The following is a 72,089-nucleotide window of genomic DNA, read 5'->3' on the forward strand; positions in this document are numbered from 1 at the left end:
GATTCTCAAGTACAATAAAAAGTGCAGAACATTTCTATAATGAGTACTATTTATTAAGCACTTACCATGCTCTTGGCTCTGACCTAAGTATTTTATACTGATTATCTAATTTAATCCTTATAAAAATATTGTGATGTAGGGAGTATATTTACCCTCTGAGGATGAAGAAAGACAATTTCCTATAAGTTTACATGAGTAATAAAGAGGAGATTTGAAACTTGGATGAAGCCTTAAATTTAAAGTCAAACTTTGACAACTATACCCAAATCATTTATACTGATAATTAGCACCTATGATCTCACATGTATCATGATAATAATATAATTTTGGTATTTAGCCAGGTGAAATAATGTATAAGTTGCCTTCATTTCTGCTGAGCTGTGGAATCTTAAATAACTTAATAAGGCACTGAAATGATGCAGCAGCTTCAAAGATGAAGATTTGGTATTTCTAAGTGCAATTTTCCCCAGAATTTATCTCTCGCTTATTCTCTTCTGGCCCACACAGTTTGTCTTCTGAGATAGTATCAAATCACCAACAAGCAGCAATTATGCTCTCACTTGGTTGCTCATAGGTAAATGAGCTCTGGATGTATGTTTACCTGGTGGGGTGAGGACAATGAATCAAGAAAACTGACCCAGTCTCACCCTCACACTATCAGAGCATAACCAACCAAGCATAACAGGGAGGCTCTACTTGTGACCTCCTTTAGAAAAACCAATCACAGTTCAAAATCTCTCAGAATAGATCATATATAAAAGACAACATAAGCACAGATACAAATAGCTACAAATAAGTTCTGTTTGAACCTAGTACAAAATGTAGAAGGTCGTTGCTGAGAATTATCGGAGAACATGGAAATAATTTTAACCTCTTGAAAGAGTGCTAACCATATAAATGTGATATAAGTGGTTAGTTTTAAAGAAAATATTGTCTCTCTTTCCTGATGTTAGTACCAAAAAAGAATTAACCTGTAGTATATGATGGTACGAAGTCCATCAGCCATGGGTTACTTATCTGCATGAATGTTCAACTTCATGAATTAAATATATTCTTAGATGAGATTTGTACAACTATTCAATGAGTTTAATGAGCACACAAACCCTGAAGACATTAGATAACAACTAGCAACATTAATTGGAACTTAAGTGAACTGTCTTTTGCCAAGAGCACAGTATTCTTAAATGGTCACGAGCCTGGCTGCCTCTCAAGCAACTTCTCTTCCATTTTTCAAGCCAGTAGTACACATACATCCCTATGTTCTTTATATTGCACTTTCATTTTCTGAAAGATCCTCGCAGGGACAATTAATAATGAAGGTTAATAAATAATACTAGTATTGTGAAAGTGAATATTACAAATATAAAGACTGCATTGCCTTGCAAATCTTGACAGGCAGGGGAAATGCCAGAGATTGATTAAAAACAAACAAAAAAAGTAATAGAGAAGTTCTTTCAAACTTTCAAATTTCAAATAAATTTTCAAATTTAAGTCTCAGGTCATCTACATATTCATATATGCACATAGGTATTCTGTCTAATGCAATGAAGACCATTAATTATATGTTGATAGTCACCTTTCTGTGGATTTAAAACAATTTTATTCAAATGAGCATCCCCTGTACCATCTCAGGCATCAATTCCGCCATTTGTCAAATTGTGTTCACAAAATCCATGTAAACTTTTTCACTAGCCCAATCAAATTTCCTCCTGAAGATCCATCTAATGTAGTGCATATTGAACAGGAAATGTGTTAATGCATTCATAGCAAGTTGGAATTATTTTTGGAACACTCATGACCCATTTTCTCCTGACTAATGTATTGATTTTCTGGGACTGCCATAACAAATTATCACAAATTGGGTGGCTTAAAAGTACAGAAATGTATTCTCTCACAGTTCTGGAGGCTAGCAATCAGAAACCAATGTGTCGGCAGGGTTGGTTCCTTCTGAAGTTTCTGAGAGACATTCCTTTTATACTTCTCTCCTAGTTTTCTGGAGACTGCCAACATGCTTGGTGTTCTATGGCTTATGGCTGCATATCTAATCTTTGTTTCCCCTTTTATATAGTTTCTCCCTCTATTTCTCCTCTTCACTCTGTATTCACTTTTCATAGGGACATTTGTCATTAGATTTAGGGCCAACCTAGTTAATTCAGGATGACCTCATCTTGAAATCCTTAACTAATTATACCTGCAAAGAACCTTTGTCCAAGTACAGTCACATTCGCATTCACAGATACAAGGGGTTAGAACTCAGACATAAGTTTTGAGAGACCACAATTAAATGCACTGTAATTAACAGAGTAACATCATTATAACTGATATACCAGCTCTAGGTAATTTCCTTTTAATAGTCTGTTCAAAGATTAGGAGGAAAACAAAAAAACCTCTTGCATTGAATGTTATGTGATACACAATGGTTTTATGACTACTTATGACAGTTATGTTGGGATAAAAGCACTTTTCCAGCAGTGGCAAATTTCTTTTGACATGTTCTATAAGAAATAGCTGTATGTTTTATTTTGTTTATATATATATATATATATAATATATATATATATATATAGAGAGAGAGAGAGAGAGATGTGTCTAAATCTGCTAGTGTAATTTTTGTTGTTGTGCAAAAACATCTGTCAAAGTATCTGTAATCACCCAGAATATGTTTTTTGAAAGAAAAGAAGAATATGAACAAGGAATAACAACATAACCATGCCCAAGGATAACAATACATTATTGCTAAGCTGGAAATATGAATAGAAATGAAAATAATCAATGGTTTCCAGTAATCAGAGAATTCATTAGAGAAAGACAAACAGTAAGCCAAAAACATCTTTGTATTGGATACTTTTTGCAGTGGATATTTATTTTGTACCACTTTAAATCCTAGTGGCCTCACCTCTTATTCTATCCATTGCTCTGGCAACTAGCTTACATACGCTTAGACAATTTTGGAGCCAGTGCATGCCCACTTCCTGCCTAGGGGTCCCTTTGATGTTCTGACTGATGGGTACCTCTGGGAATGATGTCAGCAATCACTTATGAACAAGCTGGAATTGCTAGACAGTTAATGCTCCATGGGGCCGTGCTTGACCAATGGGGAACAGGAATCATGTAATAAAACTTTCTCCCCTTTTTTCATTGAGGAGATATTTCTGAGACACATTTTAAAAGCCCTCTAGAAATCTTCCAAGTCAAGCAACACATTGACTATAGCTGTGGCCAACTTGAAAACATAGCTTTGTATTGGCTCTTTCACTTCCCTAATCTCAGTCTTTTTCCCTGGCATCAAATTCTCAAATTTCTTAACAATAACTTTGACTCAGGTTTTGCATTCAGGGAAACCCAGACTAAGACACTTACATTTATCTTTTTATGTAGCTTATGAAATGAGTTACATTACTTTAAAATCACTACCTGGTTATATATTAAAACAAACCTAGATTTTCAAAATAATCAGCTTTTTTAGAAACCCATGTGCATAGATTTAAATAATAAAGTTTTATTCTAGCTCAATTTTGCCACAGAATATTTCATAAAAAGTGGCTATACTGTGCTATGTGAACAGAAGTTGTTCTAAGAAATTCAAGTTAAAATAATTAAAATATCCTTTTAATTAAATGCTTACTCTCTTCTTTATCCAATTTTATATTGTTTGATTAGTTACATTAGTTTTTGTGTTATACATTTACTCTTGGATGACAGGAAAAGGAAATAAAATATGATAACAACTGTTATATTTTATAGTGTGAGAAAGTCTATTTATATCATAGTGATTCAATAAATATTTTGTAGTAGGTATTGTGCTAGGTATTGAGAGTGCAATGGTAAGAACGATACAGTTCCTGCTCTTAAGAAACAGTGTTGTACTGCAATCAATCAAGTAAACAAGACTCTATGAGTGCATGTGACTGTCAGCTAAACAGGATTTAGTGGTACGATGACTATTTGATACAAACCATAGCCTTTAAACTGAGAGGTGAAAGTTCTGATGAACTTAGTATTTTAAAAAATCAGTAACAGGTTAAAGTAAATAATTTTCTTCTTAAAAACTTGCAGCCGGGCGTGGTGGCTCATGCCTGTAGTCCCAGCCCTTTGGGAGGCCGAGGTGGGTGGATCACCTGAGGTCAGGAGTTCAAGACCACCCTGGCCAACATGGTGAAACCCATCTCTACTAAAAATACAAAAATTAGGTGGGTGTGGTGGCGGACATCTGTAATCCCAGCTACTCAAGAGGCTGAGGCAGGAGAATGGCATGAACCCGGGAGGTAGAGGTTGTAGTGAATCGAGATCATGTCACTGCACTCCAGCCTGGGCAACACAGCAAGACGCCGTTCAAAAAAAAAAAAAAAAAACAACTTTCAACATACTCAAAGATAAGGTACTTAACCTGAGCTTTTAATTGTATTGAATTAAAAGGCTTAGGCATGGATTTTAAGAAAGATCACGGTCAGATTTCTTGTGTAAATCAGAGCCCAGTAGGAGAGATAAGACTTTGCATATTTAATTCTTTTTGGGTTGATTTTTTTTTCTAATTCTTTAATTCTTTCTTCTTGCTTAATTACTTTTTTTGGCAACTTCTAACATTTAATTTCAAAAAGGATTATGCTTAGTAAAGTCTATCAGCACAGAATATGATCTGAAGTTTAAAAACACCCATTAACTTCCCTACATTTCATTGCTTATGAAGACTTTTCCCCATTTTTTTCATTTTCTGTTTTATAATAACCTTATTACTTTTACCATGTAGTCATTTTGCTGCATAAAATTTAACTAATTCCCATCATAATTGAGTATATTTTTTCCCTTATGAGCTTGATATATATTTAATCTTTTATTTAAAATAATTATTAGAACGGTTTTGTTTTTCTAAGATTTTCACATTTTCTAATTTGAAAATTGATATCTCCTTGATATTTCTTCTGTAGTACTATAATTTTAAAGAAACTTGTATCTTTTAACAGGTCTATGCATATCCACAGGATGAGAATAGAAGCTTGAATACTTCTGGTCTTTCTCTTATGGACAAGGGAAAAGGAAAAGCTAATTTAATTGTTAACATCCTATGATTAAGCCTCAGTGGCAGAAAACTACTTCCTCTTTGACCTACCAATGCTCACATTTTCCTCTGGTCTTTGTCTAGCATTCTGTCTGTGTCTCTTTCTCCTTTTCCTTTCTCCCTTTTTCCTTTCCTCACTCCCTCCTAGCTTCTTTGACCAGAAGCAAGAAATCAAGTCAGCCTTTGCTACAAGCTGTCTCCCTGTTAATGTCAGAAGAAGTAAAATTTACAAGTTTGACTCCAGGCCTAAGCCATGTTCTACAAGTCAATTTTTCTCCAGACAAATCTGCATTGGGATATATTAAGCAAGTTTTTATCCTATGTAGCTTCAGTTTTTTGAATATATTCTTTATTTGACAGAAATCTAAAGAGGATAAGACATAGGCCCTCAATATCTAATACAGTATGATTAAAAAAGTAGTTTCATTAATTTGAGAAAAGTAACCTGCAGTGAATAAAAAACTTTTTTTTGAATGTTTCTTCCATGCCTATACCTGTGCTATGCATAGTGGAATTAGCAAAACTTATGACATAATCCAAAACCTGAGGTTTATAATCCCATTTGTAAAGTCAAGGCATACACCACTGGAATGACAAAAGAATATGAAGGTTGATGCTGAACTGGAATTAGGGGAAGTTTCTCACTACAGTGAAGTTTCTGCTGGGCCTTGGAAAAAAAAATCTTGATGTGTAAAAGGATAATTAGGTTGGAAAACTGGCACGACTTTCGTTTAAAATGCAAATGAACTTTCTCTTTCAAAAGAAAGTTTGACTTTGAAATATTAAGTATGTAAGATATCACAAAAAGAAATATATGAAATATTATTGGCCTTTTCCATTGGCTAACACTTAATTGACTCTTTGGGGAAAATATTTTAAGTTAATGTTAAGAAGTCAACTCCACTATTTTTGCATGCATCAGACATTTCCAATCAAATGACATTAATTAATCATGAACTTGTTAAAATTATTCTAGAAATGTAATATAGTACAGAATATTCTTTAAGAATGTTAATTGTGCAATATCTTAAAGAAAATTAAGGATAGAAAAGTCTCACCATTTAATGTTTTCTCTAGTGAAAAGCAAATATGAAATTATTACCTAATTTTCTGGGTCACTGTATAATCTATCTGTCTCTAAAGATCAGTTATTTATATTGAGGAAATAAATATTTTTTATCTCAAAAATAATAATCAACATGGATTAAGTGGTAGAAAAAGTTCTATTAATATTTCCCCTGTGTTATAAGACATTGTGTGATAACTAAAAGTAGGTTGTATGAACCCCACCTGAATTAATACAAGATTAGGCCAAATAATTGCTTTCCTGTTTGTCAATTTTCTTTATTAGAAGAGTATTTGGGGTCACAAAGGAATTTAAAAAACGAAGAGTACAAGTTACTCTTCTTTTCAAGGATAAATTGGCTTTGCTGAATGTTTTCATACAAGAGCAAATGTTCTTCATTATTTCTCTTAATATATAAATTTTTTCTAGCATTTTGGAGGTCTTTGACTTTGGCGACACATTAAAATCACATGGAGAGATTGTAAATTGAATATCCAAGGTGCACCCTAGACCAATTAAATCAGGATCTCTGCACGTAGGACCAAGGCATCACTACTTTTTGAAGTTCCCCAGTGAGTCTAATATGCATCCAAATTTGAAGACTACTCCTTTGCGAATACAAGGCCTCCCTCGCTGACCAGTATTTTAGGACAGGAGTTCTCAACAGTGTCTCTTAGCGTGTTTTTAATATTATAGATGCTTTTCGATCTTACCCTAAAATAGCACATAAACATTTTATACATATGTGGGATAACCATTAAAAATAAGTATAAACCAATCACTCTTCTAGAGATACATATAAAAAAGGTCATCTCCTCTCAATGGAAACAAAGATTTTCTGTATTATTGAGAAGCAATTTACATAGTTTAATTTCTTGTATGCGCTGAGGACACTGTTTTCTCTAAGCCACCTACATCAGAGATTGGTTTTCCTCCCCTAAATCTGTGAACCTTCAAAGGTGGAAATACACTAATGTGGTTACAAAAGTGGGCTTCACTGTGAGATACACCTTGATTAGTATGACCTTCATATTCCCTTCAGCATGCCTAAACTTTAGACAAATTTCTTTCTGTTGGCTCTGACCTTCTTTTTTCTTAGAGCATTTACTTTAGAAAACACAATTGTCCATTCTTTCTTTGCCCTTTTGTAATATATGTAAATCTTCTCCCAGACTCTTGACTGTCTTAGAACCACAGAAACGTCTTTTTCGAGGGCCTGGTACTCATTTTCCTGAAATAAAAAACAATTGAACAAGACAGCACCCCTGTTTCCCAGTCTCTGTGGGAGGATAGGAGCCTAATTTCTTTGGGCACCAATTAGCAAATGGAGATCACAGAGAAAAATATTTGCAACTCAGGAACAACTAAATATGCTCAACACATCCCATTTTTCTACCTCTGCCTCCCTTCCCTAAATATCTCCAGTACTTTTCCACTATTTCATCCCAGCATTTAAAATGCTCCTACTTTTTTTGCCAGGGAAGTTTAGTCTCTCGCCCTTATTGCAATAGTCTTAAACAAAGTCTTTCTTGCCTGTTGAACTTTGTTCAGTGCAATTTTTACTTTGATAACCCGCATTTCATACCTACCCTGTCACTTACTAGTAGTGAGACCAATGAGCAAAGTGTTTCAACTCTCTAAACCTTCTCCAGTAAAAAAAAAAAAAAAATACTCGTCACCTCATAGGACTGTTCTGAGAATAAATTGTATAAATTAATGTTCTTAACAGTTTGGTTAAGGTCATGGAATCCTCACAATCCAAGGCAAGTAAAGGCAAGAAGATTCAAAATCTGGGTGTTATTTTCAGAAGAAGAAAAATGAAGCATTGGCAGACAAAAATAGCGTATAATTAGCTGTTATTAATGTTTTTACTACTATATTATTATTATTACTGCCAATGGGGAGCAGTTATTTCCCCAAGCTGAATAATACCGCTCCTATCACAAGGTTTCGCTACTTTAAGTTAATCATTTAACCATATGTACAAGAGACATCATAAAGCCAACTATAAATGGCTTTCTAGCTATCTAAGGCTCTAATACATTGCAGCAAGTAGTTCAAAAATTCAAAGTGACTGAAGATCCAGTTGCATTTTTTGGTTCGATAATACATACTTGGAAATGTCCAAAGGAAACTATGTTGCACAATCATAATCTCTTTGTTCAAACATTGCTTTTGTTGTTCACTATCCATGTGTGCTTGGAAAGGTTACTTAAATACTCTTAGTTTCTTTTATTATTTTTTATTATTTTTGTTTTATTATTATTTTTTTTTTTTGAGATGGAATCTCGCTCTGTTGCCCAGGCTGGAGTGCAGTGGCGCAATCTCGGCTCACTTCAAACTCCGCCTCCCAGGTTCACACCATTCTCCTGCCTCAGCCTCCCAACTAGCTGGGACTATAGGCGCCAGCCACTACGCTCAGCTAATTTTTTGTATTTTTTATAGAGATGGGGTTTCACCGTGTTAGCCAGAATGGTCTCGATCTCCTGACCTCGTGATCCACCCGCCTTGGCCTCCCAAAGTGCTGGGATTCCAGGCATGAGACACCATGCCCGGTCAGTACTCTTAGTTTCATAGGCTCCATCTGTAAAAAAATAGTCGTAATAAATTATATGTATTAATTATATGTATACTACCTTAGTAGCTTTGGTTCTGTCTTTTTAGGAAACATTCACATTTTCCAAAAAGGTCAGATGCAAAGCCACATTCAAAAGCAAATTGTTTTAATATTTTTAGTTTAAACAATTCATAAAATCAGTCATAGGTAAATGTCTTTTGTTTAACTATTTTTTATTCTTATCTATCTTATTTTATGAAAGTCACATTATCTTTTTCTATAAATTTGAGGAGCATTAGTTGTCTATACCTTAGAAAACTTGGCAGGCTGTAGTTTCTTATTATTATTCTGCTGTGTTTTATCTCCTTGATCAACATTTCCTATTGCTTTCATCAGAATCACCGAAGTATTTGATGGTGATTTTTTCAGTTTGATAGTTTGTGTGTCTAGTCAGAAGATGAAATAAGATAATCATCAAGTTGATGGCAGACTAAAAAAAGTTATTTGTTCAAACTAAATATAGAGTAATTCAAATATTAAAAGTTTTTGTTAGAGATTTTTGTCAGTATATGATAGAACCTTCACTTTATGAATTAACCACTTATATTTTTAATTCAATAATTATTTCCTGAGTGCATATGATGTGCTTGAAACTAGGCAAAGCATAGTTCTTATAAACCCCACAGTGCTTGTTAACTAATGGGAGGCAGAGAGTAGAGGGAAATAAAGCACAGGTAATTATTTAATTGCAATTGAAATAAATAATATAGGGATCTACCTTAGAATTCAGTGAGAGTATTTTTAAAAATCCCTAAACAATTAAGCATAGCACAAAGACTTCTTTGAGGAAATTATACTTAAATTTCAGAGCTAGGTAATTACAGTCACACATGCACACACACAGATGCACACAAACACACGCACTGGTATATTTCTTTGATTTTTAAGTTTAAATGCGTATTGAGTTGCCATGTTCTTTCAAGTGAGAGAGGCTCTAAGAGGTATTTTAAAAATATTCCTGTACTCAAGGAATGTATTATCTAATCAAAAAATAAAGAAAGCCTATTTGAGACATACATCATTGACATACATAATTTCAAAACAGTGTGTTACTAGGTGTCAAAATATTTAATAGTATGGGCAAGAAGTGTAGTTCATTCCAGAAAAGGGACAATAACAATCTTATGGTGTGAATGGAAGAGAAAGTAGTTGTGGAGAATCAACTGGATGTTCATTACTGGTCAAAATGAAAAGGGATAGAGTTCCCTTATCTCCCACAAAAGGCATGCAACAGGGGTGTGGCTCACTCTTTTGGGGCCCTACTGCTGGAACTCCTAGGGGGAGCATGTAGACGGGCAGGTGCAGAGGCTGTGGGGAGTGCTTTTTGGGCTCCAGCCCCATGTCAGCATCTAGGACTCCTGAAGTCCAAATGGGCGTGTGTTACAGTGTGGTCTTTCAACTACATCATCTACAGACGGCTTGTGTTAACTCAATAGACCCTCTGCCTTATCGCAAGGACTGGGGACCAGTGTGACAGTCGATTTCTCGCCCAGCGTACTGGAAGAAGCAGATCACACGTGGGCTGGAAGGTTGAGTGCAAGGTTTGATCGAGTGGTGGAGGTGGTTCTCAGCGAGATGGATGGAAAACCAAAAGGGGGGATGGAGTGGAAAGGTGGTATTCCCCTGGAGTCAGGCCGCCCAGTGGCCTGACTCTTCTCTGACCGCCCCTGGCTGAACTCCCCTTGGTGTCCAGATGTTCTTCTCTGTTTCTCTCCTGTGGCAGCCCACTACTCTCCGCCGCTCTGTTCCTCCACTCCTCTTGATGTTCAGCTGTTGTGTCTGTGTCCACTAAGGTCTAGGGTTTTTATAGGCACAGGATGGGGAGAATGGCGGGCCAGAGTGGTATTGGAAAATGCCACATTTGGACAGGAAAACAGGAATGTCTGTTCTCACTTAGGTCCGTGGGCACAGGCCTGAGGGTGGAGCCCTCACCAGGGACCCTGCCCTTCTCTGCCCAGCACTTCCCTGCCCCGTTCCTGTATCAAAAAGAGAGAAAGATTTTTAGGAGGAATTATAGCTAAAGTAAAAATTTGTTTTGGAATCAGCTATAGATAAGAAATACTTCACAGGGGTTACTGATCTGAACAATTTCATTGTGAAACTTTAGAGGCATAAAATTAAGAATCAATTTATGCTTGAATAGTTGAGGCAAAACTCCACAAATTCTTAACCTGTTCTCAAATCATCATAATACATTTTGTCCTACATTATAATCAAAACAGAAGGCATCAGTAGAGAGAGATCTTGTGCGGTAAATAGATGAGATGTTAACTTTCTCAGCAATCTGTTGTTATTCTCTTTTTATAAAACCTTTAAAATGATATGTAAAAGGGGGAAAACATGCACTAGAAATGGCAAGTGCTTGTTGAAACAGCACAATGAATACTTGTTGAGTTGCCAACTTTTGCCCTTTACCAAAAGTAGCCTTTAGAAATACAAAGCTTTGAATAAATAGTGTACTCTTAGATTTCTGTAAAGTAGTTCCAAGCCTCAAATGAGAGTGAAGGTGTGTGTAAGAAGACAGAAATGCAAGGAATGACTACTGATGGAAAAGATCATTTATGTAACTAAGAAAAGCAGAGCTTCAGATGCCTTGGAATGTGAAGCTATAGTTTATCATACTACTCAGTTGAGGGAATTCTCCTTACTTGGGTGTTTTAGAATCAATTTTGTCTCTCAGTTAATATGAGAGGAATTAAATTATTGTTACAATAATCAACCTCTTTGCTTTTTCTTCTCCCACACCACATGCCCAATAAACTACCATTTCCAAAATGACATGCATTGTTGATTGCCTTTTTGTGATATAAAGCATATGACTTCACTTCAATTACAGTGAAATATTAGAAGAAAATTATAGCAGAACTATCACAGGCTCCTGTTATCACATTTACTTATCTACTTTATTTGTGTCCATAAGTGTTACCTGTCTTCCAATTATAATCATGAACTGGCAGTGCCTGGATTTTAAAGCATGTGTGTAGAAATCCATCCATTCTTACTGGTTTAAGAAGACACTCTTCTAAACATTTGCTCTCCTTTCCTAAATATTTTCCTCTTTAATTTAGCCTTCCCAAATTATACAAATATCTGACATTTAATATTTAAAAAAATTCTCTATTGATTTCACATTTCCCTGACAGCAGGTGCTCTGGTTTCCTATGATGCTTTAGAATTAAAATACTCAAATAAATCTCTGTATTCACTGTGTTCACATCCTATTCTGACATTTTATCTTGACAGTCTAAGCAGTCTAAGCAGGATTCTCTCTCCACTATTCAGTGGAAATGGCTCTCATCAAGGCTTCCAGTGACTTAGATTTCTCAAAACAGTGGTCAACTCTCAGGCATTATCTTACTCATTTGATGTCTCCTATTTTGAAATACTTTGTTACCAAGACTCCCAGGTGAGCATTCTCTTGAAATTTGTTTATGTCATTGGCCAGTTCTTCCGTCTTCTTTGTTGGTTCTTCCTACTGCTAGAAAAACAAACAAACAAACCAAAAAAACCCATTTATTTCATGCCATTTTAAATAGTATTTATATGAATACCAAACTAGAATTTAATGAGATAAATTCACACCTGGAATATAATTAAAAATATATATAAGGCATGTAAAAATAAGAAAATGCGACCCATAATGACAAGATAAATTAATCAACTGAAACTGACCTAGAACAGATTCAGACATCGGAATTAGCAGACAAGAACATTAGTACATCTATTAAAACTGTGCACCTGAGCCAGGCATGTGGCTCACACCTATAATCCCAGCACTTTGGGAAACCAAGGTGGGAGGATCACTTGAGACCAGGAGTTTGAGACAATAATTAATAGCCTACCAACCAGAAAAAAGTCCAGGACCAGATAGATTCACAGCCAAATTTTATCAGTGGTACAAAGAGGTACAATTCCTTCTGAAACTATTCCAATCAACAGAAAAAGAGGGAATCCTCCCTAATTCATTTTATGAGGCCAACATCATCCTATACCAAAGCCTGGCAGAGACACAACAAAAAAAGAGAATTTTAGACCAATATCCCTGATGAACATCGATGCAAAAATCTTCAATAAAATACTGGCACACTGAATCCAGCAGCACATCAAAAAGCTTATCCACCACAATCAAGTTGGCTTCATCTCTGGGATGCAAGGCTGGTTCAACATATGCAAATCAATAAATGTAATCCATCATATAAACAGAACCAAAGACAAAAACCACATGATTATCTCAATAGATGCAGAAAAGGTCTTCAACAAAATTCAACAGCCGTTCATGCTAAAAACTCTCAATAAACTAGGTATTGATGGGACATATCTCAAAATAATATGAGCTATTTATGACAAACCCACAGCCAATATCATACTGAATGGGTAAAAACTGGAAGCATTCACTTTGAAAACTGGCACAAGACAGGGATGCCCTCTCTCACCACACCTATTCAACATAGTGTTGGAATTTCTGGCCAGGGCAATCAGGCAAGACAGAAATAAAGGGTATTCAATTAGGAAAAGATGAAGTCAAATTGTCCCTGTTTGCAGATGACATGATTGTATATTATAAAACCTCATCGTCTCAGCCCAAAATCTCCTTAAGCTGATAAGCAACTTCAACAAAGTCTCAGGATACAAAATCAATGTGCAAAAATCACAAGCATTCCTGTACACCAATAACAGACAAACAGGGAGCCAAATCATGGGTGAACTCCCATTCACAGTTACCTCAAAGAGAATAAAATACCTAGGAATCCAACTTACAAGGGATGGGAAGGACCTCTTCAAGGAGAACAAGAAACCACTGCTAAATGAAATAAAAGAGGACACAAACAAATGGAAGAACATTCCATGCTCATGGATAGCACGAATCAATATTGTGAAAATGGCCATACTGTCCAAGGTAATTTATAGATTGAATGCCATCCCCATCAAGCTACCAATGACTTTCTTCACAGAATTGGAAAAAACTAAAGTTCATATGGAACCAAAAAAGAGCCCACATTGCCAAGACAATCCTAAGCCAAAAGAACAAACCTGGAGACATCACACTACCTGACTTCAAACTATACTAGAAGGCTATAGAGGCTATAGTAACCAAAACAGCATGGTACTGGTACCAAAACAGAGATATAGACCAATGGAACAGAATAGAGCCCTCAGAAATAATACCACACATCTACAACCATCTGATCTTTGACAAACCTGACAAAAACAAGAAATGGGAAAAGGATTCCCTATTTAATAAATGGTGCTGGGAAAACTGGCTAGCCATATGTAGAAAGCTGAAACTGGATCCCTTCCTTATATCTTATAAAAAATTAATTCAAGATGGATTAAAGACTTAAATGTTAGACCTGAAACCATAAAAACTCTAGAAAAAATCCTAGGCAATACCATTTAGGACATAGGCATGGGCAAAGACTTCATGACTAAAACACAAAAAGCAATGGCAACAAAAGCCAAAATTGACAAATGAGATCTAATTAAACTAAAGAGCTTCTGCACAGCAAAAGAAACTACCATCAGAGTGAACAGGCAACCTACAGAATGGGAGAAAATTTTTACAATCTTCCCATCTGACAAAGGGCTAATATCCAGAGACTACAAAGAACTTAAACAAACTTACAAGAAAAAATCAAACAACACCATCGAAAAGTGGGCAGAGGATATGAACAGACACTTCTCAAAAGAAGACATTTATGCAGCCAACAGACACATGAAAAAATGCTCATCATCACTGGCCATCAGAGAAATGCAAATCAGAACCAAAATGAGATACCAGCTCACGCCAGTTAGAATGGCAATCATTAAAAAGTCAGGAAACAGCAGGTGCTGGAGAGGATGTGGAGAAACAGGAACACTTTTACACTGTTGGTGGGAGTGTAAACTAGTTCAACCATTGTGGAAGACAGTGTGATGATTCCTCAAGGATCTAGAACTAGAAATACCAGTTGACCCAGCCATCCCATTACTGGGTATATACCCAAAGGATTATAAATCATGCTGCTATAAAGACACATGCACACATATGTTTCGTGTGTCACTATTCACAATAGCAAAGACTTGGAACCAACCCAAATGTCCATCAATGATAGACTGGATTAAGTAGATGTGGCACATATGCACCATGGAATACTATGCAGCCATAAAAAATGATGAGTTCATATCCTTTGTAGGGACATGGATGAAGCTAGAAACCATCATTCTGAGCAAACTATCGCAAGGACAGAAAACCAAACACCGCATGTTCTCACTCATAGCTGGGAACGGAACAATGAGAACACTTGGACACAGGGTGGGGAACATCACACAGCAGGGCCTGTTGGGGGATGGGGGCGGGGGGAGGGATAGCATTAGGAGATATACCTAATCTAAATGACGAGATAATGGGTACAGCACACCAACATGGCACATGTATACATATGTAACAAACCTGCATGTTATGCACATGTACCCTAGAACTTAAAGTATAATAATAAAAAAAAATTCAATTTCTTTCAATGCTGCTGTCTGTCATGTGATATTGTACTAGAGTCAGGTTGGAATTTGGTGTCTTATTGCTACAGGCTACTTTGCCTGTCATAAGATCTCTGTTTTAAGTTGAATGCTGGTCATTTTTGCCTAAATTCCAAAGCGAGGAGAGTATAATGAGGCATCGCTGAACCCACCTTCCCATTATGGTCTAAACTAGATTTTCAGGTTTATTTCGGAATGCCCTTGGCTGAGATGGGTGTCTATCAGTTTGTTGAAGAGTTCAAAATTTTATATTTGGTTTACAAACTGAACTCAGGTTCCGCTGCTTGCCACTTGAAAAGCCAAACAGGAGAAGCAAGGTATGGTGGAAGAAAAGCAGGTTTGTTGAAGTGCCAGTAGCTTGAGAGATGGCCAGACTCACATCTCAAGCTATCTCAAATTCAGCACCTAGCTAAAGAGTTTTTAAAAAGAGAGAGTGGCATGGAAACTATGTGCAGGAGTGGTGTGGGGTGCAGGTCTGCATCTTATTTTCTGATGGTTATCTTTAGGCATGGACTATCCAGTGGCTGGGTGGCATCATCTTGGCAGGGGCAGGGTTATGGGTTAACTGTGCATCAATTTATTCTTGGAAGGGAGAAAATTGCAACTGCCATCTCCACTTCATGTCTGGATTGTTTCAAGATTGGCCTTTGGAATTCTCAAGCAAACAAGTAGTTAGATATATGTGTGGCAAGAAACAAAGCAAGAGAAGGGCTACCTTTAGAGTAAGCTGGTAACCTGGCTATACCAGTTACACCAACTGTTTGTGAATTTAATCACATCGCTTTAAAATACAGAAAGGAAAAGCTGATAGAACCACAGTGAGAGAGAGAAAATTTCACAAAAATATTAAGAGATTTCAAAACTCCTATTTCAATAATTGTTAGAACAAGTACAAAGAAAATCAGTAAGGATATAGGCTATTTGAATATTACTGTCAACCAACTTTACTTAGTTTGTATTTCTAAAACACTTCACCCAACAATAGCAAAATACAGATTTTTTTATATGCACACAGAGCATTTACCAAAGAATTGCAAGTTTCGGTTTACGAACTACATTTTTGTAAGAATTATTTATTTATTGAAACAAGGTCTCATTCTGTCACTCAGGCTGGAGTGCAGTGGTGTGATCTTGGCTTACGGCAGCCTCCTCCTCCTGGGCTCAAGCAACACTTCCACCTTAGCCTTCCTAGTAGCTGGGACTACAGGTGCCCACCACCATGCCCAGCTAATTTTGCATGTTTTTGTAGAGGTACGGTTTCACCATGTTGCCCAGGATGTTCTCAAACTCCCGAGATCAGGCCATCTGCCCACCTTGGGCTCCCAAACTGCTGGGATCATTTTAGTAACTTTTTAAGTCTTATTATATAAGCTTATTATATGAATATAATTAAATTAAGTTAGAAATCAATATGAAAAAGAGATCTTCAAAATTTTCCAAAACATGGAAGCTAAATGGTTATTCTAAGTAATCCATGAGTCAAGAAAAACAAAAGAGAAATAAGAAACTTTATCAATAAAAATAAAAGCATGACACATTATGTTTGGGGATGCTATGATGCAGTACTTACAGAGAAATTTATAGCAATGAATTTCTATGCTAGAAATGAAGAAAGAAGCCTAACCAATTACTTTAGCTACCAATATTAGTCCTGAAAAGGAGAACAAATTAAATTCAAAGTAAGCAAAAAATAAGTAAAAAAAAATATTGGAACTGAAATCAATAGAACATAAAAAGGAATTGGATGTTTGAAAGACCAATAAAATTAATACATCTATAAAAAACTGATATAAATAAAAGACACAAATTACAAATATCATAAATGAGAAAAGTGATATCTGTACTGAATTTACAGGTATAAAGAAAATTAAGAACATATTGTGAATTAATTTATGACAAAAATTCAACAACTTAGCATGTACACATTCACTTAATATACAAACTACTTAGTTCAATCAAGAAGAAATAAATTATTTAAATAGTCTCATGTCTGTTAAAAAAAAAATTGAGTCTGTCGTTAGCTTTCCCATAAAGAAAACTCTAGGGCTAGGTAGATTTGCTGTTAAATTCTACCAAGCATTTGAGGATTAAACTCTGACTTTTAATCCTTGCTCAAATTTTTTTCCAAAGTGCCTGGGGAAAGTTATGCCTTCCAAGACATAAAATCTTATTAAACAGGTCTCTGTGATCCAGTATATTCTGACTCACTTTCCAGACTGATTCTGATATGGCATCACATAACAGATAACATACCTACTTATCTAAACATAAGCATTTCTCTCCACTGACTTCAAGTTTTTAGACAAAGCTTAACTCTTCAACCAATTGCTTACTAAAGAATCCCTAAACTCACCTATGACTTGTAAGCCTCTGCTTTGAGATGTCCTGCCTTTTGGGGCCAAATCAGTATATTCCTCCCATGCATCGATTTATGATTTTACCTATATTTTCTATCTCCCTGAAATGTGCAAAATCAAACTATAACCCAACCACATGGGAGCTCTTCCTCAGGACCTCTTGAGACTGTTTCCCTGGGCTGTGGTCATTCATGTTGGCTCAGAATAGACCTTTTAAAATATTTTGACAGAATTTGGGTTTTGCATCAACAGTTTTAACATTAAAAAAATAAAATCAATCAAGAAACATAATTTTAGCTATATCATGTGTACAATTTGGAAGTTGTCATTCTCATACTTACAACTAGAAAAAATAAAAATTAAAAATAAATTACTTCAGTGCAATTCATCAGGGAACTTTGGTCTCAGGCAACCTGCCACTCTGACATCTAGAGAGCAAAGCAAATGAGAGAAATACAACTGAGATCGGTTTGAGCAGAGGCTAGTGGAAGTACAAGCTAGTAAACACTTTAATGATAATTTTGATAAATATATTTGGAGTAAGGAGATACTTTCCTGGATTGTACCCCCAGGAAACCCACCAGGCTCTCTCAGTAAAGAGCAAAAAGTAAAAAAAGAAAGAAAAAAAAAGAGAAAGCAAAATCCTCACATTATTGACAGAAAGGAGAAAGAACCATTTACAAATATGAACAACGAATTCTCCATGAAAAGATTTCTGTCCAAGGGAAATTTATCAAGCTTTACCTGACCTCAAAGAAGCGCAATTATTTAATTCTAGCCCCTTGTCATCTTCCCGTATCATGATGGGGCTCAGAAAACAATACACCAAAATGAAGGCCTTGGAAGCAGTATCAGAAGCACTTTTATTCAACATTACACTAGAGATTCTAGTCAGTGCAATAGGGCAAGAAAACGAGTTAAAAGGTATCCATATTGAAAAGAAAAGCTGTCTTTATTTACGATAGAAATAAATGAAGATTATAGATTCTGTGAGATTTTCAACATATATAAAGACAGTATCACTGTCATCTCATGGAATTTATTATAGTCCATTTGAGCTGCTGTGACATAATACCACAGACTAGGTAATTAAACAACAGAAATTTATTTTCTCACAGTTTTAGAAGTTGAGAAGTCCAAGATCAAGGTACTGCAGGTTCATTGTTGCGTAAGGGGTACTCTCTGCTTCCAGGATGGTGCCTTGTTGCTGAATCCTCATATGATAAAAGTTGGAAGTCCAAAAAGGGGCAAAGAATGTGTGAAGTCTCCTTCAAACTGTTGGTTTCAGGATTGAGTTTCAACATGAATTTTGAAGGGGACACAGTCATATCATAGCAGTATCCTTGATATGATGTGATAAAGTGGCAACTTACCTCTGTGATTTCTTCTTAAAAACATATAAGGTAAGCATAATCATGAGGAAAACATTAGAAAAGATTCCTTTAGTGAGGCATCCTACAATATACCTGACTAGTACTTCTTAAACTGTTCAGTTTATGAAAAACAAGGACATTCTGAGCAACCATCACAGCCATAAGGAGCCAAACTATGAACTCCCAATAACTAAATGACAATAAATATAAATGTAAAGATGGGATTCTGGAACAGATAAAGGACATTAGGCAAAAACTAAAAAAATTGGAATGAACTATGGACTTCAGTGAATAATATTAATACATCAATATTAGTTTAGTAATTATATACACTATGTGTATAATTTATTCTTAAAGTTAATTGAATTTAGAAGTAAAGGAGAGATTTCTGTAATTATAAAAATTTTATAAATACAGTTTACTATATTAATATATTAAAAAACATTATTATCTTAATAGACAAAAATGTATTTGAAAAACTCAGCATCCATTTATGATTTTTAAAAAAATTATCAGCAAACCAAGAGTACAAAGAAATAACTTCCTGTCTTTAAACAGGATCTACTGGCCAGGCATGGTGGCTCATGCCTGTAATCCCAGCACTTTGGGAGGCCAAGGTGGGTGGATCACCTGAGGTCAGGAGTTTGAGATCAGCCTGCCCAACATAGCAAAACATTGTCTCTACTAAAAATACAAAAAATAAGCCGGTTGTGGTAGTGGGCACCTGTAATCCCAGCTACTCTGGAGGCTGAGGCAGGAGAATCACTTGAACCCTAGAGGTGTGGGTTGCAGTGAGCAGAGATCACGCCACTGTACCCCAGCCTGGATCACAAGAGCAAAACTCCATCTCAAAAAAAAGAAAAAAAAAAACAAAAACCAGCGTCTATAAAAAACAATTGAACAAACAAAAGAAGCAACTCATTAACATACTTAATGGTGACAAGCCAAATGCTTTCCTTCTAAGGTCAAGAACAGCGCAAATATGTCTTCACTCACCATCTTAATTCAACATTACACTGTAGATTCTAGTAAGTGCAATAAGACCAAAAAAAAAAAAAAAATTAAAAGGTATCCATATTGAAATGGAAAACTGTCTTTATTTATGATAGAAATAAATGAAGATTGTAGATTCCAAGAGATTTTCTACATAAATAAAGACAGTATCACTGTCATCTCATGGGATCTTCAAAGAAACTACAAAAAAAGAGTACTTGAACTAATATATTAGTTTAGCAAGGTTGTAGGATACAAGATCAGTATACAAAAATTCATTTAATATCTGCATACTGGTAACAATTTGAACTTGAAATAAAAGAAATAGTAATGAAAACACAGCACTTCGGCTATGAAAATATGTTGATGGCAAATAAGCACATAAAAAGATGCTCAAGATCATTAGCCACTATGGAAATGCAAATTAAAACCACAATGAGATATCATTATACACATATTATGAAGGCTTAGTTTGACGATACCAAGTATTGGTGAGAATGTGGAGTTACTATAACTCTCATAAGCTTCTGCTAGAAATGTAAAATAGTACAAACACTTTGGGAAAAGTTTGAATTTTTCTTTCAGAAAATTAAACATATGCCTACCATATTATTCAGTGATTCCATTCCTAGGCATTTACAGACATAACTGAGAGTATGTGTCCATACAAAGGCTTTCACACATATTCATGGCAGTTGCCTCTGTAATAGCCAAAACATAGATGCAACTTAAATGTCTGTCATGAGATAAGTAGATAAGAAAGCTGTGGTATGTCTGTAAATGGAACACTATTCAGCAATAAAAAAGATTGAAATATTGATACACATTATAACATGTATGAATGTCAAAATAATTATGCTAAGTAAAATAAATTAGGCAAAACTACATAAATTCTAGAAAATACAAACCAATCCATGGTTGCTTCAGAATAGGGTGGGATATAGAGTCATTACAGATTACAAAGTGGCACAAGGGAAGTATGGGGAATAGTGGATATGTTAATTACTATAATATGTGTATGTTGAGGGTTTTGAAAGTTTTATATGTATGTGTGGGCATAAAAATCAAATTGTGCAATTTAAATATAAAAATATTTAAGCTTTAACAATAAGATTCAAAGAGTAGAGATAAAGTGAGTAAAATCACTTTTTCTGCAGACAAAATTAATTGAGGAGACCGAAGACAAATCTCATGTAAGCAATTTTATTGAATAAGTGGCAAATTCCACTCTCAAGATAGATTCCCAGCCTTGGAGAGGCTGTATCCTTGATTCTATCTCTGTGTTCCACAAATGACCTTTTAAATGACAGAATATTCATCACCTTTAAACCTGTCCTGCAATTTAGTTCTAGATGAAAATTAACCTGGCTAATATAATTATCATTTATGGGTTATTAATTAACTCTGCAGAGACCATGTGCTCATGTCAAAAGGCTTCCTTTAAAATATGCAGAAGCATTAGATATAAAAATCAAAAAGATCCTAGCAGCAGATTCATTTGCTTAGCATAGTTTTCTGGAAGTGGATATCATCTCTTCCTTTGAATTGATTTTCCATCTGTGTTCAAACAACTTAAGAATTCAGAATGTACTTGTGGAGCCTTAAGGGGGTTGGGAGAGTGATAAATACAACAGTGGCAACAATTATACCAGACTTGCATGAGGTAAATAATGAAAGAATAATTACAATACAGAGAATCTTTAAACATAAGTATAAATACATCTGAAAATTAACTGTATGCCTATTATAATAAATGTAGGCATACTTTGGAGATATTGTAGGTTTGCTTCCAGACCACCACAATAAATTGAATATCACAATAGAGTGAGGCAAAATTTTGTCCTGGTGCATATAAAAGTATGTGTGCACTATATAGTGGTCTATAAAGTGTGTAATAACATTATGTATGAAAACACAATGTACCTATCTTAATTAAAAATGTATTATTGCTAAAATATGCTAAAGATCACCTGAGTCTTCAGAAAGTCTTAACCTTTTTACTGGAGCTTCTGACTGATTAGGATGGTGGCAGCTGAAGTTTGGGATGGCTATGGCAATTTTTTAAAATAAGAAAGCAATGAAGTTTGCTGTAGCAATTGATTCTTTCATGAAATATTTCTATGTAGCATGCAACGCTATTTGGTAGAATTTTACCCACAGTCACACTTCTTTCAAAATTGGAGTCAATCCTCTCAATGCCTGAAGTAGCTTCATCAGCTAAATCTATTTAATATTCTAAATTCTTTGTTGTCATTTCAACAGTGTTCATGACATCTTCACCAGGAGTCAAGAAACCACTTTCTTTGCTTATTCCTTAGAAGGAACTCCTCTTTCATTAAAATATTATCATCAGACTGCAGTGATTCAGTCACATCTTCAGGCCCCACTTCTAATTCTAATTATCTTGCTATTTCTACAACAACTGCAGTTTCTTTGTCCACTGTAGTCTTGAATCCCTCATAGTCATCCGTGAGGGTTGAAATCAATTTCTTCCTAACTTCCATTAATGTTTATATTTTGACCTCCTTTCATGAAATGCTCTTAATGGCATCTAAAATGGTAAATTCTTTCCAGAAGGTTTTCAATACTTTACCAGATCCATCCAAGGAATCCTATCTGTGGCAGCTATACTCTTATAAATTGTATTTCTTAAATAATAATGCTTGAAAGTTGAAATTACTCCTTGATCCATGTTTCATTAGGAGGCATGAAAACAACATTAATATCCTTGTACATCTCCATCAGAGCTTTTTGGTGACAAATTGCATTGTCAATGAGCAGTCATATTTTGAAATAAATATTTTTATTTCTGAGCATTAGGTCTCAAACATGGGCTTAAAATACTCAGAAAACTGTACTATAGACAGATGTGCTCTCATCCAGGCTTAGGTGTTGCATTTATAGAACACCAGCATAGCAAATTTAGTATAATTCTTAAGGGCTATAGGATCGTCTGGGTGGTTACTGAACCGTGGTTTCAATTTAAAGTCATTTATTTTGATTTAACCTGAGAGCTGTGTTACTCTCTTTCCCTTGAACACTTAGAGGTCATTGTAGGGTTATTAATTAACCTGATTTCAATATTGTTGTCTTCAGGCAATTAAGGAGGCCTGAGGAGAGGAAAAGAGATATGTGAACCACTGGCTGATGGAGTAATCAGAGTGCATACATCTTTTTTTAAAGTACGCCTTGTTATATGGGTGTAGTTATGGCACCCCAAAACAATTACAATAGTAACATCAATGATCATTGATTACAGATCACCATAACAGATATAATAATAATTAAAAAGTTTAAAATGTGAGAATTACCAAAATATGACACAGACATGAAGTGAGGACATGCTGTTGGAAAAAATGGTACTGAGAGAGTTGCTCCATGATGGGTTGCCATAAACCTTCAATGTTTTAAAAAATGCAGCATCTGCAAAGTACTGCAAAGTGAAGTACAATAAAATGAGCTATGCCTCTACTAATATAAGTGGCTTTTAAAATGTGAAATAGTAATTTTTGCTAAACCACATAGTAGAGCCATAGCATAATTACCTCAGTGGATTGTCTTGTTAGACTTCAGATTAATTTTGGATATTTTTATTTTCCCCTGTAAAAGAAGTTTCCAACTTACCTTATTAAGTCATTTATGGGGCAGGAAGACTGAGAGGGGTCGATGTGTGAGAAATGGTACTTCCTCTCTTACAACCTAAGCACATCAGTAAAATGTTTTTGAGATACAGGTAATTTACCTTGAAAATTTAGATATCAAAGTGTTTATGCACATTGCAATATCAACAATTATGCCTGTATTTTCTTCCACTGTTGAGTGGTTAAAAAATAAAATCTGACAAAGAAAAAAGTGAGTGGAATAAAAATTCCCCACTGTCGAAAATGAGAATTATACTAGTACATTTGTCAAGAGTTTTTCTATTATATCAGTGCCCAGCATTAAACTATTGGTAAAAATGAGGCCAGGCACGGTGGCTCACTCCTGTAATCCCAACACTTTGGGAGGCCGAGGTAGGTGTATCACTTGAGGTCATGAGTTCGAGACCAGCCTGGCCAACATGGTGAAACCCCGTCTCTACTAAAAATACAAAAATTAGTCTGGTGTGGTGGCGTGCACCTGTAGTCACAGCTATGCAGGTGGCTGAGACAGGAGAATCGCTTGAACCCAGGAGGCAGAGGTTACAGTGAGCCGAGATCGCACCACTGCCCTCCAGCCTGGGAGACAGAATGAGACTACGTCTCAAAAAAAAAAAGAAAACTATTGGTAAAAATGATGAGAGTTTAGTTAAACTGTATTAAGTCTGTTGTTAAATGTGTTATGCATTCTACAAAATATGAAGATCTATCTGAACACTATTTTATAACCATCTTGCAATGATTAACCTATTGCATGAATATAAACCTCAGTAAATGTTAAAGAACTAGCCCAGATAAAAGGAGCATTTGAAATGACTAAGTTCTTCAACAAGTAAAAAATGTTATATTTTTACAAAAAGTTTTAAATTATTTGATTAGCAGCTACTAATAATTGAAGCTATATGCACTCTGCATAAAAAATTCTAACTTAAAAAATGAGTTAAATTATCTCAAAACCTGCTGTGTTCATTCATTTTTTAGTAATGCAGAATCCCTGTAACTGCTAAATGTCTGTTTTAACTTCTCATATATTGCACTTCTGTGATGAGAATAATTAAGATATATGCTTTTTAAAAAGCATTCTATCACTTATGCATTTACTCTGTCAAACGTTTTTAAAAATTTAAATGCCAAAAAAAGAAAAGTGGTATTTTTCTCTTAGATTGTATGTCCACTTACCTTATAATTAAGGGCTCTCACAGTGCTGAAGTATAGTAGTGTATGTAGTTGAATACAGAAGGCATTTACAGCTGAATAGCTGCAGAGAAAAAGGGGAAAATGGGAATCATGGGCAAAACCAGATTAACATAGATAATAACAGATTTTTTATGCCAAATGGTATTCTCAAAATTGGTACCTTTATGACTTTGCTGGTATTAAAATTTAAATTCTTACAAGAAGATAATTTACCTTGAATCAAATTTACCTATAAAACAATGACATTTGTAGCAAATTCTGTTAATTCTGAGAAATAAAAAGAATTTTTCTACTTCATGTCAAGATAATTTCAAATAACTTGTAGCTAGAGTTTTGCAAAGGAAAATTTTGCTATGTAAAAATGTTGCCTTAATTTCATAATCTAAGTCAAAATGTGTGCTTCTTTATCACTAAACAACAGGGACTAATTATGGAAATTTTCAGTGAGGTTGAAAACTTTTATGATTTTATTCTATTTGTATTAAGAGCAAGGATACCTGATACAATGCTTTACTTTTCTTGGAAAGCATGAGGACTCTAGCCTTGAGCAGCTCCTTTATAAATGTTACCTATTGACTGCTCAGTGAGCACCCATATGCAGATGCTCCTTGACTTACAAGGGGCTTACGTCCTGATAAATTAAATTTTCACCTTAACTTTAAAATACTGTTAAGTTTAAAAATGCATTTAATACAAACTTATCCTAGCCTACCTTAAACATGCTCAGAATACTTACATTAGCCTACAGTTGGACAAATGTATAATACAAAGTCTATTTTACAATAAAGTGTTGAATAGCTCACGTAATTTATTGAATACTGTACTGAAAGTGAAGAACAGAATGGTTGTATGGGCACTCGAAGTAAGGTTTCTACATAATGTGCATGGCTTTCACATTATTATAAAGTTAAAATAATTCAAAACATTGAAAGTTAAGGAATGTTTTATTTCCCCAAAGATAAGAATGAAAATAAGTATTTGGAAATATTCTTGTATCTCCAAATGACATGTAGGAAATTCTTGTTGGTTAAGATCATATGTCCTGAGTCAAAAAAATCTGTTGAGAGTTGACCTGTAAATTTTTGCATTTGCTTTTATCAGAAACTGTTAAAGAACTTCAATATATTTAACAATTCATAAGTAATCTATCTTTTAATCATTTGCAAAAAAGAAAATAGATAAGAGCAGTTATTAGAGAAAAATAAAATATTCTTTATGTATGTTTGAAGAAAAAATGAAAAAATTGTGTCATATTCATTAATTTAAACAATATAAACTAATACTGTTTGTATGAAAATACCTTTGATTACTCAGTTTTCTTAAATATTAATGAATATATTGAAGATTCACCTGTTTTAGTAAAATGTTGATCAGACATTTCATATTTTAAATTCAATGGTAGAAAATACAGTCAAGCAAATTTGTGAAATATGAGCATGAAGAAACAAATTTAGCTTTAATTCTTACCTGTTCTGATTAGTTAGTAGGTGAATTCATTATTTAGCAACCTGAGTATTGAGTATTTTATATCGTTAGCACCTCTTATCAGCAGAGAAGTGTGTTATAATATAGAGCCTGAACAACAAAGCTGTTATAAGGCCACACAATTTGTTTTATAGTTTCTCATTAATTACAGCTAATTCCATGCTTAAAAGGGTATTTATTTTTCTGATTTTATATTTTCTTTGATTAAAAGGGAAGCTAATATAATTTTCTATTTAAATTTTCTTAAGATAAATAGCATGTAAGGTTTACCTCTGCAGCTACTTACTAGCTGCCTGACTTTGGGCAAAATCCTTGATCTCTCTGTCTCACTTTTCGTATCTGTAGATTGTGGATAATAATAGTACATTCTTCAGTGGTGTTTTGTAAAGATTAAGTAAAATTATCCAGCAAAAATGTGCATAACATAATTTCTGGATTATAGAAAGATAAAATTAAGGCTCTCTATCATTTTTCTTACTTATTATAGCATACAATGTACATTTTTATAAGAATCTTAGGAAGAATTTATGCTCATCTTACTACTGTGTATTAAGGTACTTTGCTTGAAAACTGTTTTCTCTTTAATCTTAAAGCCTAAAAATCATGTTATTGGTAAGCGTATTAATCCATTCTCCACTGCCATAATGAAACACCTGATACTGAGTAATTTATAAACTGAAGAGGTCTAACTGGCTCATGGTTCCAATGGCTGTACAAGAAGCATGATGCCGGCCATCTGCTCAGCTTCTTGTGAGGGTCAAGAAACTTACAATCATGGCAGAAAGTGAAGAGGAAGTAGGCTCATCTTACATTGCTGAAGCAAGGGCAAGAAAGAGAGGTGGAGAGGAGGTACTACACACTTTTAAATAACCAGGTCTCATGAGAACGGTATCATGAGAACAGCACCAAAGGGATGGTGCTTAAACCATTCATGAAAGATCTTCCCCCATGATCTAATCACCTCCCACCAGGCCCTATCTCCAATATTGGAGATTACCATTGAACATGAGATTTTGATGGGGATATGGATCCAAACCGTGTGATTCCACCCCTGGCCCCTCCCAAATCTCATGTCCTCACATTGCAAAATACAATCATCCCTTCCCAATAGTCCCCAAAGACTTAAGTCATTCCAGCGTTAACTCAGAAATCCCAAGTCCAAAATGGCATCTAAGACAAGGCTAGTCTCTTCTGCCTATGAATCTGTAAAATCAAAATGAGTTAGTTACTTCCAAGATACAATGAAAGTGTAGGCATTTGGCAAATACTCCCATTCCAAAAAGAAGAAGTTTGCCAAAATAAAGAGGCTACAGGCCCCATGCAAGTTCAAAACCAAACCAAGCAGAGCAGTCATTAAATGTTAAAGCTTCAAAATAATCTCCTTTGACTCCATGTTTCACATCCAGGGCACACTGATGTAACGGGTCGGCTTCCAAGGCCTTGGGCTGCTCTGCCTCTGTGGCTTTGCAGGGTTCATCCCCTGTGGTTGCTCTCAGGGACTGGCATTCAGTGCCTATGATTTTTCTAGGTACAGGGTGCAAGCTGCTGGTGGACTACCATTCTGGAGTCTGGAGGATGGTGGCCCTCTTCTCACAGCTCCACTAGGCAGTGCCTCAGTGGGGATTCTGTGTGGGGACTCAACTCCACATTTCCCTTCTACGTTGTCCTACTAGAGGTTCTTCATGAGGGTTCCATCATTGCAGCAGACTTCTGCATGGACATCCAGGCTTTTCCATACATCTTCTGAAATCTAGGCAGAAGCTCTCAAGCCTCAGCTCTTATACTCTGCACTCACAGGCTTAACAGCCTGTGGAAACCACCAAGGCTTACAGCTTCCAAACTCTGAAGTAGTTGCCTGAGCAGTACCTGGGCTCCATTGAGCCACAGCTGGAGCTAGAGTGGCTGGGATGCAGGGAGCAGTGTCCTGATGCTGTGCAGGGCAATGAGGCCCTGGGCCTGGTCCAAGAAACCATTCTTCCCTCCTATGCTTCCTGCCTGTGATGGGAGGGATTGCCACAAAAGTCTCTGAAATGCTTTCCAGGCTTTCTCTCCATTGCCTTGGCTGTCAGCACTTGCCTTCCTTTAGTTATGCAAATATCTGCAGCCTGCTTGAATTCCTTTCTTGCAAATGGGCTTTTCTTTTCTATTATATGGCCATGGTACAAATTTTCCAAAACTTTTAAATATAAGTTTCAGTTTCAGGTTACTTTTTTGCTCATGCATATGAGCATAGGTTTTTAGAAGCAGCCTGGCTACACCTTGAACACCTTGCTGCTTAAAAATTTCTCCTGCCAGATACCCTTAATCATCACTCTAAAGTTCAAATTTCCACAGATCCCTAGGGCAGGGGCACAATGCACCAAGGCTCTTTGCCAAAGGATAACAAAAGTTACCTTTACTCCAGTTTCCAATAAGTTCCTCTTCTCCATCTGAGACCTCATCAGTTTGGCCATCTCTGTTCACATTACTATCAACATTTGGGTTACAACCATTCAATAAGCCTCTAGGAAGTTCCAAACTTTCCTCATCTTCCTGTCTTCTTCTGAGCCCTTCAAACTGTTTTAACCTCTGTCCATTACCCAGTTTCAAAGCTGCTTCCACATTTTCAGGTATCTTTATAGCAATGCCCCACTCCTCAGTACCAATTTTCTATATTAGCCTATTCTTGTACTGCTGTAAAAAAAAAAAATACGTGACACTGGATAATTTATAAACAAAGAGGTTTAATTGGCTCATGGTTCCATGGGCTGTACAGGAAGCATGATGCTTGCCCTCTGCTTGGCTTCTTGGGAGGCCTCAGGAAACTTACAGTCCTAGTGGAAAGTGATGGGAAAGCAGCCTCATCTTACATGGCCAGCACAGGAGCAAGATGTCAGGGGGAGATGCTTCACACGTTTAAACAACTAGACCTCGTGAAAACTCTATTATGAGAATAGCACCAAAGGGATGGTGCTAAACCATTCTTGAAGGATCCACCCCTATGATCCAATCACCTCCCATCAGGCCCCACCTTTAACACTGGGGATTATAATTTAACATAAGATTTGGATGGGGACACGGATCCAAACCATATCAGTAAGATTGCCTAACTGCTAGATATTTTAGGGAACTATTTATGATTCTCTCAAACATATCTGTATTTATCAGGATGGGCCAACTTATGTGTTAGTAACAATCTCCAAATTTTGGTAGTTTAGTTTATTTAAAGAAAATTCTAGCTAGTGCAAAGTCTCTAGGTCAGCATTCCTTCATGCGTTTGCCCATCCTTCTAAGCTGCTTTGATTTTATGACACTTCATATTAATTAGTGCCCTGATGATGTGGCAGTGCAAGAGAGAACTGCACGACAGCTTCTACATGCTTTTAACTGGAAGCGACGTACCCCATATTCACATTATATTGGCCCAAGTCAATTACTTGGCCATGCCAAGTGATTGATATGATTCGAATGTGTGTCCCTGTGCGAATCTCATGTCAAATTATAATCCCCGATGTTGGAGGAGGGGCCTGGTAGGAGGTGATTGGAACATGGGGGTAGACATCCCCCCTTGCTGTTCTCATGAGACCTGGTTGCTTAAGTGTGTGGCACCTCCCCCTTCTCTTCCTCCTGCTCCGCCCATGTAAGATGTGCCTCTTTTCTCTTTGCCTTCCACCATAATTTTAAGTTTCCTGAGGCCTTCTTAGCCAGGCTTTCTTTACAACCTGTAGAACCATGAGACAATTAAACCTCTTTTCTTTATAAATTTATAAATTACACAGTCTCAGGCGGTTCTTTTTAGCAATGCAAGAATGGACTAATACACTGATCTTTAAGGAGACAGGGTAAGACAATCCTCCCTTGTGCTTAGTGGGGTGAACTGGATAACAGTAAAGAGCAAAGATGCTTAACAAAATAAAATAAATTTCTTAAGAAAAATACTTTGCTATATTTTATGTTTCCAATGTTGTTTTTCTTTCACTCTTACATGTAATTCATATCACCTTACATTATGCATCTTAAATTTTGCTAGAGCAAGATGAGATAAAATGTGCCTTCAGAGAAGGGAACTTTGTCTTATTTGTAGTAGCCTCAACACCTGTAATAGTGCTTGGCAAAGATAGAAATATATTAAGTTATTATATTAATCAGCAAAAGATCTTAACAAAAGGAATATTTTTAATAATGAAAATAACTATTAGCATATACTTTAATATGTTTTGTTTTGTACATCCTCATGGACACAAACGGAAAAAGTTACCTGAGGTCACATGACCAAGCAGTAGCACTTACAGATGCCATCAAGCTGTCTCATAATCCAGTGCTATGATTAAGTCACAAATTAAATAAGTAAGGTGGAGGGGAGAAGAGAAATAGATAAAAGAAGCAGAAGTAAAGACATCATAAAAGAATACTGTCTTATTTCTAGGTAAGTGACAAGAAGTAATTCATAGATATTTTTCTATTTGAGAGACAGAGTTCTCAGTACTAAGATAATAAAAGATGAAAGGACTTCCACTTCAATGATAATATATGTAAGAAGAATATAAATAGCTTTTTTTATTGAAATGGAGAGTGTAGGTGTGAAAATTATGCATATGCATGTCTGTGGCTCTTGAGGAATGAAATTATCTACGTGGGTTGAAGGTACCAGTAAGCATTAAGCTCTGAGTACTTAGAAAAACATACAAATATTTTAAAAATAATTTTAAGGAGTGCTAATAGTAGTGGAAGCAATAAATTTAAAAATTATCTTCCAAACAAACATTGCTCCTTCTGTGGGAAACATGATGAGATATTCTCATTCACTGCTGTAATAATGATTCAAGTGTGTAATATTCTATTTAACTTAGCAGACCTGCAAAGTACTGTCTTCCAGAAAAACAGATGTTTCTTCAAGGAATACATGAAACCTGCTATTAAAATTATCTATTTCTGTGGAATATACTTAGCAATCACTAAAAATAGAATTATTATTTTTTAAAATTTAGATACTATACTAAAATATTTCAGTATTAGCAAATACTGAATTTAATAATATCCCATTCTCTTCACATTATCAAAGATGTTGTGATTTACATAAATGCAGCTGATAGTGTTTTTTCTTTCCTTTTTTGTTGCAGCATAACTTAAATAGAGTAAAATTCACCTTCTTATATTACAGTTCAGTGAGTTTTGACAAATATATATAATCATGTAAGCACCACCAGAATCAAGAAACAGAATGGTGGCATCACCCTCTAAAAATCCCTCATGTCTTTTTGTGCTCAACCACTGCCCGTATCCTTAGCCCGAGGTAACCACTGATCTGTTTTCTGGTGTTGTAGTTTTGCCTTTCCAAGAAGATCCTATAATTATAATTCAACAATATATAAACTTTAACTCTGTCTTCATCACAGCATAATGCATTTGAGACTTACTCATGTTTTTGCATGTATCAATAATTAGCTTATTCATTTTTGTTGTTTGTTGCTTAGTAATATGCCGCTATGTAGATATACCACAGTTTGTTTATTTACTTCTCAGTTGAATAATATTTGGGCCATTCTACCTTCTGGTGATTGTGAGTAAAGCTTCTATCAATGTGTGTGTACTTACTTGGGTAAGTACCTGGCAGTGGGATTGATGGGTTATATATTAAGTGTTTGTTTAGCTCTGAAAGAAATTGTCAGCCAGGCATAGTGACTCACAGCCTAAAATCCCAGCACTTTGGGAGGATGAGGTGGGTGGGTCAGTTGAGGCCAGGAGTTTGAGACCAGCCTGGCTGATATTGTAAACCCCATCTCTACTAAAAATACAAAAAAAAAAAAGTACCTGGCCATGGTGGCACATGCCTGTAATCCCAGCTGTTCAGGAGGCTGAGGCACGAGAATCACTTGAGCCTGGGAGGTGGAGGTTTCAGTGAACTGAGGTCATGCCACTGCACTCCAGCCTGGGTGACAGAACAAGACTCTGTCTCAAAAAAACAAAAATAAAACAAATGAACATAAAATAAATTGCCAAGCTTTGTCCAAAACAGGTGTCATTTTGCATTTACAACAGCAATGTGTAAGAGTTGCCTTTGCTCAATATCCTCCTCAGAATTTGGTATTTGATTATTTGGTAATTGATTAACATGATAACAATAGTCATTATTATTATTACTTTAGCCATTTTAATAGGGCTGCAGTGGAATCTCATTGTAGTTTTAATTTTTTTTTTAAATACAACAATATTGAGTATCACTTCATATGCTTACTTGCTATCCATTTGTATTTACTGAAGTGTTTTTTCAAATTTTGTGACGATATACTATTGGATTGGTTTTCTTCTTACTGAGTTTTGAGTGTTGTTTATATATTCTAGATACAAATCCTTTATCATCTAAGTGCTTTGCAAATATTTTCCTCTGGTCTGTTCCTTGTTTATCACATTTTCTTAAGAGGAGAAATGTTCAATTATGATAAAATCCAATTTATCATTTTGCCCCTTAACTGCTAAAAGTTTATAAGTCTCCCAATCTTTGCTGTGGGATGGTGTATGTGCTGGCACACACCTGTAATGCTCAGGCAGGTAGCTTATAACTCTATCCCAGCCCTCATTTCTTGCTTCATAGAGCCGCAACATGTGGCCTTCTAGATTCCTAGGAATATATTGGACCTTTGCAAAATGCTTAAAAACTCATTCCCCAAGTTTTATTTTTATATTTTTGGTCACTTTTTCCCCCCAACGAGTTATCACTGCCATGGGCAGCTGCAATATTAAGCAATTGCTGCTGATTGTTTTTGACAAATGCCTTCAGAGGAAAGGCTGTTTGCCCTGACTGAGCTTTCATTTAGGTCAAATAAAGAAAAGCTGGATGAGGGGGATTTTGAGAAAACTGCCAGACAAGTCAAATAATGACAATTTTCTGAAAATAATGATTTTGGAGAGCTCCAAACCTGTTTTGCCACCTCCAGTGGCTGCTGTTTTTCACCATGATTTAGTAGCCACTGTTTTTCAGTGTTACCGCAAAGCTGTGAAAAGACAGATGAAAAAAAAGTGAGTTAAATATTCTTAACAAGATTCAGCATTTTGTTTTAAATAAATACTTCTTTGTTACAAGCCTTTAGTTGTTACTAGAGTTTTGAAAAAGTTGGCATTGACAATTCTTCCAGTGTTCTCATTGTTTCTATAGAGAAGCGACATTTTGCAAATTTGTACTCCACCATTCCTGCTGATGTCTGCAAATGACTTCTTGTTTCAAGTTCTCTAAAAGCTACATTTGTGGTTTAGCTTTTTTTTTCTTAACTTTATAGACATGAAGCCAGTCATAGGTCAATCACCAGAACCACATCTCTTGGCCTTAATATAAAATTATATAATACTTTTAACAAATGAATATTTTTATATTATGAAACCTCACATTTTTAACATGAAGCCTCTGAGGATCTTCAGACTCATGCCATGTAGTGTCATGTCATTCCTAACTGACTAATGGGATCTCTCTTGGTAGGTTGTCTATGGTTCAAAGAACTTGTGTGATGGATATATTTGCTAGTACAAAACAAGGATATGCCTGCATGTCAGCACAGTTCACCTTTCCTCACAATGAGAGTAAAGGAGTAAGGGCTAGTTCTTCTGTTTGAGGGTCTGCCCATGAGTAATGAGAAATGTACAAATAATTATTTAATGACAATATTTAAATAAATACTGAATGAAAAAATATTGTGTGATCCGGAAACTGGTGAAGGATATTTTTCTGGTTATCTATTGTTGCATAGATATTGTTGCCCTCAGAGATGGCAAAAATACATAAAATAAGTGGAAAAAACTCAAATAACGTTAAAAAGTCACGATATCTCAAGTTGCCTGTCTCTGAAAACTTCCACCTTAGCACTTTGGGGCCAAAATAATCTTCCTTACACTAATACTACTTAGTCCTAGAGCTGTGTTGCCATGTCAACCACCCTCTCTATTAACTCTTACTTTCACCTAGATTCAAATCTTTATTTTCTAATATATCTATTGTTGTATACATATCTGAGATCAGCATAATTGCAGTGTATCATACTGTTTACATTAATGTGTTTTTGAGTCAAACAATTTTAGGTTTAAATTGTATTTCACAGCTTATTAACCATAAGATCACAGGCAAGTTTCATAACCTCTCAAAACTTATTTCTCCACATTTATAAAATGGAAACAATAATAACTAACCAATTCAGTTATGTTGAACATTTAATGATAATTATAATAGAAACACAATGATAGTACAAGACCCAAATCCCTTGTTTCCACCTGTAAAATCCAGAAATGTTTGAAAACTTAAGATTTGGAAAGGTATATTTGGTGTCAAAATCTCACATGAAATGTAGTGATGTAATGCTATTTTACATATATGTATAAATAATTTAGATAGGGTGGTCACGTAAGAGTTCTCTGATAAAACGTTCTGTTCAGAATGTGTGTGTGTATATATATACACACACTGTATATATATACACACACTGTATATATATATACATACACTGTATATATATATATATACACACTATATATATAGATACACTATATATATACACACTATATATATACACATATATATTCTGTGAATATGTATACACTTTCTGCAGAATTATTAATGTATTTAGTTCCCAGACTCAGCCTTAAATTAATTATAAGATTTTGTGGACCTGCAATAATAAAGTACCTTTAATTTTATTTTGTTTGTGTTCTTTCTTACTTCTTTAATAGAAGGAGAGTAATCTAAGTAGCACTGTGGTGGATGTTAACTGAGGCTAACCTTTGTAAGGAATTAGGAGGCAGAGCTCTCATCTCTTCCAAGATGTGTTTTCAGGCTGTGATGCTAAAAGGTAGAATAGGCAAAGCAATGTAGATATGCAGCTTTATGATTTCCCAACATTGATTTGAAATGAAACAGTGGGAGAAACAAGCAGAATTCAGAAGCTCTCTCAACATTATGTCTCAGTTAGACTCATATAACTCATATTCTTCCTTGAACTTACTCAATTTTTGATGGCACAAACATTTTATTAATTTTTCTCCTATTTTCCTCTGGTCTTGGCCTCAGTGAACTATGTATAATTACAGAGTTAGTTACTCTTTATCAAATTTGGAGGATTTTTCCCCTTCAAAATTTAACATAAAATGGGAATCTCATTGCCAAAAGATTGGAGGATGTATGAGGACTTTAATCTCAGTTGTGTGCTGTGCTTATTTTGTTCAGCCTCCAACTGTAATCTTGCTGCTCTTCATTTTTGTGGTCGCAAAAATGTAAATATTCTTTAGGTCCTCCCTGCTGATATTGCTGTGATCTATAAGTTCCTGTGGATCTGTACACATTCCCCTGCATTCTAGTTTCACTTGCAATATTTCCTTAGTCTTGGTACTATTTTTTTCTTGAAATTCAAAACAAATACATTCCACTCAGCAATTATGACTATTATTATTAATCAGATGAAAAAGCTATGGAAGTCAAGACTTTTTTTTCTTTGTGAAACATTGCCAAGTACACTAAAACTAAACTAAAATTAAATTTAAAACAAAATAACTTAAAATCTTATTTATTTAAATAACAATTTTACTATTAAAATAAATTAAATATTTGATCTAAATTAGATTTCTGCTTATAATAGTTTCTAATCAGGATGACCAGTAGTAATAATGCATTTTTAAAAGTAGAGGAGAAAAAACTCATTTATTGTAAACATATATTTATATATTTAATTACTTTTTAAATTCAATAAATAATCCTTTAATTAGTGTTAGTAGTGGAACACATCAATTCAACTCACAGAATAACATCATTCTATAAGCACAAAAATTAAAAACTAATGAAGTCAATTGTTAGCTTTTAAAAGAATAGGCTTATGTATACCACAGATAAACACATTATGTAGTATTTTACGATGAGATCTAACCATAAAGATACTAACAATTACTGTCCCATAAACTAAATGTGTCTTTTAAATGAAAACTTTCATGCAATTGAATTAAATGTATAAGGCTGATTCATTGATTACAAATAGATCTAGAAAATAAAAAAGAAACACATTATCCTGGGAAAAGTATTGTGCTAAACAAAGAAATGTGCAGGTATCATATCAATGAGTTAACTCAGTGTTCTCATATACTAACTAAACATCTCAAAGATGTCAGGAATCAGTCTGTGCATACATAAATTCAAAAAATAATATTTGTAGTGGTGTGTAGTAAAGATGTCTGTCAGAGTATATTTTAATTCACTTCAAAATTTTAGTGTAATTTAAATTTTTAATTTTCAACAATATTTTTTCTACCATAGTGGTATTAGTCTTTTCTCATGCTGCTAATAAAGACATACCTGAAACTGGATAATATATAAAGGAAAGAGATTTAATTGACTCACAGTTTCACATGGCTGGGGAGGCCTCAAAATCATGGCAAAGGCAAAGGAAGAGCAAAGTCATGCTTTGCTTTGCTCCTTTATAAAACCATCAGATCTCATGAGATGTGTTCACTATCATAAGAACAGCATGGGAAAGACCCACCCCCATGATTCTATTACCTCCCACTGTGTCCCTCCCATGACACGTGAGAATTATGGGAGCCTACAATTCAAGATGAGATTTGGGTGGGGACACAGCCAAACCATATGAGTAATTAACACAAAATACTGATTTTGAAAGCAGAAATTAATAACAGAATATCCTAATTAATTTTGGCTTAACTTTATTAGGGTTTTGAAAATTGATTGCCAATGTAATTTTTTATTGACTTAAAATATATAATTTTTCATTTTTATCATCCTGTGTTGTATGTTTTCTCTTTCTATATAATTTATACATTTTTTCTGATAAATGATTACTAATTTTTATAAGACAATGACCTCTAATCACTAATTTAAATGTTTTCTTTAGAGAATAAAATTATACACATTTTATTCATCAACAAATGTTATCTTAAGCTTTCATGAAGGTATTTACATCTAACAAGTGAGAGCTTTTTATGGGATCTGCTATTTAATTTGGTGTTCTATTTTCTTTATATTTGTAAATATCTTATAATTTACATTCAATTGCAATTGGTCAATCACCACCAAATTTCACAGTAACTCCTATGTGAAAATAGTACAATAATCTTAATGCTAACTACCTGTTCACATCTTTTCCCATGAAATGATCCTGTGGATTTTCAAGAAGTCCAGAACTTGAGGCAAATATATAGATTACCAGGAAGAGAATCAGAAGTTCTTTAATCATGGGTTGCAGAACATCAAGCTTGAAATTGGCAAAAAAAAAACAAAAAAAAAAAGAGAGGGAAAAGGAGGAAAACCCAACTATCTTCTGCATTAAAAAATACAAGCACATTTTCACTCAAAAAGGATGACCTAAAACCTTTAAATCTAATATTGATTACAGAGAAATTATTTCGTTTTATAGTGGAAAATGTATTTTGAAGGCAAATTCTAACTAGATTAGAATATTAGAAATTCTCAGGCACACTAGCTTTTGATTGCTGAAGTTTCAGTCTTGCAAAGCTGTCAGCAAAATTACATAAATCTTATTTTTAAATTTCTACAAAGGTGGTCTGAACAATTCTTATTAGTTATTACTTTTTCAGTCCCCAAACATCTTTTCTAAATAATTCATTTCTAGGCATGCCTATTTTTACTGAAATATGATAGAGGATACTTCATTCAACAAAACTCATTGAGTTTGCGTGTTATAACTACATCTTCATTTGGTAGAAACTTGCTATCTATAAAGTAAACCATTTTGTTTATTCTTCATTTCTTTTTTTTTTTTTAAAGAAAACACTGATTAAACACAGTAAGAAACTACAATGTGAAAAATTAGACATTGGGAGCCAAAGCTGCTTTCGAAAAGTTTGCCTATCAAGAGAGGAAGCAAAATAACAGTTCCTCGAAGCAAGTACTGTGGAGGGAATACAGTGAAATACTTTTGAGTTAAAATTATTAAGCTGAAAGAGTAATGGCTAGTAATTCATTTAGTGGCTACTCTGTTACATCTACTTCATCTCACTTGGTCTTTGCAAAATTTAATTAAGCTGATGATATGATTTCAATTAAAAATTTAAGGAGACTGAGCTACTCGGGAGGCTGAGGGAGGAGAATGGCATGAACCTGGGAGGAGGAGCTTGCAGTGAGCTGAGATCGCGCAGCTGCACTCCAGCCTGTGTGACAGAGCAAGACTCCGTCTAAAAAAAAAAAAAAAAAAAAAAAAATTGAGGAGACTGAAGTGTAGTGAATTTATGTAGCTGTTCACTGATGCTTAGCTACTGCATTGAAGGGCCAGTGCCTCACATAGAACTTGGCACACAGGGTATGCCCCCAAAATATTTGTTAAATTATAGTTAACAAGAGTGAATACAAAACAGAGAGAGATAGAAAGAAAAGAAAAAAAATTTCTTTGAATGGAAGGTTTATACTCTTTTTTTCTATGCCATGTTTATGGTATACTTAGATTTTCTTTTTAAAGGATAGGACAATTTTGAACTCTCAGTTACATATGTTAAAGTACATTTTAATAAAAATATTCCAAAATATCATTGCCTCCCAAATCATTTTGGCATCCAAAAATGTGCGAACACATATTGTAGAAGTGATAAGAACCTTTTTCTTGTTACTGTTTTCCTTGTAACATCACTTAATCTATGTACTAAAACTCCTACCCTGAGCTTCAATGAACACATACAAGACTGATTTGCTCACCCTGAATTCCACAATAGAACAACTGGAGTTTAGATTTATAATGAGATAGATAACTTTATAATGAGATAGATAAAGATAGAAGCAGGGATTATGACAGCTCATCTTTACTCATTAAATATTATAACCAGCAGATGCTGTCTGTATCTAACAAAGACAGTAAGATAAATAATCACTTTCAACTCGTTTGTATTATTTTGTCCTCCTTCATCTTCTATAATTCATAAAGCTACTTGATAGCATTTCGGAGCTGTCTTAAACTTACAACTGTTATATAATTTAATTTCACATAGCTGGGCCACCTTATTTAAATTCTCATTACTTTGACATTTTCAAAACTTATGGAGTCATCTGAGATTATCTTAGTTTGCCAGAAAATTATTGAACATAGTTTGGATCCATTATAAAAGTTTGAAAATCATTACCTTTGAAAATTTTTGGTTCAATAAAATCACAGATGCTGAAAACCTTCAGTCATTCATCTTATATCTATTTCTTTAACATTTTCTGACACAGATATTAACATTGTACCTAAATCCACAGAACTAGAGAGTTCTTACATTGAATATTTCTCTGATAAAAAGGGAGACTCATTATAGTGAAACAGCACATAACAGTAAAAATCCCTAATTTAAACTGAGGTTTGTTGCTTGATAATTTTTTTTTTAAATCTTCCTTAGATATCTGTGGACAAAATAATTAGAACAAATTGCTTCCAAGATGTCAATATAGGGGAGAAGTAGAGTTGCTATAATTAGAAGCAAGAGCACTATTTTCAGCTTCTGTTTCTTAAAATGCAGCTTCTAATGCTTCTTTTCAGTGACCCAATTGTTTTGATATTTGCATATAAGCAATCTAGTCCTCTTATCTGATGCACATTGACTAATTTACAGGTTCACTTTCTTCACTTAAATCTTCATGTTACTGTAAAAGGATAAGAAATTTCTGTACTGCAGAACCCATGTTGATGATTACATTTGTTCATATCTGACACAGAAATGAATGAAACTTTGCCAGATTACAATAAAGCCAAATATTTGCCTCAAATGGAAGAGACACTGCTGAATGACATAAAGTCTTTTTTGGCCTTCTTTTGTACTACAATAAATAAATTTAAGTTTGGTTTGTAAATTTCAAGCATACAACACTGGGAAAAGGACCCTAAATTTTCTATCACATTTTGGAGCACAGGCACTCTCTCCTACAATACCTGTTGCATTGATTGAAGGGATTTTCATCCCTGTCACAGATTAAAATTACAGTATTCCTCCCTTTGTCTTTGGTTTTGCATACTGTGCTTTCAGTTACCTGTGATTAAATATGGTATGAAAATATTACATGATAAATTTCACAAATAAATTGTTCATAAGTTTTAAATTGTGCACCATTTTGAGTAGCACGGTAAAATATTTCCTTGTCCTGCTCCATCCCTCCTCATCCCACTTGGGGATCTAAATCAGGATCTGAATCATCCCTTTGCCCAGTACAAAGCTACAATAATCAAAACACTATGTTACTGGCGTTAAAACAGACACAAAGAACAGAATAATGGGCTCAAAAATAAACCCATGCATATATTATCAACTAATCTCCCACAAGCGTGTCAAGAATACGCAATTGGGAAAGGATTCTGTGTTGAATAAACAGCGTTGGAAAAACTGAACATCCACATGCAAAAGAATGAAATTAAACACTTTTCTTACATCATACAGAAAAATAAACTGAAAATGGATTAAAGACTTAAATGATTTGAAATAATGAAACTCATAGAAGAAAATATAGAAAAAAAAAGTTTTTTAACATTGGCCATGGCAATTATTTCTTGGATATAACATCAAAGCTACAGGCAAAATACCCAAAAGTAGACAACTGGAATTACATCAAAACTAAAAAGCTTATGAATGGCAAAAGAAACAATAAAAAAAGTGAAAAGGTAATATACAGAATGGGAGAAAATATTTGTAAACCATAGATCTGATAAAGAGTCCATAACCACAATATTTAAGGATCTCCTACAGCTCAATAGCAAAACAAACAAAAACAACAAAAAATCATGTAACCCAATTGAAGAGTGAATAATAAAATCCCTAAATATACATTTCTCCAAGGAATATATAGAAATGGCCAACAGGTACAGGAAAAGGTGTTCAGTACCACTAATCATCATAGAATGTAAATCTATAACTAGATATCACCTCACACTTGTTAGGATAGTTATTATCATAAAAACAAAAAATAACAAATGTTGGTGAGAATGTAGAAATACCACTGCTGAAAAGGTAAACTGGTGCAGCTGCTATGGAAAACAGTATAGAGGTTTCCCAAAAAAATTAAAAATATATCTACCATTTGTGCTAGCAATTTCATTTCTGGTTATATATCTAAAGTAATTAAAATCAGGATCTTAAATAAATATATGGATTACCATGTCATTGCATCACTATTCTCCATAGCCAAGACATGGAAGCAATCAAAATGCTCACTGATGGCTGAATTTATAAATCAAATGTTATATATATACCATTAACTAAGCAGGAGGCCATTGGCCTCAGGCTATCTCATTACTTTGAGTTCCTATATAACCAACAGCAACCTAACTTACGAAGTAAACAATCGAAAATATAATTAGGACTATAACAAACACTTGAGTTTCAGCCAATTGCAGACAGCCAACCGATCAGACCATGCCCCAAAACCCAATGTCTAAATGTAGACAAACAGGTGATTTCTCCACATTTCTTCCATGTTCAGCCTATAAAAGCTTTTTGCTCATGCAGCTGGGTGGAACTCTCTGAAACTCCTCTGGTTCTTAGTGCTGCATGGTTCGTGAATTATTCTTTGCTCTAAGAAACTGTATTAAGTTTAATCTGTCTGTTTTTTTTAAATAATACATACAATGAAATTTTACTCCACATTTAAAAAGATGGAAATTCTTCCATTTGTCACAAGATGGATGAACCTAGAGGACATTATGCTAAGTGATATAAGCCAGACACAGAAGGACAAATACTATATGATACAACTTATACAAATATTTTAAAATAGTCACACTCATAGAAGCAGAGAGGGGAATGGTGTTTGCCATAGGCTGGAGTGAGAGGGAAATGGAGAGGTATTAGTCAAAGGGTATAATGTTTCAATTACACAAAAGGAATACATTTTATTGATCTACTGCCTATTGTCTATAGTAAACCATATTGTATTGTATACTTAAACAATTGCCAAAAGTGTAGGTCTTTTGCTAGATGATATTAATACAAACAAAATAATAATGATTAAGGAGGACAGGAGAGGGAATGCATACGTTTATGATATAGATTCTGGTAATGGTTTTATAGGTATACAATTATCTTCAAATTCATCAAGTTGTATATATTAAATATGTATGGATTTTTATAGGTAAATAATATCCAACAAAGTAATTTTTAAAGAAAATATATTACTATGATCCATTAGATTATTTGATGAAATAAGTAATTAAAAGTGAAGTAAATTAAGAAAAGTACTGCTTCAAGTTCCATACTTATATTGAAATCTGTATTAAATTAACAAAGATACTGCCTAAAGTTTTATATTTACTTTTTACAGAACTTTTAGAAAATGAAGAATTAAAAACATTTATAATGTAAAGACTAGCTAAAAAAATCTATGGCAAACATTATTTTCAATGGGAAAAAGTTTTAAACATAGTTTAAAGAGAAAGAACAAGACAAGGACTTCCATTATCTATGCCTTTGCTCAATATGTTATGTAAAATATGTTAAAAACAATAAGAAAAAGGAAAAAAGTTAACCATTTGGAAAGGAGGATATAATTCTATGGTCATTTCCAGAAAACATAGAGACCTATATAAAGTCCAAGCGACCAAAAACCTTTTAAAACTATTAGAAAATTGTAACAACATTGCAGAATACAAAATCAATAAGTCAGGGACATTTTGCCACAACATTAAGAATGATTTATATAATGTAATAAAAAAGACTTGCAATTTACAACAGCAACAAAAACTATAAAATACCTAGGAATCAACTTAATCAAATATTTAAGTATATTTATAAAGAAAGTTTTTAAATGCTATAAATGTGTGAAAAAATAACCTCCATAAATAGAAAAATATGGCAAATTAAAATAGTGGAAGTTTTAAGAATACAAAGATCATGTTTTTCCTCAATGGTATGTTAATGAAATTACAGCAAAGTTTTTTTTCTATGAGGAGGATATATTCAAAAATTTATAGAAATAATAGTTTGGTTGGGTCTTTTTGGTGGGTGTTGGGGGAGAGCAAGGGCATTATAAGAAGAAAGGGAAAATCAGATCCACCCTAACAAATAGTAGGTATTAATAACAACCAGTAGGTATGAATAAGTCTCAGTGTCTTAGTCTATTTTCTGCTGCTATAACAGAGTACTACAGAGTGGGTAATTAATAAACAATAGAAGTTTATTTGGCTCATGGTTTTAAGACTGGAAAATCCAAGATTGTGGGACCAGTTCTTGTGAGTACCTTCTCCCAGTGTTATAATATGGCAGAAGGCACCACACGGAGGGGAGAGAGAGGTAGGGAGAGAGAGAGAAAATTGTGCTGAACTCATCCTTTTCATCAGGAACCTACTCCCTGATAACTAACCAACTTTCTCACTAACGGCATTAATCTATTTATGAAGGCAGAACCCTCATCACCTAATCACCTCTTAAAAGTCTCACCTTCCAACAGTTACAATGGCAATTCAATTTCACCTCGAGTTTTGCAGGGGACGTTCAAACCACAGTAATCAGTAATTAAAATTTGAGACCAGACACTTGGAAATTAAATAAAACAGTTAATTCTTTTATTCTATTGGCAGCTACACATAACCTACATGTAACACTTCTATATCGTGATGTGGAGAAGTATTCCTTTATTACGTATGGATAGTCAGCTCTCTCAATAATCCAGTGAACTACTCAGTGTTTTCAGTAAACTCCTTTACTGCTGAAGTCAGCCTGACTCAGCTTGCATTCTATCTTTGCTAAATGTTGTAAAGGCTTCCACCTTTCACTTTTCAACAGCTTTTGTGCCGTTAATAGTTATCAAAAAAAAAAGATTTATCCACAAGATCTTCAGCATCATAAGCCTATATATAAAATGAGGTTTCAGAAACCTACAACCCTTCATCATGATCCTTTCCAACCAAAGGTTTCAACTGTTGTGTAGAGTCCCCAAAGCACACCTTGTATAAGCTCAGTATTTCATTAGTATACAATATCTCTTGCTTTTGCTTTTCCCTCCAGTCTTACCTCTGTCTTAATCCATTTTGCATTGCTATAAAATATCCAAGGCTTGGGTAATTTATAAAGAAAGAAGGCTTATTTGACTCACAATTCTAGTGCCTAAAAAGATTGGGCCTCTGAATCTGGTGACGACCTCAGCCTGCTTCCACTTTTGGCTGAAGGCAAAGAGAAGCTGGTTGTACAGGTTACATGGTGAAAGAGGAAGCAGGTTGGGGTGGGGAAGGTGCCAGAATTTTTTTCAACAATCAGCTCTTGCAGGAACCAATAAAGTGAGAATGCATTCACACTAGGGCATTAATCTGTGCGTGAGGGATTGACTTTCATGATCCAAATACCTCTTATTATGCCTGAACTCCAACCTTGCAGATCAAATTTCGACATGAAGTTTAGAGGGGATAAATATCCAAACCATAGAAACCTCCTTCTTGTAAAATTCTTATAGGCAGCACTGTTTCAAAGAATTTTGCTACAACTGATATTGCTGATAGGGTTCTAGGTTTGGGTACCCAAATTCATGTCATTGATGTTGGTGTTGATGTTGCCTGCTGATATCCCCAATGCCTATAGTTGTCCCTGAAGAGGCCAGAACTATGGTGAGATGGCCTTGTCCCTAAGTCTGTGCCCTGCTTTGTCAGCTGGTCACTGAATCAATGTTGCTTGTATTTGAATTCTATGAGGTCTTTCAAGTAATGGGCTCTTCAGTTTCTGATTTAACCTTTTTCTCTGGGTTCAGTACCAATTCAATGAGCCAAGTAAAGCAGATTTAGACTGCCCCATAGCAACTGCATTCCATATTTTTCAGATGTACATGGAAACAAGAACAATCCTTCCTACTTTTCAACCCTCTCCTCAATAAAAAAAAACACAACATTTTCTATTTATCACAAATAAATTTAGATGTCTTATTTTGGGCTCCCCCAGAACACCCTAATACCCTTAAGAAAATATATTACTATGATCCATTAGATTATTTGATGAAATAAGTGATTATAAGTGAAGTAAATTAAGAAAAGTACTTAATACTTTTCTTAATTAAAGAAAGTAATCTTTCTTTACTTTTAAAGAAAGTAATCTTTCTTTACTTTTAAAGAAAGTAATCTTTCTTTACTTTTAAAGAAAGTAATCTTTCTTTACTTTTAAAGAAAGTAATCTTTCTTTACTTTTAAAGAAAGTAATCTTTCTTTACTTTTAAAGAAAGTAATCTTTCTTTACTTTTAAAGAAAGTAATCTTTCTTTACTTTTAAAGAAAGTAATCTTTCTTTACTTTTAAAGAAAGTAATCTTTCTTTACTTTTAAAGAAAGTAATCTTTCTTTACTTTTAAAGAAAGTAATCTTTCTTTACTTTTAAAGAAAGTAATCTTTCTTTACTTTTAAAGAAAGTAATCTTTCTTTACTTTTAAAGAAAGTAATCTTTCTTTACTTTTAAAGAAAGTAATCTTTCTTTACTTTTAAAGAAAGTAATCTTTCTTTACTTTTAAAGAAAGTAATCTTTCTTTACTTTTAAAGAAAGTAATCTTTCTTTACTTTTAATTAAGTAATTTCTTAATTAAAGAAATTAATTAAAGGCTTCACTTTTGGTCAGTTGACTGGGTGGCTGGGTTCACTTTACTCATGATGTTCCTAGGAGATCTTTCAACTATCTAACAATGTAAATGCTCATGGCAAGGTCTTGGTGGCAGTCGTTGTCTACCTGCACGCAACCACTTACTTATAAAGCTGTGATAGGGCATAGGTATTTGTCCCCTGGAAATATCATGTTGAAATGTAATCTCCAGTGTTGGAAGTGGGGCCCAGTGGGAAGTGTTTGGATCATTGCGGGTGGATCCCTAATGAATGGCTTAGCAACATCCCCTTATTGATGAGTGAGTTTTTTGCTCTGAGTTGATGTGAAACTGGCTCTTTAAAAGTGTGTAGCATCTCCCCGCTGTCTCTCTTGCTCCTGCTCTCGCCATGTGATATGCTGGCTCCCCCTTCTCCTTCAGCGGTGATTGGAAGCTTCCTGAGGCCTTCACCAGAAACAGATACCAGCACCACACTTCCTGTATAGCCTGCAGGACCATAAGCCTATTAAACTTCTTTTCATTGTAAATTACCCAGTCTCAGGAATTCCTTTAGAGCAATACAGAAATGGACTAACACAAGCTGTACAATGAAATCAGGCGGGTATAAGCACTGATTTATTTTGAGATTTAGGAAATACTTTGAGGCTTATATTCATAAAAGATTATCGGTGAAAGTAGTATTTACCAACTAAAAACTATCAGAGCTATAAAGTGTTCAGTTATGAGCCAACTTAATTTTATAAATAATTTCCTTTTGGGATCACAAATGCACTAGGTAAAAAAGAGTAAAAATAAAAAAATCAAGTGTGCTAATTGTGAAATTAAACATAAATAATTCAGCTGCCTATGACTGCAAACTACAGGCTCGAATGAACATAAGAAAATATTCATACTGAACACAGAATTCTCACAAAGTTTCTTACAAAATTTTCCTGGGCAGATCAGAAGCAGAGTAAACAAAAGACAAGAAAGAAAAAGACAAAGCAAGGGAGAACATGCTCAGAAAAAACAACTCTAATTCTACAACAGATTCTCTCCTTTCTTTGTACATAATTGCTGAGATACTTAATTCCTGTTTCAACTTTGGTTGATTTGATCATTTCAATTTTGATTTAATTTCTAATTTTCTTTTTTTTATTGTATTATTATTATACTTTAAGTTTTAGGGTACAGGTGCACAATGTGCAGGTTTGTTACATATGTATACATGTGCCATGTTGGTGTGCTGTACCCATTATCTCGTCATTTAACATTAGGTATATCTCCTAATGCTATCCCTCCCCCCTCCCCCCACCCCACAACGGTCCCTGGAGTGTGATGTTCCCCTTCCTGTGTCCATGTGTTCTCATTGTTCAGTTCCCACCTATGAGTGAGAACATGCGGTGTTTGGTTTTTTGTCCTTGCGATACTTTGCTGAGAATGATGGTTTCCAGTTTCATCCAGGTCCCTACAAAGAACATGAACTCATCATTTTTTATGGCTGCATAGTATTCCATGGTGTATATGTGCCACATTTTCTTAATCCAGTCTATCGTTGGACATTTGGGTTGGTTCCAAGTCTTTGCTATTGTGAATAGTGCCACAATAAACATACGTGTGCATGTGTCTTTATAGCAGCATGATTTATAATCCTTTGGGTATATACCCAGTAATGGGATGGCTGGGTCAAATGGTATTTCTAGTTCTAGATCCCTGAGGAATCACCACACTGACTTCCACAATGTTTGAACTAGTTTACAGTCCCACCAACAGTGTAAAAGTGTTCCTATTTCTCCACATCCTCTCCAGCACCTGTTGTTTCCTGACTTTTTAATGATCGCCATTCTAACTGGTGTGAGATGGTATCTCATTGTGGTTTTGATTTGCATTTCTCTGATGGCCAGTGATGATGAGCATTTTTTCATGTGTCTGTTGGCTGCATAAATGTCTTCTTTTGAGAAGTGTCTGTTCATATCCTTTGCCCACTTTTTGATGGGGTTTTTTTTTTTTTTTTTTTTTCCTTGTAAATTTGTTTGAGTTCATTGTAGATTCTGGATATTAGCCCTTTGTCAGATGAGTAGGTTGCGAAAATTTTCTCCCATTTTGTAGGTTGCCTGTTCACTCTGATGGTAGTTTCTTTTGCTGTGCAGAAGCTCTTGAGTTTAATTAGATCCCATTTGTCAACTTTGGCTTTTGTTGCCATTGCTTTTGGTGTTTTAGACATGAAGTCCTTGCCCATGCCTGCATCCTGAATGGTAACGCCTAGGTTTTCTTCTAGGGTTTTTATGGTTTTAGGTCTAACTGGCTTAACTATAAAATCTATCCTCATGCATATATAAGCATTATATATAAAGTGATGACTATGACTGTATTTGGAGATAGAGCCTTTAAGGATGTAATTAAGTTAAAATGAAGCCAGTAGGATGGGCCCTAGTTCAGTTTGCTAGCATCCTTATAAGAGGAATACATTTGGGGCTAGGCGTGGTGGCTCACACCTGTAATCTTAGCACTTTGGGAGGCCGAGGTGGATGGATTACCTGAGCTCAGGAGTTCAAGACCAGTCTGGACAACATGGAAGAACCTTGTCTCTACAAAAAATACAAAGATTAGCCAGGCATGGTGGCATGTGCCTGTAGTTCCAGCTACTTGGGGGGCTGAGGTGGGAAATTACCTCAGCCTGGAGAGGTCGAGACTGCAAGAGCCATGATCATGGTACTGTACTCCAGCCTGGGCAACAAAGTGACACCCTATCTCAAAAAAAAAAAAAATAAATTTGGACAAATAAGAGACACTAGGAATGCTTGTGCACAGAGAAAAGTCCATGTAAGGGAATAGCATGAAGGTGGCCACTGCAAACAACAGAGAGAAGCCTCAGTGGAAAGCAGATTTGCTGACACTTACCCTTGGACTGCTAGCCTCCAGAAGTAAGAGAAAATACATTTCTCTTGCTTAAGCCACACACTCTGTAGTATTTTTTTTTAATGGCAATTCTTGCAAAATCATACACATGGGGAAAAAGTTGAAGAAAGAAAGGCCTATGAGAGAAAAGTTTTCTTAATGTGTTTAACGAGCCAGCTATGTAGAACTGTATTCATAAACCACAGATGGGCCTTCAAAGTTCCTGGTTCTTACCAAGATGGTGACTCATCATGGCTGCTAGATCATTCCCTTGATATCAGTCTCAGAGAAGCTATAAAGGGAAAAGACCAAGATGCAAGATATGGAAGAAATTGTGGGGCATCCCTCAATTGATAACAAGTTGTTTTAAATGCAGTTGTTTATAGGATGATAGATTTGGCCTGAAGCAGGAGGATGGATATCCAGCAGGTCTATACAAGGATAAGAGAGAAACAGTAAATTTGGAATTCTGCTTGTGATCCTCTCTCTCCGTTGATTTTTTTTTTAATCTTTAGGATTAAAATTGGGACATTGCAGAATCCCTATATGATTAGGACCTAGGAAAATAGAACAGAATCTCTTTCTAATTTTATTTTTGAATGCCACATTTAGTGCCACTTCTTAAAGACAAACTAAGCAGTATTTGTTTCTAAGAACACTTCTCCCCAGGGGTCAAAGATGAAGTTTTAACCTCTAAAAAAAATTTTGGGGATGAAAAGCAATGATGGTTAGGGTCCTCAGGCATCTGATGACCTCTGCTTGTTACCACTGAACCCCCTTTGTCTAATATGAATGACAATTGGGTCTTCCCTCAGTATGAACTGCCAGACAGTAGTGCCACCCCTAATTAGCTCACATATCAAAGTAACAAGACATATAGCTATTTCAAAATAAATATTCATATTTATATTTAATAACATAAGTTGAAATATTAGAACAGACAAAATAAGATTTTAAAATTAGCCTAATAAATACCTTAAAAGAGATAAGATTAGCAGTATGAAACAATAATAAGATCTTTTAAACCAAGCAGAAATATTACATATAATAGCTGATTAAAACTCAGCCTGAAGTCTCTTAACTGGAAGGGATGAAAATCTTCTCAGAGATCTGACTGCAAAAGAGTGTCAAGAACTGGAAACATCCAAGGAAGAAAACAGAAGCTGCCGGCTGACATTCAGAGGCTGAAGGATGAGATAACAGAAATAGCTAACGAAAATGAAAATCTATGATCCACAGAAGAAAGGAAAAACAAGCAGAGGAACAAACAGGTAGCCATAGGCAGGGAAAAAAGAAGTAATATGGACCTTAAAAAGAGGATTTAAGGTTAATGTGTCAACTTTATATATGTCAAATTTGAGTTTTTTGTTATCCTTTTGGTAAGATTGTTTACATTTATCATCAGTCCAATGGGTTAGTTTGAGGATGAATGAAGGTTCTTCCCAGGCTCTGCATCATGGCCTTTAGACAGTTACCCAATTATAAGAAATACCAGGCAGGGCGTAGTTGCTCGCGCCTGTAATCCCAGCACTTTGGGAGGCTGAGGCAGGCAGATCACGAGGTCAGGAGATCGAGACAATCCTGGCTAATACGGTGAAACCCCGTCTCTGCTAAAAATACAGAAAATTAGCTGGGCGTTGTGGCACGCGCCTGTAGTCCCAGCTACTCGGGAGGCTGAGGCAGGAGTATGGCGTGAACCTGGGAGGCGGAGCTTGCAGTGAGCCGAGATCGCGCCACTGCACTCCAGCCTGGGCGACCCAGCGAGACTCCGTCTCGGAAAAAAAATAAAAAATAAAAATAAAAGAAATACCAGTCATCCTATGTGGAAAAGTACTCTTACTAATTTGCATATATCATTCTGTCATATGAGCACATGCAACTTTATAAGTACATAGAATGTTACTGTCGATAAAATTCAACAAATGATACGTGAGCAATAACTATATATCTGACACTTTGCTAGATGCTGTTAGGGAAAAGATAACACAACAGTCAATAAAATAGAGGCTCTATCATTAAAAAGATTAATAACCTAAGGAGAGAGATGAATGATCCAAAAATACATCTAATATTATTATTGTAACTGTATATATATATATATATATATATTTTTCTTAGCCATATTTCCAATAGAATGTAAGCTTCATTAGAGATACTAAGTCTTATCCATTGTTATGCCCCTATTGGCCAATGCCTCACACATGGTAGATATTTAGTAGCATATTTGATAGTGGATGACCAAATGAACAATAATAAGTAAAAAGTGCTATGAATATGCAGAGGGAGAGAGATTTCTGATAGAATTAGTGAAAACCTTTTGACAGAGGAAATGAGGTTTATGCTAGAAATTGGAACACAATCAAGAAATTGTCCATAGTAAAAGAGAAAGGAAAGCAAACTGCTTAAAATTTGCCAAGACAAAGAAGCAAGAGAAAGTAGAGAATGAGGTATGTCATGTGCCTCATATATAAACATATGATATTCATATATACACATGTATAGTAAGCTGTGTTAGTCCATTCTCACATTGCTAGAAAGACTTATCTGAGACTGCATAATTTATAAAGAAAAGAGGTTTCATTGGCTCACAGTTCTGCACGTTGTACAGGAAGCATTGCTGGGGAGGCCTCAGGAAACTTAGAATCATGGCACAACGTGAAGGGGAAGCAGCATGTCCTATATGACTAGAGCAGGAGGAACAGAGTGAAGGGGGAGGTGCTTCACACTTTTAAGCAACCAGATCTTGTGAAAACTCATTCACTATCACAAGAACAACAAGGGGAAACCTGACCCCCCTGGTCTAATCACTTCCCATCATGACCATCCTCCAACACTGGGGATTACAATTCAACATGAGATTTGGGTAGGGACTCAAATCCAAACCATACCATACAGTCATGCACTGCTTAATGATGGGGATCTGTTCTAAGAAATGCATCATTATGTGATTTCATCATTGTGTGAACATCATAGAAATACTCACACAAACCTAGATGGCATAGTCTACTATAGAAGTAGGCTGTGTGGTATAGCCTATTGCTTCTGGGCTACAAATCTGTATAGCATGTTACTGTATTGAATACAGTAGGTAATCACACCACAGTGGTTTTTGTGCATCTAAACATGGAGAAGGTACAGTAAAAATATGAGATTAGAATCTTATGTGACCACCATCACATCTGGTCCATCCTTAACAAAAACATCATTATGTAGCACATGACTGTATATATTAACAAAATATTTTCTGCCAAAGAAACCCATATTTCAAGAGGCTAATTTTATTTTAATTTGGAAATGCTTATTATGTTTCAATTTCCCTTCAGCTTTGACTCTCTCCCAGCTTTTGATCTCATGCAGGTAGGTTCAAGGGTTTCCTAAAGTGATAAATGTGCATCCTCACATAATGAGCTGCCAACTTGCTTCATCAACAAAAATCTGGTATCATTGTGCTGGTGGTGTTTTTGAGCAAGGATTGTGATGCTTTTCTTCATATACTTAAACATGAACTATAATGTCATGAGTTTCTTAATTTAATGGTGAGGAATCACAGCAAATTAAAGACAATAATTTACCAGCATGAGGCCTGCTATTTACCTTTTGTGAAAGGGATTTATTTCTTGAATACATGCAGAATTATTACTTCTGGAATGCAAATTTAGAGACATATCTTATACAGAATGAAATTTCACCTAATGAAGTTAGCAGTGGGAATTGGAATTATCAAGTATTTACATTTTTTTGTACAAATTAGAATTACATTATACTAGTGATGCTAATGGGATTTAAACATATTTATTCTCAACACGATCTTAAATCTCTACACGATTAGTGTATTTAATCAACAGAATTTGCAGTTTTACTTGAATATATTTAATTCATTCTTTATGATTATTATAATTTGGTACAAATATAGTGAAAGAAAGGAAAACAGGCATATTTCTAAAACCAAACTGCCTCATTTATTTCCTTGGCTCTCATAAATTCCCCCTCTATTTCCTTAAAAGAACATTGATATGTTATTGCAAATATTGGTGGGCCCTTCCATCTAAGGACAAATTTTGCATTTGATTACGTTGGAATGAATGAGATCTTGCACAGACTCTGTGGCTAAATGGGAAGAATGAATGAAAGTAATAGAGTATGGTGCAAACATTAATGAATTTTCCCATTCTCACACCTTTAATTTCTTTTCCTGGAACATCATTAAAAGATAGCTTCTGTTTATGCATAATGTAATTTTAGTTATAAGACAGAAAAAAGGCTAATGTAGGAGTCAGAGAATCATGGACTAGTTTCTCTTTGATTCTTGACGAACAATAAAAGGATTTAATGGACTTTTCCAGTATGTTATTTCAATCTTGTGGTCACACAGATGATGAAAAAGAAGGCTAGATAAAAAAATTTCATAGGCTAAATTTAAAGTAATTAAGTTATTTAAAGGTTTAAAAACATTTTGAAAACTGTTCTTGACAATATGTTTATTTGATAATGTGTCATAAGAACTTACTGATTAAATAGACCTTGCTCTATGAATATAAATATGTCTCGCTAGTAATATAATACTTTTAAAAAATAAAGTTGAGTGTTTATTAATAATATGATGTGGGCATCATACTTATTATTAATATAGATAGTGATATAGATGCGAGGTGTGGATATATTTAATCAATTAAACAACACAAGGGAGACACTCGTATTACTCCTATTTATATAGTTGATAAAATTGAAACTCAGAGAGTTGAAGAGACTTGCCAGAAGTTATATAATAGGTAGATGAAAGAGGAATGGTATTATTCAAGGTATTTTCACCTTAAAAGTTCATTTTCTTGGTATATATGAAGTATCAATTCCTAACCTTTAATTTCTTCAATTTCTTTAATAAGTTAAGAATTAAGGTTATTTTTGGTTAAGAAGTGTCTACTAATTTTAGAGATGTTTCCTAAAATAAGCATAAAATTTAGAGAGTGGGTTATGCCAGAAATATTTCACTCCATTTTATGGTAGAAATTAATGGTATTTCTCAAAAGGTTATAATTGTAACATAATTATAATATTTGAAGAACATGTTTTGGCAAATGAACACAAAAAAGAGCATTCCAAGTATTCAAATATCTACATATGAAGTATGAGACTATGATTAGGGAATGCAGAGTCTTTTAATAAGCCTGATTCATTGTTGTGGGATATGGGAACAGAGAGGATTAACGCTAAGCATGGGAGCAGAGGCTGGTTTATTTTGGAGGGAAGTATAGACAAATCTTGTAGGTACAAGAATTCTGGAATTTAGACTAAGACCAGTTAAAAGCCATTGGAGACTTTAAGCAGGGTACAGCTAGTATAAGTTTCGCACTGAAAATCAAATTTCAAGTAATTTAGTGGCACTGCTTAATAGAAAATATTCAAGAAAATCGTCTGATAAATACTATCTACATTATTTAATTCATAGGTATAGATTATAGTCCAGAAGGAGATGAACATAGAAGTGAACTGGCAGGATGTGAGAAGAAAGAGTAACAGTGCCTGCTATATAAATCTTAATTTTTCATTTTAAAATCATATTTTTCAAAAGAAGGAATAAATTGTATTATTTTTATTATTATCACTATTTTGACATATTGATTTAAAGGTGAAAGACGTTAATATTCATAAAGGCAATCTGAGTAGCTTAAAAAAACAAACCGACGTAAAAGTCACAATTGTGGTTATCTTTGAAACGTTGGTAATGATTTCAGAGGTTGAAAAGGGCTTCTGAGTTGCTGGTAATGGTGTTTCTTTATCTTTATGATGGCTGTCATATGTGAAATATGTCGAAAAGATCAAGCATGCAAACAATTAGGATCTCAGACTAGAGCGGAAATGAAAAAGAGCAAATATACATGTAAAGATAACACTGGAAAAATTTTCCAAGTTGATTAAAGATATCCAGCAATAGATTTGAAGCACTGCATTTAATAAACAACAAAGCAGAATAAATGTAGAGAAAAGCAAATCTAAGCACATTTTAAGCAATCTTAGAGATCAATCTTAAATAGGAATAAAAAATATATTATTTTCACAGGAGAATAAAAATACTAACATCTAACTTAAAAACAGAAACAAGAGAAGGCAGAAGACAGGTGGAATCATATTTTCAAATTATTAAAATAATAATTGTCAACCGTGCAGAAAACGATGAACATAGCAGGGTTGAAATTGCTATGCTTAGAAAGACCTTGTAAGGTTGGCCCTTGGTTGGCATTTTCAGACATGTCATTTTTAGTGTGTTCCTTGTAAACAGTTACACGAAAAAAAGCGGCTCACAATAATTAGTTATGTTGTTTAAAGAAAAGCAATATGGTTTATGTTAAACACTTGCTTACCTTCTGGGAGCCTGGAATTTAGGTAAGTGGTAGGCAGTGGGTGGTAACATACAGGCCTAATAAAAACTTCGGGGAGTGAGTCTCTTAGGGGCTTCTCTGGGAAGAAATATAACACTCACTTGCTGCTTTTTTATAGCTAGGGGAAGAGTGTGCTCTGTGTTAACTGTCATAGCATAAGGAAGCATTAAAGAGCATAAGGGAGTCTGCACGTGGATTCCGCTAGACTCCGTCTTTCCCTTGCAACCTAGGTACATATCCTTACTGGATCACTGTAATAAATCTTGGCCATGAGTACGTTACATGCTGAGTCTCTTGACTCACTTTGCGAATGTCCGAACGGGAAAGTGGTCCTGGGGAGAACGGCTACCAAGAATTACATACTTATTGATGTTTCTGTCAAAATAATGGCCAAATAATGAAGTTAACAAACAAACAAAAACACATGATCGATAAGAGAACAAAATTAAATAAATACTAAGGAGTATTTTTCTGGAAGAAACAAAATGATCTTGCGTAATTTCTTCAGCAGAAAAAAAAATTAAAAGCAATTGAAACAGCGAATTTGCCAATTACAAAGAGCCACGCTTCAGCCAATCACAGGCAGCCAAGTGATCACATCATACCCCGAAAGGGCAAACACCTAGCTGTGGCCAATTGAGTTATTTTGGTACTTTGCTTCTGTGTTTGTCCTATAAAAGCTCACTGCTTATGCTGCTGGGTGGAACTCTCTCAAAATTTCTTGGTTCTGAGTATTGTCTAATTCATGAAACCTTATTTGATAAAATAAACTCTGCTAAATTTAATTTGTCTGAAGTTTATTTTTAACAGTCTCAATACATAAATTCACTCTATAAAATAATAATAGTGGATATACACAAACATTGGCTGCATACAATCACAGTATACGCAGGGGAATATGTGTATAAGTACATAAAAATTGTAGCAGGATTATACATAAATATACCATGATATCTACAATATTTAATTTAGGAGAATAGAAAAGGAGTTAAGACATTCTGCAATCATTGAATTTCCTGGTAAATGATAAAGGCATATGAAAATATGTTGAAATCGAAGTATAATTTAAGGCAAAAAATTATTAGATATAGATACACTTAATATTCATAAAATATTAATCCAGCAGGAAAATGTAACCTTTTTATATGAATGCGTACATAATGGAGTCTCAATATATAAAGCAGGAAATTGACAGGATTCAAAGACATAAAAATCATGATGAAAAATAACATCTCTCCTAGTAACTGATGCAACAAGTAAGCATATAATCAGTAAGTGTAGAGAAGTTTTGAATTAAAAATTAACAAACATGCTCTAATTGTCATTATTATATAGAACATCTCATTTAATACCTTCAGAGAATTTCTTATTTTCTGGGGAATCTACTACATTTTACAAACTGATTATATTCTGGGCCATAATGCATGTCTCAAAAATTTTAAGTGATGGAAATCAAGCTATGTTCTCTGACCAGCATAGAATTAAGAAAAAAAGTTAACATAAACAATTCTAAAACAAACCAAAACAGAAAAATCTCATGTGTTTTTCAGATTAACCAATTTGATTCTGAATAACCTGAGGATAATGGAAAAAAAGATTTGAATAAAATTATATTCAATTTTGAGCTAATGATAATGAAACTATTGACAAAATTATAAACTATATAGACATCCGTGATTTGAGAGAAACTTATCATTTAAATGCAAATATATTTTATACATTTTATTTTATTTTACTTTTTGAGACAGAGTCTCTCTCTGTCGCCCAGGCTGGAGCACGGTGCTGAGATCTCAGCTCACTGCAACCTCCACCTCCCAAGTTTAAGTGATTCTCATGCCTCAGCCTCCCAAGTAGCTGGGATTCCAGGCATGTGCCACCATGCCCGGCTAATTTTTGCATTTACGGTAAAAACAGAGCTTCATAATGTTGGCCTGGCTGGTCTCGAACCCCTGACCTCAAGTGATCCTCCCACCTTGGCTTCCCAAAGTGCTGGGATTGCAGGCATGAGCCACCATGCCTGGTCTAAAATGCATACATATTTTAAAGTTATAAAGGTATATGATATATGCATTCATCTCTAAAACTTATTCAACAACAGCACATTAAAATAAACTAATTGAAATGATGAAATAATAAAGATAAGTTAGAAATGAATATAGTAGGATCAAAGGTCAAAAATCAGTGTCATAAATTGATTTTTTGAAAAAAGCTAGGGAAATTGATAACCCCCTGGTAGGACTGTATTAGGCCATTCTTGCATTGCTATAAAGAAATACCTGAGACTGGGCAATTTGTAAAGAAAAGAGGTTTAATTGGCTCATGGTTCTGCAAGTTGTACAGGAAGCATGATGCTGGCATCTGCTCCACCTCTGGGGAATTTACAATCATGGTGGAAGGTGAAGTGGGAGCCAGCACTTCACATGGCCAGAGTAGGAGGAAAAGAGGAGGTGGTGGAGGTGCTATACATTTTTAAACAATCAGATCGCACAATAACTCACCCACTATCATGAGAACAGCACCAAGGAGATGGTGATAAACCATTCATGAAGTATTCACCTCCATGATCCAATCACCACCTCCCACCAGGCTCCACCTCCAAAAATGGGGAATACAATTCGACATGAGATTACAATTTGACACAAATCCAAACCGTATCAAAGACCAATAAAGAAAAAAAAAATCATGTAGCAGAAACAACCAATCTCTGGAATAGGAAAGAACATTATAGTTTCTATAAACATCAAAATGATAATTAAAAGGATAATGAAAATTTCTTGTGAATACATTTGAAAATCAGATGAAATAATTTTGTGCACAACAATAGTATTTAAAATCTAGTATTTAAAATCTAATAACTGGTTCTGATACCTGGTGGTGAGTTGCTGCCATAACAAATTCCTATAATATGTGTCACTGTTCTTGGTACCACATGACAGTCAGAAGATGGAATAGCTTTGTGGAGGCATCTGGAGGAAGTCTAGTGAGCCTGAACAAAGATGGCCATGAGAACACAGTGCAAAAACAATGTTATTGGAGGGTGGACAAAAGGATTCCCTTCCAGCGTAGTCTTGGAAAGATTATCACAACTGTTACAGGCAGTTGCATAAAAAACAGAGACTGTGACTAAATGAATGGATGGATCTGGCTAAGGAGAATTCCAGGGAGAATGTGTCAACTTATTTTATTAAGGTTACAAGGACCATAAGGTCTGAATAGAAGAAAATCAAGTAATTAATTATTTTTTAAGTAGAATGCAGAGGAAATATAAAGGTGCCAGAAATTTGTGTTTTTAACAACAAAACTATTCTCCATGTCCTGTTGTTCCAGATGGCAAATGACTCATGCAAACATAAATTTGAAGGTATTACAAGCGAAATATGGTCTTAGGGTAAAAATGAGGCTTTTGCTAAGACCTTAGAGAGATCCAAGATGTACCTAATGGAATCCTGAAAACAAATAAAAAGCCTTATAGAGATGTTACGGGCGTGACTCTAGAGTTGTAAGGACTTCTAACAATCTTAATGGCATTTTCCTTCAGTAGCCTCATTAGGATCCCAAGATAGAGAGGCACCCTATATCAAGGGAGTTTTGTTTAATCAACTGATTCTCCAGTAAAATTGATAGTAGACCCATAAAGACTTTTTTTTTTTTTTTTTTAGACGGAGTCTTGCTCTGTAGCCCAGGCTGGAGTGCAGTGGTGCAATCTTGGCTTACGGCAAGTTCTGCCTCCTGAGTTCATGCCATTCTCCTGCCTCAGCCTCCCGAGTACCTGGGACTACAGGCACTCGCTACCATGCCTGGCTAATTTTTTTTTTTTTAGTAGAGACGGGGTTTCACTGTGTTAGCCAGGATTGTCTCGATCTCCTGACCTCGTGATCTGCCCACCTTGGCCTCCCAAAGTGCTGAGATGACAGGCGTGAGCCACCGTGCCCGGCCATAAAGACCTTGTTGATCATTTTGCTAGTGGAAACATCAAAAGCTTGAAATAAAAGAGACAGAGAGTGCAAAATGAAAAGAGCCTCTGGACCCCAAACCTTTGTGAGCAGGAAGTAGGCTAAAAGAACCAAATTATCACTTACGGAACAGAGGATAATTGTGAGAGGGTAGAATCAGAGGACAGCTCAAGAACAACAGAGAGCAAAATCCCAGAGAATAAGAATGCTCTTTAGGAAAATGAATGGATTATTATTACAGAAACTGATATTTATCTGTCTAGATTTTAGATTATCTATGGACCAAAGATAACTAGATTCCTCCTACCTCACCCTCTTTTTGAATGGAAACTTCTACTGCAGCTTCTGTATTTCCACTTCCCACCATTATATGTTGAGCATGGAAGACATGTAATTTGGTCCTTTATTTCACAGATCTACTGATAGAAACTGGACAAGAACTATGCCTGAGGAACCTCAACTAAACCTGGACCTGATTTAGATGAAGAGATCCTGGACCTCAAAATTGAATTTTGTGCCATAATGGGCTGAGGTCTTTTGGAGGTTTTTAGATGGAGTGAGCATAATTTGGATGTGGAACGAATAGAAATAACTTGTGGTCAGAAGGTGAAAGGTTAAAAAAAATGGCTGCAAAAATTCAAGTAAAAATTTTTAAAAAATTGAAAGAAAGTTGGGTTACAGATTCCCTCACCTTGAATCTGAGTGAGTTTGTGATTATATTTTTACAATATGGTAGAAATGATGCTATGTAACATCTGAGGTGACACGTAAATAAGAAAGACAAAAATATGCAGTGTTCATATTGTTCACTGGAACACCAAATGAGATGTGTGACTACCAGGAGGCCATCATGCTGTGAGTAAGCCCAAGACAAATGGAAAGGCAATGAGCAGACCATTTGGTCTATGGTCTCAGCTGACTCCAGCCTTTGCATCTCCCCAGCTAAGACACTAAATATGTTTGTGAAGGAGGTTCCAGATGATTCCAACTCTCATCTGTCAAGTTGAAACCAATTTCACAAAACTTCTATACTAAGATTTAATATTTTGAATTTTAAGTAACTGTTTACCTTTAAAAAAATTCTAATAAAATTTTGCCCCCATATGAAATGAATGTATTTTTATCTATACAAACTGGCTTCTTCCCTTAGGATAATGGCCTCAGGAAGAGAAACCCATATACCATGTGTTCTCCCTTATAAGTGGGAGCTAAACATGGAGTACATATGACACAGAAGGGAACAATAGACACTGGCCCACTTGAGGTGGGAGGCTTGGCAGAAAGTGAAGATCATCAAATTACCTATCAGGTTCTATGCTCACTGCCTGGGTGAAAAAATAATTTGTACACAGAATGCCAGCAACACATAATTTACCCATGTAACAAACCTGCACATGTACCTCTTGAACCTGAAAAATAAAAGTTGGTAGGGAAAAAAATAACATAACAAACCTAATTTAACATAACATAACATAAAACATAACATATAACATAGACATAACATAAAAAACAATATAACAACATAACATAATAACAACATAACACAACGTTTTAAAAAAGAAACTGGCATCTATCTAGTTGTGCTTATAAATTTTCTTTTATTTTTATTTATTTTGGCTAAAACTGTTTAACAATTTTGAATGGCCATCTTATTTTTGAACAGTAGATTGAGTCCTAGACTTTTCTATTGCTTCTTATATTGTAAAGAATCTGAAATAGTTTTTGAGACAAAGCAGCTCCAAGAAAACCTGTCTCTGGCCTACATTTTTATCCCACTTCATGGAAAGATAAGGTAATCCCAAGAAAAAGCAGATATACACCATTCGGGCCCAATAAATAGTCTTAAACATATCTAGCCCAAATTTCAGATTTATCATAATGGATTTGACGAGAAAGAAGGAGCTAGTACAAAGTCGACACATACTTCCTTTGTACCACATTCCTTGTCATTTATATGTGTCTGATTCCATTCCTGTTAATGATAAGCAGCTAACTATGATAGTCTACGAGCGCAGGATCTTTACCTTATTAAATGCTGTATTCTCAGAGACTAAGTGCGCAGCGCATGGTTTATTGATGAATACTCAAAACATTTATTTATATTTGAATATAATTCCATCATGACTCGTAAACATTTTTTACGTAATATTTTTCAACAATTTTTACATAAATAATACTTGGCAAGTATTTTAATATTTTTTACATAAATAATACTTGGCAAGTCACTTTAATGCTTCTGTGTCATTTCCTTATTTGAAACCAAAAAAAGTGTTCAACATTTACCTAAGTTTCTTTTTAGTTTTCATATGTAATTATTCGGAGATTTTTTTCAACTAGATCCTGAGATACAGTAATTCTGTATGTAACCGATAAGAGAAGAACATAATATTTATGTTTATATGATGTTTTACTCTAGGAAAAAATAGGCGGAAACCAAAAATGTGCGTTTTCAGCAGGAATCAATTGTTCAAATGTAGCTAGTTCTCTGACAGTTACTTGAGAAACTCTGAATGTTACATTTATTGTTCAGCTTATTTACCACCATATCTAAGGCCCTATAGTCGGATTAACCAAAATCAGTTTTTGCTATTATATGAACTTCTTCATCTGCCCTTCCTTTTCCTGATGCATTTTTGTTTAGTTTTACCCAGTAAATCCTACTTCCTTGCCCAGGCTGGCATGTTTTCACACTTAACACTGTATGCCCTGTTACCCTTATCAAAATTCCTATCCTGTTATTGGGCATTAGGGGGAACTTAGCTTTGGTTAAAAGTAAGTACTGTGTTACTGGAAGCTCTACCTTCATCTACTAATGTGCAGTTCTAAAATGATTAACAGATAATGCAATGAGATTCAGAATTAGATGGTGAGAAATGTGAAGATCCTCAAGCATAAAAAAGTTTTGAAAAATTTAAGATGTTTTTCCCCTTAGATCCTGTAAATGGGTTTAATGTTGACTAACTGTTAAGGCCCACTACCCACTCTAGCTTTACCTCATATTATTTTTTCTCAGGGGAAAATAAAAAGCCTTTCGCTCTTCTCCCTGTGCCAAAGTCTGTCCAACCCTTTAAACATTGTAAGGCATAACATAAGTTACTGTAGAAGTGGGCACAAGGACAGTATATAGAGAAAACTGGGTTTCTCTCAACTTCATGTCATTTGATAAGGGTTCAGTAATTTTCTTGTGACATTTGACTGGCATTTAATATTGGAGAAGGACAGACTTTCATTTCCATTTTACATTTAATACTGTTGTTTACAGAGAAGTTTGTAATAATAAATATATAATGCAAATTAGGCTAGTACGTTTTTTGTCCAGAGGTTTTACACAAATGCTGTCTTCTAAGTGAAATATGTTTTAAAACAAGTAGATGGAATAAAAATTAACCACTAAGTCATATACTGAAATAAAGTAACTTGTGTTGTTTTGCTTCATACAAAATATTATATAGCTGTTTTTTAACACTCACTGGAAATGACTAGAAATGTCATCTGAAGAATACAATATCTCTTCTTCTAATTTTTGTAATGAGCTTATCATTTATTTGGTCATTTATTCAGCAAAATATTTTGATATTCCACTGTGCCTGCAAGATGAATATGACAAAATTCATCCACTGGAAGAGCTCTCAGCTTGATGGCAGAAGATAAATACATAAATGAATAATCATAAAATAAAATGATACACAGACTCATAGACTCAGAAGGAAATACAAGAGAAAGATTCTCAGTAGTGATGACACTTTGAAGAATTAGTAGACACTAAGGGGAAAAGACACTTTCCTAAAGTGGAGAAACATAAACAAGCACACTTATCAAACCTCTCAAACATTCTGCTGTTCTTTTAAGATGAACGGCCTAATATAAAAGTGCAGGTGAGAGGCGACTTGGAGGAATGGAAACTCACATCAACACTGGAAACTGAAGGAAATAGCAATCTCCCAGAAATTTTGTCTAATTTTTCCATGATACAGTGTGGGAAGAAATCTCTCAGAGTGGACTACAAGACAGCGGGATATATCTACATACAGACAATTGCAGAGGACAAAAAATACTCAACTCAGATGCTCCAGCTGTAGGGATGATAAAGTTGTGTTGTCTACCAACTTCTCCCTATGCCATTGGGTAGCTAAAGACATTGTTAAAGAAAAGACAAAAAAGGGACTTACAACTATTTCATTTTTAAGCATTTCTCATTGTGTAATGGAAAGCCTGTGTATAATAGACATTGTGTAATGAAAAGCCTGGTGTATAATAGATGATAATAGACTAATAAATGTGTACTGTTAATCTCCCAATTTGTAGCCTGATTGTCCAGCTTGAAATAAAAAAGATCAAGTTTACTTCGCCATTGAGTCCATAGGAGACATATAAACTTCAAGCTTGTCAGCAGATCTAGGAATTACCACTTTTCCTTCCCTGGGCTTATTTCTGCCAGCTTATGTGTGAATGCATAATCCAACACTGCGAATCCCAATTGCCATAAAGTAATTTATAAAATTGCTTCATCGAAGATTTATATGTTGATTGCCATAATCCTACTTGATGGTGTGTGAAAAGATATACCTAACAAGTCTCTTAAAGACATGTAAGTGCCCAAATGCAAAAGGAATAGATAAAATGTAGACAGTAGCTTTATTTACATTTCATGAGGCCAACCTTGTCATAACTAACCTCTGTAAAGTAGGCTGTCCTTTCCCAGGCAGTCTAGGTGTTGTTAGGGGTTGTTCTTACATCTTACACCTTAAAAATCTCTGAATCAGAATGCCCGTTAATGAGCTACAGGCACTCAGTGCTAACATACATGCTAGCTACAAGGCCTAATGTTACCGACACTCTTATTGGATGAGTAGGGTTCTCATGAGATTTTAATTTCTATAACATTTAGAAGGAAAACATGACAATGAAAAAATGTTAAAAAATAATATGAGGAAGATAATAAATATAAAACCATTACTCATTTGAAAGTTCAATTCATTGACCAATATTATTATTATTTTCAAGATGGTTAATAGCAATTTGAAATGTTAGTTTTAACTGATGAATGAGCATCAATTCAAAGACTTACAGAAATTTATTGAAGTGGGTACAATAAAACTTTTCTACAGACTATATTTACATATATTATTAATAAATACCCAATGTATTTTTATTATTTTCCTTATCAGCTTAAAAGTCTGGCACCCAACAATGACCAAAGTATATAGGACTGGGCCTGTGCATAATGAATCCCTAGCTGAAAATCCATTTAGAGCAGGAGTTGCACCGATATTACAAAGTGCCTGGAATGCAGACTCTCCTATCATATACCTATGAGGTCTCTTTGAAAGATATTCCTTCCCCACGCTGGCCCAAGGCCACATATCTCTATCTCTATTAGCAAAATGAGTCAGAACATGTGCTTCTAAATCCCTGCTTCACCTCTTAGCAGATATGTAATATTGCATGAGGAACATACCCTTCTGTGCCTCTCTTAACACACATTTGTAAAACAGAAATAACAAAGATAGCATTTTCCTAGAGTTGTAAAGATCGTATAATTTAATGTACTATGACTGTCAACTTATACGTCCAATAAGTGATAACTTTTTTTTTTTTTGAGACTGAGTCTCACTCTGTCGCCCAGGCTGGAGTGCAGTGGTGCGATCTCGGATCACCGCAAGCTCCGCCTCCCGAGTTCACCGCCGTTCTCCTGCCTCAGCCTCCTGAGTAGCTGGGACTACAGGCGCCCGCCACAAAGCCAGGCTAAATTTTTTTTTTTCCCAGTAGAGACGGGGTTTCACCTGTTAGCCAGGATGGTCTCGATCTCCTGATCTCATGATCCGCCTGCCTCGGCCTCCCAAAGTGCTGGGATTATAGGTGTGAGCCACCGCGCCCGACCAGTGATAGCTATTGTTATGAGTGGTGAGTTAGCCTACTGAAGAACCAAAACTATAATTAACATTGAAGCAGTAGAACTTGGGGGTCAGAATGGAAAAGAAAGGCAGGACCTGCAACACTCATGGACAAATAACAAAAAAGACCAGTAAGGGGAGGTACTATTCCAGAATATTTCAAAAGGTAGGTTATGCGTGTCGAGTACTCGTGAGTGGAGAGGGAATAAATAAGAGAAGCCATTGGAACAGGGTAATCATGGAAGAGATGATGTACTGTAATAGATGTGGGTAGATCAATACATTGCTGAAAACTAATAAATATGCTATCAGACTTCAGAATTTTGCTGGAATCTCTACCCATGTATTCTGTTTAAAGGTGTGGTATCCACGAAGCCACCTGAATAACCACCTTGCTGCCATAAGTGAGATGGTTCTAAGTACCACTTTCAAAGACTCACCTCTTCCCCATCAAATACTTAGCAAATATTTACAAAAGAAAAAAAAAAAGGAATGTTTTAAAGCTACAGTATTTACTGTTACAAGTGAGTTCATCATCAGCTGTGAGTCTGTTCTTGTCAAGACAATAATGGGTATGGCTCAGAGGTTAGTGTGATTCTTTGTGTGAGAGAAGGATCATTCAAAAATCAATTGATTATTTTTAGTAAAATATATGTTCAATTGCATTATTCTCAGCAAAGAAAGCTCGGCACTTGATCAAATACCCATCATATTTTTGGCACTTTACCTGTAAATCTATCTTCCCGCACCACCTAAGTGATGTATCTCAGTTGGTAAATAAGCATGTTATTCAAGTTAATTGGATTTTGGGGTGCGATTGGTGAGGGTGGAAAGTATCCTAATTTTAAAAATATCTATGAAAGTGAATAAAAATAGCAGGTCAATTCCTTAAAATGAAACAATAGGTAGAAAGAGAAAAAAAAAAACTAGCAGAATGTGGTTTTGAAGTTTTCACAGAAAAAGCTCTTCAGCTCTTTGTCACACCAACTCAACATTCACAATTTTATATGTTTTTTGAAAGTACTTTTTTTTAATGGGGAGGGAATTACTGTGATTATTAGGGACATTTATATAAGAATTTTGTTTAGGGTACATAAGTCCAAGGGGATAACTAACAATGTGAGATCCAGTAATATATTTGGAAATAGAATAGGAATGCAAAAACAGACAACAAACGTAGCAAACTTCACACAGATGACAATATTGAAAGGCACCTTGAAGTTAGTCAGAAGCTTCTATATGAATATCAGAGTCGAGCCAGAAAAGCCTCTTAACTCCAAATTTATCTTTACATCATTTCAGTTATTTGTTTTCAGAAAACGTCCAATGTGTATAAACTGAATCTATTTTGTGAAATCCTATCATCAACATTTTTAAGTGCAGATTCCTCTCTTTAGTGTTTGTGGTTTCATTCTCTGAGTTCCTAGCACAAAATCATGTGTGCCTGATTGCTTTATAACTGGCAGACCCTCTAGATTTACCAGCCCTCTAGCTGTCCTGCAGCCTCCAGCCCCCACGACCTAGTGAACTGCACTTTCTTCTGAAGAGTGGAATTCATAATCTTTTCCTTCCACCCACACCAGAAAGGACACAAAACTGTATATAGTCTCTATTTTAATCGAAGTGGAGCTTTCAAATGAAAGAATAACATCATGTCCATTTATCTCTTCATTTGAATGTCCTCATTCTGGCATTATAGAGGTGAAAACTTTGACATCAGAAAAGCCTTTAGACATGTGCAAGGTGGGAAGTCTACTTTGACATGCTCCCTTCAAAATGTCCTGTCTCCCTCTGGCACCAAGAAGTAGCAGGGCCATTCTGGCATGAAACCCTGAGTCTGGACCAGAACCCACAGGAACGGAGATCCCATTTCTCTCTTTCAGGGAACACTCGAGTCTATCCTACCACTATATGGGGTTGACCAGATGCCCCCAAAAACTCTAGAATGCAGTGCACACCCATGACAGATTTTTCCCATGGGCCAGCATCACATTGCTTTTGAAGAATCTCAGGATATTAGGTATATAGAATATATACCAACAGACTAATTAAAGTGAGTGACCAAAGACTTATGTGAGTGATTCCAATTATTTACGTAGATAAGAGCGCCAAAATAAATACGTTCTTGAAGCACCACCACACAACCTAGGGAAGGCTCTGCTTGAGATAACATAGACCTAATTCCTTTTTTTTTTTAATCTAATAAACTATGGCCTGAGGAAATAAACATACCCCTCAAGGTCATGGAGCAAATGTAGAAATATAGAGCCTGGAATAAGACTATAGGCTCTCAACAAAAGTTGGTATTCTTCCCAGTAAGCCACACTGAAGCATTGTTGTGTCTCTCACTATTGTAGATATTAAAGTCATATCTCTAAAAGGATATTTCAGATGTATTATGAATCTAATTTTTATGACTAAAATAAAATTTAGGAGAATATTTGTTTGACTTTGGGATAAGGGAAACCTTCTGAAGCAAAGACAAAAAATTAAGAGGAAATAAATATGTTTAAAAATTATGCCTTTTACAATTGCATGGTCAAAGGGTTCATAAACAAAATCAAAATATACATTGTACATCGGAATCAGTATTTACAACACCCATGACAATGATTTAGCATTCTCAATATTATGTGTGTGTGTGTGTGTGTGTGTATATATATATATATATAGTCGCCATGTCGCCCAGGCTGGAGTGCAATGGAGAGATCTCGGCTCACTGCAACTTCCGCCTCCTAGGTTCAAGCAACTCTCCTGCCTCAGCGTCCCGAGTAGCTGGGATTATAGGTACACACCACCACACCCAGCTAATTTTCTGTATCTTAAGTAGAGATGGGGTTTCACCATGTTGGCCAGGCTGGTCTCAAACTCCTGACCTTGTGATCCACCCGCATCGGCCTCCCAAAGTGCTGGGATTACAGGCATGAGCCACCATGCCCCACCCAAAATATGTTTTTAATAATAGAACAAAGAAACCTAACATAAATTAGGCAAAGTATATAAATAGAAAAATTACAGATGCAAATAGCTAGTGAGGACATGAAAAAAAATGCTCAACCTCATTAATAAACAAGGAAATATAAAACTAAAACCGGCTGGGCGCGGTGGCTCACACCTGTAATCCCAGCACTTTGAGAGGCCGAGGCGGGCGGATCATGAGGTCAAGAGATCAGGACCATCCTGGCTAACATGGTGAAACCCGTCTCTACTAAAAATACAAAAAAATTAGCCGGGTGTGGTGGCGGGCGCCTGTAGTCCCAGCTACTTGGGAAGCTGAGGCAGGAGAACGGCGTGAACCTGGGAGGCAGAGCTTGGCATCTCAGTGGAGCTGAGATCACGCCACTGCACTCCAGCCTGGGCGACAGACCAAGACTCCGTCTCAGAACAAACAAACAATAAAACTAAAACCATAAGATATTTTCATTTTCTCCTATTATACTAACAAAACTTTAAGAATTTTGATAATATTAAAGTTTTGGAGGATATGGGGAATTAGAATATTCAGACACTGCTGATGAGTACGGGGGGATGAGCTAACTAAATAAATTAGTAAAGTTGCTGCGAGAATAAATATAAAATCATTTCTATTTTGTTATAGGAAAGAAAACCAAGCTTCCAAAAACAAAAGAGTTGTTTACTTATGCAAACATATAAATGCAAATACTCAAAAACAGTAAAAATGTTAGCATTGAATCAAAGCATCTTCTATCATGAATACAATTTCTTTCCTAATCTTATTTTATTGTTACTTTTGCTAGTGTGGGAATGTTGTTTTCTTTTTAGTTAGGCTGCCCTGAGATTTTTGTGCAAAATATGAATTTGTGTCAATTATTTATGTTTTTTCTAAGTTATTTTTTATGACTTAAATGTCCCTGATGGTATGTTTAGCACCTTTTAAATTAGTCATGCTACCTATTTTATTAAAGGCCAGGTTTTTCTCTCTTCCAGATCATTAATTAGAATATTAAATATGTTCATTTCCAGAGCAATGCTCCCTGAGGCACCCATTAGCACCTTTGTTCTATGAAAGTAGAATTATAATGAATAAAATTATAAACAATAGGCCCAATTTTATTTTCTATTCAGGAGAAAAATGACAAAAATTTAAAAATCTAGATAATTCTGTCTGCTCACTATGTTTACCATAAATTATACATACATAATTATATATAACATTGAGGGGGAAATTTGATAGCTAAACTATCATCACATAAAGGATTCTCAAAAAACTTAGGCCTTATTTTTAAGCTACATTACAATTTGTTGGCTAGGTCAATTTTTTCAGTGATATTAACATATTTAAGCTTCTTTGATTATCAAAAACAATATCAACTGTTGTAGAAATTTGAAAAGTTACTAAATATAGAAATAGCAAATGAAAAGTGAAACTACTGCAAACCTATGCAGAAAATTATTAAGTTCCTGTAAAAATGATTACTACTTGGTTGAAAAAGCATTTAGTAGAAATACTTCACTATTAATTACTTTTCAACACAATCCACATAGCACACCTGATATTCATCTTTGGGTGGCATAGCATTTTAAAACAAAGATATCAGAATCAAGTTTGACCTCATGCTGGTGCCATGATAATCCTATTATTATATACTTCAAGGGATCAGAATAAGGTGGAATTGACTAGTAAAAGGTCAAGAAAACTCCAACAAATATAATAGCAGATGAAATTTATAATACAATAGCAGATATGTTAAATGCATCACAGTATATAATAGACACTACTCCTAGAGGTGAGACAGAACACCCAAGGAAGACCCCCCCTCCTCAGTCCTGAGATCCAGGTCATGTTGGGTAAGGCAGGATCTTGGCTCCCTAATGACGAAGAACACATATGATGGCACATTGTCAATACCTGCTAGAGATTTGCGATCTGAAACTCGCTGTTTAATCTTCCCTCTAGGGGGCGCTGGCAAAAGCTATTCACAAGGAGGCGTCTCATTGGAAGCACTCTGTTTTAAAATAAGTTTAGAGGGGACACTGGAGGAATGCAAGGTCCTGATGACTGTTTTCTTGGGCCATTTCCAAGGGTTGGGGTGCAGGGAACAATTTTGAGGGATGTTCAGGAACTTTGGAGGATTTCCTTTCTCAATAATATATTCCTGTGCCTTCCTAGTGTGTTCTTGGCTGAAAACAAAAACCAAGGATTATGCCACTCCACTGGCCATTCTAATTAATCTGACTGACAGAGGCTAGGACTAAATATTTCTGATAGCATTTAATTAAGGCTACTCTCAACTGAATTCCATCCATCATGATGAGGCCAACCTGTAGTTTTGCCTGCAATTACGCGCCACCCGCAAGGAAGCTAGACTTAGCCAACTGTGAATAAATTTCAGAAGGGATCAGGAGGTCTCATCTTAGATAGCAAAGACATCGTTTAAACCCAGACTATATCAATCGTGACCTGTGCAAAGAAATTTAGGTTAACCTGCCAAACTTTGGTGTCACTGACAACAATTAAGAGGACAATAAATGGGCCACAAAGAATCCCTGTTTAAGGGAGTGATTCTGTGGCTGCCAATTGACCCACATAGAAACACAGAACAAAAAGGAGCACAAGTAACTGGGATTTGTTGCAAAATGTGATTTGGACCACCATCACACTGGATTGGTGAAAAAACATAGGCAGTATCACCAGGAGGTTGCAGACTTCACTGTCAGTTATTGTTTTAGGAAGAGCAGAAAAATTTAAGACCAGCTATGTTCACACACAATTTTCTGTTTTTGTGGCACATGGACAGACTACAATCCCAGCAGCAAGTCACACTGGCAGATGGAGTTGCAGTTTGATTAGGCAGTGATGTCCATCCCAGTCCCCTTTTAACCCCTTGGATCTAATCTCAGGTACTAAAGTTGTTGCTCTCCCTGCACCATCACAAAATTGGTGTGTTCCTTTTTAGTACCGATAATTTCACTTTTCCTCTAGTTACCTCCTATTTGCACCGAGATTTTTCATCTGAAAGAGTCAGGAACAAGAAGGACAAGAGCATTTTTAATCCATATGAATGAATTAGAACTAAATTAGAATCTTCCAGGCTTCTTTTGTTCATGCTGCCATGCAAAATGTATAAAACCAAGCTGGCCTGAGGTTGACAATCCAAGAATTGTCAACACAAAATTCCAAAATTTAAAATAGATTTATGTGTCCCCTACCACAGCTCTTTTGTTCTATTTTTCAGAAAACAGCCAAGAGATGTTGATACTTTTTAGGGAGGACAGCCATATTTAGTGACCAAACTATCTTATTAAAATATATGAACCAAGAGGAGATGAAAGAGGTAGAATTAGAAATATTTTTGAGTTGACTTTTCATGAGGTTATCCCAATGCTCAGCAATTCCAGATGTCTGTAGGTGACATGCACCATGCACTGTGGCCTCCTTTACCATGAGACAAATGGAGTAACTCTGGACAGGAGTCAGGTATAACATGTGTCTGTATCAGGAGTGCAACTTCTCAGAAAATGAATCATACCATGAGGATCTTACATTAGTTGGCCAGGCAATCTGATCAGTGGTACCATTGCTTCCACAATTTGGGGCCCCACAGAGGGATGTCTTTTACCTTCTAGCCTATAATCTTCCTGCTGAAAAGTCAGCAAAAATAGTATAACCAGTCTTGTAAAGGAGAGCATTGGCTAGAGCTATGAGCGTGAAATTAAGTTCTGCCCACTGAATTGAGTGCTTACCTTAATTTTCAATTCTGCATAGCTGTCACTGAATGTGGACAGTACACCAGCCCAGTGGACAAAATTGGGTTTTTAACTCAGCCAAACTTCAGTAAACCATGTCTGTCCACATATTTAGGGGAATCTATGTGAACTGAGGGCTTAACACAGCCAGGGGCTTCATTTCCTGTGGGAGAAGGAGATAAGATTTCCCACAAGGAGGTAGTTGACACTCCTTTGTGTAAAACTAAGATGGCACTAGGACCTTGTAATTGGGTATACCATGTTCACTTGACTAAGCAAGGCCGACTGGGCCATTTCTTTGCTAGTCATCAATTCTGTGTGGAGATATTAAGACAGAAAGCAACAAGGCATTTGCAAGGCAGGTGAAAGAAAGAAGAAAGAAAGGAAGGTAGGAAGGAAGGAAGGGAGAAAGAGAGAAAGGAAGGAAGGAGGGAAGGAAGGAAGGAGAAGAAAGAGAAAGAGGAAGAAGAAAGAAAGGAAAAGGAA

At 35.3% G+C, this 72,089-nt stretch overlaps 1 annotated feature.

Moving 5' to 3' along the window:
* Positions 27,930–28,609: an enhancer, noted in NCBI's record as "NANOG-H3K27ac hESC enhancer chr10:55504311-55504990 (GRCh37/hg19 assembly coordinates)". NCBI's record gives its function as "activates a minimal SCP1, AML or CMV promoter by ChIP-STARR-seq in naive H9 embryonic stem cells {active_cell/tissue: H9 hESC(naive)}" and the evidence as "EXISTENCE:reporter gene assay evidence [ECO:0000049][PMID:30033119]".

This window comes from Homo sapiens, chromosome 10, assembly GCF_000001405.40.
Source record: "Homo sapiens chromosome 10, GRCh38.p14 Primary Assembly".
Lineage (NCBI taxonomy): Eukaryota > Metazoa > Chordata > Mammalia > Primates > Hominidae > Homo > Homo sapiens.